The sequence below is a fragment of the Quercus lobata genome, chromosome 4, assembly GCF_001633185.2.
Source record: "Quercus lobata isolate SW786 chromosome 4, ValleyOak3.0 Primary Assembly, whole genome shotgun sequence".
In the NCBI taxonomy this organism is placed as follows: Eukaryota; Viridiplantae; Streptophyta; class Magnoliopsida; order Fagales; family Fagaceae; genus Quercus; species Quercus lobata.
This window is the reverse complement of record NC_044907.1, coordinates 16,692,396-16,764,331: the sequence shown is the minus strand read 5'-3', so window position 1 is coordinate 16,764,331 and position 71,936 is coordinate 16,692,396. Positions and strand designations below refer to the sequence as shown.

The following is a 71,936-nucleotide window of genomic DNA, read 5'->3' as shown; positions in this document are numbered from 1 at the left end:
TGATATATAATCAATTTTATAATGGAAAAAGTTTAGCTACAAAATTAGTTGTATCCTAAGGTTACAACCTTACTTAATAAAATAAATATTACTGTATATTTTGAAAATCTAATCGTTAAATTGCATGTTCTTTATACTTTTAATGCCAATCGGACATTATTTACTATATAATTTATAAACTTATATTTTATGCATAATTTTAAAATAGAAAAACTTGCAATTTAAATAATTTATTTATGACATAACTATTAATTTTTAATTTTCTAGAAATTTTACAAGCGAGGAGAATATAATAAAAAGATGTCATCCAAAGGTGGATTTGTCAAAATTCATTTCCTATAAAAAGATATTGAGTAAGATAACCCTAAACTATAACTAATTTTGTAGCTAAATTTTGTTATTTACTATTTTATAAATTAGTAAATATCAATTATAATTATAAAAAAAAAAAATCATGTATAAAATTTTTGTAAGGATTGAAATTGGATTGACCCCAAAACCGGATTAGGCTCAAACCCCAACGACCTAAACAATAAATTTGTAGAGCGTGGATAGAAGAACTAAATTTATCCCAGAAGAAAAACAATTAGATTTAACGGTTCAAGACGGTTTGACACAAGTAAGATTAGAAAATCTATCATCGAAATAGATTAAGTAGTTCGTATCATATGGTTTTGTTGAATAATAAAATTGTACAAGAGTTCCAGTCCTTCTCCTTCATTTATCCTATTTTTCTCAGTACATCTTTCCATGTTATATACTACAATCTTGGTGTCATCCTTACCACACACGTGTAGGTTAGATTCGGGGGACTCCTTCCTGTCCCATCCAGCGCCTCCCAGAACCATCAACCAGTAGTTGTAAGGCTGCTTGATCACTGTTCAGACATCACTTTCACATTAATGCGGTCAGAGAGTTGGTTAAGAGGTATTTAATGCGGAGGTAGCAGCTTTTGAAGATATTTGTTTACCTTTCTTTTCTTACCCCTGGTCCAATGTCCCACTCTTAATTGTGATGTAATTCCGAAGTAAGTCTGTGATGATATGGCACTCAGATCTACCTCGGACACATGTTGCCAAGAAGGCTTTTGTCCTCGGACGCTAATTGGACCTATCTCATATTGTCTCTACTCCTCTCTTCATTCTGTTCTCCTTATAATCTTATTTGGACCTCCTCGGATGGTCTAACGTCTTCGAATAAGGCCATAGGCCCAGTTAATACTGCTTTAACAATACTTCCTAATTAACTGGCCCCCACAATTGCCCCTCAAAATCTTGCTTTTTGACTCCTTAGAAGAAAATGATGATTTTGATGTCCTTATCCTATCTTGTTTTTGGTTTTACCCTGTATTCCTGACCTCCTACATGTCTTTTTGTATGCTTTGGACACGCTCCTGACGCTTCGGTGTCTAGAACGTGCCAGCATTAAATTTTGGCGATGCCCCTGTCCCCCACGTTCAACGGTAAGATGTAAATCGAACGATGGAGGGTTTTTCTTGTTTTACGAGCGAGAACTTTCCCGCTTGTAACTTCTGCGCTACTTTAAATAGCTTTTCAAATCAATTCTCTCTCTTACTTTCAGGAATCACACAATCCTAGAGCTCATACACTAAACCTGTCTCTTTCTTTCGTTTCCCTGTGCATCTACAAATACTAGAATCTTGTCCGAGGACCCTCTTTCTAACCTATAAGTCTTCTTAAAACCTTTTTAGCTTTCATCTTAAACTTGTTAATTTTTATTCAAAACCCTTTAGGAAAATGGGTAAGTTCCAATGTTTGGTTGAATTCGAGGAGGGTATGAGAAGTTTCAGGGCTAGGTATAGGATCTCACCAACAGTGGGTGTGAGGTATGCGGCCCAGGGGGAGTGGGTCGGCACTAGGAAAACAGGGGAGATGGTCATTCCCATGATTGCCTTCATAGATGGTGGGATGACCATTCTCATGGGTACTATTACTAGGAATTACCTTAGGTTTTTTAGGTTATCTCCCACACAGTGTATCCCGAACATGTTTAGGGTCTTGGGAAGTATAGAAGCTTTAAACGAGAGAATGAACCTAAACTTGACCCACCATGATGTGAATTGGGTGTACAACCTGCACCATTTAAAGGGGCAGGGATATTACCTCAAATCGAGGTATCCCGCAGTAAGGCTAATCCAGTACCTTCCCACTTCAAACAAGAACTTAGAGGAGGATTTCCTTATCTTTTTCGGGGAATGGCACGATGGCCTGCCTTGCCTACTTGAGCTTGGCCACCTCACTTCTGATAGCCTCGGCGTGCTCTTTTGATGGGCGTCGAGGTGGCTGTCTCTTCGGAATAATGGAAGGATTCACATTGAGTTGATGACAGATGAAGCTCGGATCTATACCCGGGGCTTCATATGCGCTCCATGCGAACACATCAACATTTTCTCTGAGGAATTCCACCAATTGCTCCTTCTCTTGCGAAGGTAGTTTAGCCCCAACCTGAAAGAATTTCTCCGGATCATCACCAACAATTACCCTCTCCAAATCTTCGCATTCTGCTTCGTCAGCCAGTCCATTTAAGGATAATACTGGGGCTTTTGATTGCTATAAACCATTATCGGCGGTAGCCAAGGTCTCCGCCTCTGGCCGATGTTGGATAGCCGTTACCAGGCATTGTCGGGCTACAGCCTGACTTCCTATTATCTCCAAAACTTGGCCTCCGGATGGGTACTTTACCTTCTAGTGTAGAGTAGAGGAGATTGCCCCCAGGGTATGAAGCCAAGGTCTGCCCATAATAGCCGTGTATGGAGAGAAAATATCTACAACGATGAAGTCCACTTCCACCACATCCGTTCCGGTCTGCACAGGTAGTCTGATCTAACCTTTTAGGATGACCATTCTTCCCTCAAAACTCACCAGAGGGGAACTGTAGGCCGCCAAGTTCTCAGGCTTCAAACTTAGCTCCTTGTACAAGTCAGGATACATTTTATCAGCAGCACTGCCTTGGTCAATCATCACCCTTTTCACATCGTACTCGCCAATTCTCAGCGTGACCATAAGAGCATCATCATGGGGCTGTATGGTTCCAACCTTGTCCTCATCTGAAAAACCCAAAACCAACGGGATCTCCATCCTGGCTCTTTTAGACATTGAGCTATACTCCTCGGCTGGAGATCGAGATACTGACATTATTCTAGAAGGACAAGATCCAGTTCTCCCCGAGGCAGCAAAAATAACGTTTATTGTGCCAAGGGGGAGTCTCGAAGAATTATCTCCCCGCATCTCCGAGCCTGCTTGGCTTACCCGACCACTAGAGTGATGCAAGAGTTGCTTCAACTTCCCTTCTCAGACTAGCTGGTTCAAATGATCCCATAAATTCCTGCAATTCTCAGTTGTGTGTCCATGATCCTGATGAAAGTGGCAATAAAGATTCTGGTTGCGTCTCATAGGCTCTCTTGCCATCTTGTTTGGCCATTTGAAAAATGGTTCATTCTTGATCTTCTCTAGTACTTGTTGCACTGACTCCTGAAACACAGCATTAACCGCCTAGGTGTTGGCAGAACCTGATTGCCCAATAAAGTCTTTCCGAGGTCGGTTATTGTTGTACCGGTCCAACCTGAAATCCCTCCTCTCCTGAGGTATCACCTTAGCCTTCCCTTTTCCTTGTAGTTGGTCTTCTTCTACCCTTCTGTACTTGTCGATTCGATCCATCAATTGGCGTATGCTAGTAACAGGTTTACCAGTTAGAGATTTCCTCAAATCATGCTCGGCTGGAGGACCGGCCTTGAAAGTGCTTATGGCCACATCATTATGCTCTCCCTCTATCTCATTAAACATTTCCCAGTATCTATCTGAATAAGTCTTCAGAGTCTCACCCTCCCACATGGACATAGATAATAAGGACCCCAAAGGCCGAAGAACCCTGCTGCAGGTAATAAAGCGAGCGCCAAAAGCCCAGGTGAGTTTTCTGAAGGAATCGATAAAGTTAGCCCTTAAACCGTTGAATCACCTCATCGCCACCGGGCCTAAGCTAGATGGAAAGACCTTACACATCAAGGCCTCATCTTTGGAGTGAATAGCCATCCTTTGACTAGAATGGCTAACGTGTTCTACCGGGTCTGTCCGACCATTATATATGGTGAATGTAGGTTGATGAAATCGCCGAGGAAGACTCGCATCTTCTATGTTCCGTGTGAAGGGTGATTTGGAAACTTGACTCAGCGCCTTGTGTATGACATCGTTCCCCAAGCCTCTACGAGGCGGACTTTTATACCTACGTCGATGGTGGTGCTCCTCTTCATAGGAAAAAGTCTCGCTAGGCGGAGTTCTGGATCTCCGTCTATAACTAGCACCATTTGTCTCTTTGGAGGATGATTCGAAGTTAGGCGAGGAACATCTTTGCCGAGCATGACGCAACTCACTTTTCAACTCATCAATTTCACATTGCATGTCTCTGTCATTCTTTGCATGGGAGACATGACTCTTCCTTCGAGACTGACTTTTACTGGTATGAGTTGTGCGCACACTTCCCTCACGGCCCCCTCTCTGTTCAAGGCTCTAGTGCGGATTGCCATGCTGGGAACCCCTTGACTCTGCTTGGTGTAGGTCAGCATCTATCTGGTGCGGTCCTGCCGCTGCTTGGTGTGGACCTGCTTCCTCCATCATGAACGTTGTAATCAAATTTCCTTTAGCCTAAATCAAGCTCTTCCCACAGACGATGCCAATTGTAAGGACTGAAATTGGATTGGTCCTAAAACCGGATTAGGCTCAAACCCCAATGGCCCAAATAATAAATTTGTAGAGCATGGATAGAAGAACTAGATCTATCCTAGAAGAAAAACGATTAGATTTAACGGTTCAAGACGGTTTGACACAAGTAAGATTAGAAAATCTATCCTCAGAATAGATTAAGTAGTTCGTATCATATGGTTTTATTGAATAATAAAATTGTACAAGAGTTCCAGTCCTTCTCCTTCATTTCTCCTGTTTTTCTCAGTACATATTTCCATGTTATATACTACAATCTTGGTGTCATCCTTACCACACACGTGTAGGTTAGATTCGAGGGACTTCTTCCTATCCCATCTAGCACCTCCCAGAACCATCAACCAGTAGCTGTAAGGCTGCTTGATCACTGTTCATGCATCACTTCCACATTAATGCGGTCAGAGAGTTGGTTGAGAGGCATTTAATGCGGAGGTAGCAGCTTTTGAAGATATTTGTTTACCTTTCTTTTCTTACCCCTGGTCCAATGTCCCACCCTTAGTTGTGATGTAACTCTGAAGTAAGTCCGTAATGATATGGCACTCAGATTTACCTCGGACACATGTTGCCGAGAAGGCTTTTGTCATCGGACGCTTATTGGACCTATCTCATATTGTCTCTACTCCTCTCTTCATTCTATTCTCCTTATAATCTTATTTGGACCTCCTCGGATGGTCTAACGTCCTCGGATAGGGCCATAGGCCTAGTTAATACTGCTTTAACAATACTTCCTAATTAACTGGCCCCCACAATTTTATAATTGAATATGGAATCCAAACATTATTGGAAATTAATTTAATCCCAGGTTTGTAACCTCCCATATTACACATTAACATTTGGAGTACATGCATGCACTACTGATCAAGCATTTCTGGTGAGTGAGCTAAGCAGCACCTTTTCACCCAATTGCCATGCTAGGAAAATTTTCCCATTTATGGATGAAAAGGAAAGTAGAGGGAAAAGTGAATTTTTTTCAAAGTCTATCCAAAAAACAAAAACGCTCCTACTCTCCTACTCTACTTTCCTACAAATACCTGCTTCTCCTCCCACAAAATCCCACACTCACTTAAGCCTGAAAATCCCGAAGTCCAAACACTCGCAAATCCAAATGGCTCAACAAGTTTACGACCTTCCTTGTGATGGTGAAGGCACTTGCATGGCTTGCAAGAACAAGCCCACAGCTGAGGAATCTCTCGCGTGCAATACATGTGCCACGCCGTGGCACGTCGTGTGCCTCTCTGTTCGTCCCAACTCCTTAGCCGATACTCTCCAATGGGACTGCCCTGATTGTTCTCTGCTGTCTGCAAACCCGGCACCTGTCTCCGGCGCCGGAGAATCGTCGAGTTCAGGTGGCCTTATAGCCGCGATTTGCGCGATCGAGTCAGACTCGTCGTTGACTGAACGTGAGAAGGCTAAGAGAAGGCAGCAGCTGCTGTGTAAAGACGCGGGACCTTCGGATCATAAGGAGGTGACTAACGGTGATGACAACCTCCTCAGTATTCTCGATGGTCTGAACTGTTCCTTCTGCATGCAATTACTGGAAAGACCTGTGTCGGTTAGTACATATACTCATAATTCTATTTTAATTTTTTGCTGGTCTCATTGCACGCGCTTCATAGTAAGAATTCTATTTTAATTTTTCACTAGTCTTATTGCACATGCTTGATCATCTATTTTTGGTTATTTTGCTCATTAAACCAAAAGAATTCATAGCGTACATGCATGTATACTTTTGACATATTCTGTGGTAAAACGTGTTTACTTTTGTTTATGGGCACTGTTTAGAATAGAAATGATTCAAAACTTAGGAAACCCCAATTTTAAGTGGATTTTACTAGGCTAAGGCTCTTTCATATTTTGATGTTTATTTTTAGAATCAAGTTTTATGAGCAATCATAATGCTATATCCACTAAATGTTCAAGAATCAATCAAATCTAGATTCTAGATTGCCTTTCATAATTACGATGTCATATCTAAAGAAAAATGCTAACGGTATTACCAGTTTTAATACCTATTAAAAAAGAAATGCTAACGGTATTATCGGTTTTAATATCCATTAAAAAAGAAATGCTAACGGTATTACCAGTTTTATTATTTATAAATAAATAAAAAATTATAACGGTAATACCAGTTGCACTACCTATAAAGAAATGCTAACAGTATTACCGAATTTACTATTTATATAAAGGGGAAAAAATGCCAACGATATTACCAGTTTTACTACCTCCAAAAGAATATTAATGGTATTACCAGTTTTATTACTTATAAAAAAATGCTAACAATATTTATTACGAAAACTTTATAAACTAACATGTCAATAAATGTAATTAGTGTTGATGAAGTTGCTAACGGTATTACTAGTTTTAATTTTTATGAACAAACGGTATTACTGGTTTTAATTATCTATAAAATTGATAAAAAAAAATGCAATTATATTACTAGTTTTACTACCACCAAAAGAGGAAAATACTAAGGTACTTCCGGAGTATTACGAAATGGTGTTCTCTTTTCTTACATTTATGATGGATCCTACTATGAATTTAAAGAGTGGATCTTATCATGAATATAAGAGAATGATGTACCATTTACAGTATTCTGGGAGTACCTAAAAATTATTCCCAAAATAATATTAACAATATTATTAGTTCTACTACCTATAAAAATAAGCTAACGGTATTGCTGGTTTTATTATAAAAACTATATAAACCAATATCTCAATGAATGTAATTAGTGTTGTATCATCAACATAATAAATAAGTTTATTATTATTATTATTTTTTTTTTTTTGTATTTACATTGATATGTAAAGTCTATGTAGTTTTTCTATAAATAAAAAGAAAAAAAAAATGTAAAGTATATGTAGTAAAATTTATAATATTCCTAAAATTACTTATATTTGAATTCAGCATTATGGTTTTACATTACTTCTTTCCCTAAATGTCTGCTGGTGATGAGTTAATTCCTTCATTCATGTGTTTAGGTTAAAGTAAAATTGAAATGGTTTTGATGGATGTTTCTGTATTTGGTGCACGTTAATGATCTCAAGGTTTCCTTCTTTTTCTTTTTTAGACTCCTTGTGGTCACAACTTCTGCCTGAAGTGTTTCACAAAATGGATAGGGCAAGGCAAACGCAACTGTGCGAATTGTCGCAAGGAAATCCCACCAAAGATGGCAAGACTTCCTCTGATAAACTCTACACTTGTCACTGTCATTAGAATGGCAAAGATGGCGAAAGCCAATGCTGAAGTTGGGACGTCAAGGGATTATCCTGTTTTCCGTAACGAAGATCGCCCGGATAAGGCATTTTCGACTGAACGATCAGTAAAACGGGGAAATGCTAATGCAGCTAGTGGAAAAATATTTGTGACTACACCTATGGATCATTTTGGGCCAATTCTCCCAGAAAATGATCCGATAAGAAATCAAGGTGTGCTGGTAGGGGAGACTTGGGAAAATAGATTTGAATGTAGGCAATGGGGCGTACACAATCCTCATATTTCAGGTATTGCTGGGCAGTCAAAGCATGGTGCCCAATCAGTTACCCTCTCTGGGGGCTATGAAGATGATGAGGATCATGGCGAATGGTTCCTATACACAGGGAGGTATATTCTTGTCTGTACCAATGGCATTTGTACTTGAATTCTAGTTTTACTACTGGCTTGCTTTTCACAAGAAAATTTAATGAGTTGAAGTGTATTCTTAGGTTGCGTTTAGCATTGGCTGAAAAATACAGTTTTTTTTACTATTTAGGGTATGTTTAGATACCACTTATTTTGCTGAAACTGAAAAATTATTGTTGAAAGTACTGTAAATAAATGTCAAAATTAGTTGAAACAGTATAGTGGAGCCCATGAATAGTGCCAAAAAATGCAGTGGGACTTATGAATAGTAGCAAAAATAAACTGAATAGTGAAATTATTTTCATTTATAATCCCAATCCAAACACATGCTTGATTTATTTTTGCTACTATTCAGCTTATATTTGCTATTATTCATGTGTCCCATTATACCTTTTGTTAATATTCATGAGTTCCGTTGTACTATTTCAGTTAGATTTTAGTTTTATCTATAGTACTTTCAGCAAAAAATATTCAGTTTCAGCTAAGTAAGCTTTTAACTTCCTCAATTCAGTAAGTTTATTGAATCTGTTTGGAGTTGTTTGTTAGTCTATGATTAAAAATTTTCATAGTTCGGTCACATATATAAATGATAGTAACTTGGTTATATTAGTTGAAATTAAAATTGTCAAGTTAGGATGGTTGATTGTCTAGCCTTAGGTCTTATACATGTGATTGATCATTTTCTTATTATCCCAACCCTTCCCTTCTTCTAATGCAGTGGTGGAAGGGACCTTAGTGGCAATAAACGCACAAACAAGGAACATTCTTTTGATCAGCAGTTCGAAAATTCTAATGAGGCATTACGACTTAGTTGCCGGATGGGTTATCCTGTTCGTGTGGTGAGGTGAGTCGTGTTAATGAACTTTATGATATTTTTAATAGTATGCAACTGCATCTGGGACTGTAATTGGTATAAGTCTGTGTGATTTCTAAGTCAAAATAATCATAGTTTCAACCAATGACTTTTGGTAGCATATACAAAATGAATATTGTGTTTTCCCTAAATAGGCAGTTAGTGATGTATTTTCTCTTTGCAAAAAGTTCCCTATAAGGTCGGGTCAACCCTTGCTACTTGTCAAAATTTTGTTTACTACTGACTAGGAATTGTCAATATTGTTTATGATCAGTTCATTGGTGAAGATTATTTTATTTTATGAGGTACTATTTATCTCTCCTTTTTTTTTTTTTTGGGTCAAGTAGGTCTCACAAGGAGAAACGCTCTTCTTATGCCCCTGAACAAAGGTTACGTTATGATGGGATTTACAGAGTTGAGAAATGCTGGCGGAAAACTGGGATTAAAGTAAGATGCTTGTTATTGTTAAAAAAAAAAAAAAACCCACCACTGGGATAACCAGTTGGGGCTGTGTTCTTGGTGAACTTGTTTACTGATGAGTGTTTGTTGTATTAGGGATTTAAGGTGTGTAGATATCTTTTTGTTAGATGTGACAATGCTCCTGCCCCATGGACAAGGTTTGTTATTTCCATCATACCTCTCTCTCTCTCTCTCTCTCTCTCTCAGTGTTCGTGGATTTGTAACTTTGTGTATGTGACATGAAATCAACAGTGATGTTCATGGAGACCGTCCAAGACCACTGCCCGTCATTGAGGAGTTGAATGTTGCAATTGACATAACCGAAAGGAAGGAATCTCCATCTTGGGACTATGATGTAAGCTAATGCTCTTACTTCATGTGTTCAAAGAGGGTTCTTTCTCCATTGATTGCATTTCTTCTTTCCTTCTGCCATCCATGATATCTATACAGTTTTATCTAAGTAAACAATATGGCTTCCTAGGAGTCTCTAAAATCTTCCTTTTGTGTTCTTATGGTTTGTAACTTAGTTGTGAGTTATTGATTTTCAAATGTCCTAAAATGTTCCAATTGGATTCTCAGGAGGAAAAAGGTTGCTGGATGTGGAAGAAACCTCCACCATGTAGTAGAAAGCGGACCAATTATGGACGTTCGGAAGAAGGGAAGAGAACGAAGAAAGTTAAACGGCAATCACAAAATAAGTCTGTAAAAGAGAAACTTCTGAAAGGTTTCTATTCTTGTCTAATTTACATTTACAAGCTGAATGTTCCTCCCTAATTTTCATTTAGTCATTGTCATCTTCTCTTACCTCACTGTATTGTTCTATCTACAAAGTAAAATTGTGCTTTTGTGTAATTGACCGAGCAGAGTGTAGCTGCTACATTTGCAAGAAGGTGATGACTTCTCCACTTACTACCCCTTGTGCTCATAACTTTTGCAAAAGCTGCCTAGAGGGTGCCTTTGCTGGTCAAAGTTTAGTGAGACAGAGGACATGTGAAGGCAGACGAACGTTACGAGCACAAAAGAACATCATGAAATGCCCTTCGTGTTCAAATGACATAGCTGAGTTTCTTCAGAACCCCCAGGTATGCTAGGCAGATATTAACTGAGCATTGCGTTTGGGGCTCAACTCAACTTACGTGCATGTGATGTTTGTGTGCTGATTACAAAAGCATGCAATAAGAACACTAGTAGATGGATCTTATATTTAATTGGTTGAGACAAGTCATGTGATCTTATATTTTGTGATCCATCTCTTTTGGTTGCATTTTTTATTGAAATTGCAAGGAGTTGCAGGATCTTATTGATGATCATCGAGTTTCTGTCACAGGTTAACAGAGAACTGATGGAGGTGATAGAATCACTACAACGCGAAATTGCAAAGGAAAACAAGGAGTCAAAAGAAGAAACTGATGGCATCCATGAGAAGCCAAAAGGAGTCGATGTAAGTAATGAAATTGTGGAGGAAGCCAAAGAAAATAACTTGAAAGGTCAGATTGAAAGTGAAATCCAGCAAACAGAAAAGCTGAAAAAGACCAGTGGCAAATGTGCACAAAAACGTAGTAGAAAGAAGGGCAGTGCATCCTGTAAGCAACTTGACGATGGAAAAAATGGCGTTGATCCTTCAGAACCTGAAAAAGCTGCCGGTGAAGAATTACAAGATCCTGTTGCAGAGAGCAAAGTTTAACGAACCATCAAGTTTGCTTTGGACGATGAAAGCTTCATATATTTTTTCTTTTTCTTTTTTTCAGCTCTAAAAACTCATTCACCTAGTAGATTTCAGTTCAATGCATTAATAAGGTTATCCTTAAAAATACATTTTTTATCAATAGAATTTGAATTATGTCAATTTATCTATTTTCTCAAAAGTCCTTTATATTTGATCATCCTGGAATCAAAATTAAAAAATATTATATTAAAAGTCATCAATTCCTCATAGACCAGGAGTTGATGTGCCTAAATGCTATCTCATGTGGGATGTCCAACCATTCAATTTGACTTTGATCTGTTATTGACAAAAATTAAAAAGGATTATTACACAAGTTTGTCCCTTGGGGGTTCGGTTTAGGTGGGATCAGGTATGATATAATTTTAAACTTTTGCTGAAAAAAGGCCAAAAAAAAAAAAAAGGAAAGCAAACAAGCTCCACCTGCGAGTAAGATAGTGAGTGTGGAGCCATTCACATTCTTCAGGCATTTATATAATGTTATGGTGCAGTGTAATCTGTATGAGTAAGTGGTTAACATGTAACAAGAACAGCCCCTAAATGTTCCTGGCTTGTTAATATTTATAATATTCAAAATCAAAAAGATGAAGAAAAAAGAAGATATTCTGAACCCCATACATTCTCTTCATACAACATTAGATTCAACAGATATTCTATTGCATGCCTCATTCAGCATAGAAAATGCTTATCCCTGACTCAACCAGGGTACAAGGAGAAATTGAAAAAAGAAAAAAGAAAAAAAAAATGAACATAATGCAATGGTCCTAAACACAAATTTTGTAGGCAAAGAAGATAATAAAGGGACAAGGGTAGGCAGTAGGTGGGTGTGAGACTGTGAGTGGAGGTGGTTCAGAGGTAGGTGTAACATAAAGGTAAAGTTTAGAAAGGCCTTTTATTCTGCAATGTCTTTGTGCTGTGGGTTTTCCTTCAAAGTTTGTTGGTTGGGTGAGGGAATGTACCACATCACCAGAGTTTTCTGTGGCTATTATTGGGGACTAGCAGGCTATTTTGGAGGGGGAAAAGGGCTTAAAGAGGGGATCCCTCGTCCCCTTATTTGTTGTATCAGCCATGGAGGTTTCAACTTAGTTGCTAAAGAAGAGAGACCTTCTTAGAAATTTAAGCACCAATGTACCATCCAAAGTGTGCACAGTTAAAGCTTATCAATTTGTGGTTTGCTGATGTTCTTATGATATTCATTGCTTCTGATCTACCTCCTGTCAAATTTTGATTAGAAAAGCATTGGATGAGTTCAAGTTGATATTTGGCCTGGAATCTAATGAGCAGAAAAGTGAGGACTTCTGTGCAGGTTTATCAACTGGCCTTAATGACCAGATTTTAGAAGCACTGTAATATAAGGAGGGTAATCTCCCTATGAGGTACCTAGGTGTGTCTCTGATACTTGGTAGGGTGAGCTATAGAGATTGTAACCCTCTAATTGAGAGATTCACAACTAGAGTGAGCTCTTAGATTGCTAAGCACATTTCATTTTCTGGGAGGTTACAGTAGCTTCAATCAGTTCTGCATAGTAATCAAGATTTTTGGCTGGTATCTTTATTTTTCCTAAGCAAGTTATAAGAACTGTTGAGGAAATCTTTTTTAAATTATTATGGAGAGATTCCGATAAAGGTGTAGCTTGTGCTAAGGTGGCATAGGAATGTGTAAGCATTATAATTGGTGGTGCTAAAAAGCCATATTGTTATTTTTAGCACATTTTTAGCAACACCAAATACAAAACTATGCCTACATTGATAGAACCAAAATCAAATAATTTGGCTCCACAGTTATAGTGCACAGCATATGTTAAAAAAAAAAATTATTCATATGTCCACACTACTTTGTATTATTATTCACCTGTTTACATTGCTTTATATTATTATTCAGTGTAGCTCATTCACATGTTCACATTATAGCTCATATGTAATAAAAAAATTAATTTATTGTGTTATTTATATTATTTTATTGTTTTCAAAGCTAAAATAAGATCACTGATGTCAAGTATTTTGTAAAGTAAAAATATATAAAATAGATAAAATAGTTTTTTGAGAAGTCATATTGCTAAATTTATTGCTCCACTAATGTGGATGCTCAAGGAGGGTGGATTGGATAGGGATAGAAATTTGGAATAAGGTGACTTGCCTTAAGCATATTTGTAATCTATTTGCAAATGTTTGATCGATGAATCTGGGTGGCTTTGGTGCAATCTCATAAGCTAGACTTTTCGATGTATCGAAGTATTCCATGATAGCTCCTGGGGCTGGAGGGGACTCTTAAACTCAGGAATGAGGCCAGGTATTAAGTTTGCCTTGGAAAAGGATCATAAGCGTTTTTGTGGAATGATGGTTGGCAACCATATGGCATCTTGAATGATAAATATGGGTACAAGCCAATCTATCATGCTACCAGTTCACTGGAGGCTAAGGTGGAAAGTGTTTTGAAAAATGGAGCTTGGAATTGGCAAAAGCCTATATGATCGAATCAGTTGTAGGGAAAAAAAGTAATTGTGTTTCATGAAAATTGGCGATCAAGACCAGCTTCTGTGGGTCTTGTCCAGAACAGAGAAGTTTACTGCCGCAGAAACATGTAATGCCATTCAAATATAAAATCCGAAGTTCCATGGTGTAAATTTGTTTGGTTTCACTAGCTATACTGAGACATGCTTTTAATGTGTGGTAGATCTTTAAAAGAAAATTGACTACAAGAGTTAGGCTATTTGGAGTGTGGGGTATAAATATAATGGCAGATCTTTGTATCTATTCTGTGTTATGTTTCGATGGAAAACCTTGTATAAAGATAGTTTTCCGTGTTTTCCAGTATTTGGTAGCATAAAAAAAAAAAATTAGTAAAAGGAAAACTATCTTTTGTCAACATAAAAAGTATGACTTATTTTTTAGAGATTGTTTTCTACTAAATTTTTTTGGAAAACAACTCTATCTCACAACAAACTAAATAAGGAAAGTTAGGAAGTTGTTTTTCAGCTCATTTAAAATTACTACTAAACATTGAAAAATGAGATAGTTTTATTAAAAATGATTCTTAGAAAATGACTCATTTTCTAGAAAATAGCATTGCTAAAACAAACAGAGCGTTTAGTTTTAGTTATAGAGAAAAATAAAAAGTTACAATGAAATAAATAAATAACAAAGGAAAGTTGTGTATTTTTGCATTTTTGAGCTAATCTTATATAAAATATCAATGGACATTTATATTCATATAATATCAAAAAAATTGAAACGTAAAATTTATTATTACTATGCTCAAGGTAGCATATTGATACATTGCAATCCATTTCAATCCTCTTTGGTCCATTCGATTTGTTAGGTCCAATTCAATCCACTTTGACTTATTTCGGTCCATCCAGTCCACTTCTATCCCGTTTGGTTCTTAAAGTTCATTTCGGTCCATCTTGATTTTACTGCATTATTTTGAAGCCCAAGCTTAAATGACGCCCAGTTGGGCTTTGATGTATAGAGAAAACAAAGGCCCATAAACTGGCTACAACTCAACACAGCTAAGACCCATCAGATGGGCTATTAGTCTGGGCAGCGATGACATCACCAAGTCTTTAGAACACTAGTCTTAGTGCCCGTTTGTTTCAGCATTTTCAGCTCAAAACGCGCGTTTTCAAAAAAGCTAGCCCGAAAATAGTGTTTGGTAAGTATAAAACGCAACTTTTTGGAAAAAGTTGCATTTTATATTTGCGAAGAAACACGCGTTTGAGTTTATCTGGAGGTCCATAAACAAAAACTTATGCGCGTTTTGATTTTGAGCCATTGGGCTCTTCCAAAAATTACGAAATTATCCTTGATAAATCATCTGTTCTCATCTCATCTCTCTGCTCTCCCAACAAATTTCCAACCCCAAACACAAAAAAATCTATAACAAATTCTCAAATCATCTCTCTGCTCTCCCAACAAATTTCCAAATCCAAACACAAAAAAATCTATAACAAATTCCCAAATCAGCTAAGGAAAAAAAAAAATCAATCCCTTGCAAATTAGGATTCCTCAAAATGCCAAAAAAAAAAAAAAAAAAAATCAGAATGTAGCAAAATCTTTCAAATGGAGTTTGTTACCCATCTTGCGGTGGATGAGTTCCAGTGGAGAAGAAGTTGAAGAGTCTCTCCAAGAGGACGGATGAGTTCCGGTGGCTCTTAGAACACGCCGGGAACGCAATCATCAAAGTGATCGGCACTGAAACAGTCCCCGCCATCGCCGTCTCCGGAATAGAAGCCGATTTGACAAGAAAAGGAACGAACGAAAAGGACAGAAAAAAAATTCTGGAAAGAAAAGGATACAGATTTACTCTGGAGTTGGATGAGTTGGGTGAGTTTGGTTCAGCTCACTGTGGAACGAACGAATGAAAAAAAAAATTCTGGAAAGAAAAGGACTGAGGAAAAAAAAAAAAAGCCTCCGTTCGTTTTGAAGTGCTAAGAGGAAAAAAAAAAAAGAAGGAGAGCTGTGGTGGAACGTTCTGACTGAAGAGGAAGTGGTATGAAATGAATTAAAGAGGAAAGGAGGAAAAAAAAAAAAGAAGGAGAGCTGTGGTGGAACGTTCTGGACTGAAGAGGAAGTGGTATGAAGAAATGAATTAAAGAGGAAAGGAGGAAAAAAAAAAAGAAAAAAGAAAAGAGTGTGGGTACGTGTGTGGAGGAGAAAAAAAGAGAGGAAAAAAAAAAAAAAAGAAGTAAGGAGAGCCACGTGTGTGGAGAGAAAAAAAGAAACGCTATCACAATATTTTCACAATAAATTTTAAGGTAGGTTATTATTAGCTAATATTAGTGAGAAAAAAATAATTTTTTTAGAAAGAGAAAAAAATAATTTTAATGGTATGTTAAAATTAAAATTAGTATCAATTTTTATCACAATATTTTTACAATACTTTCATAATAAATCTTAAGTGGTAGGTTATTATTAGCTAATATTGGTGAGAAAAAAATAATTTTTTTAGAAAGAGAAAAATTGATTTAAGTATAATGAAGTAGTTGATTTAAGTATGAAACAAACTCACATTAAAAAAAAAAAAAAAAAAGTATGAAATAAATTCCCTTATATACACATTGTCCTTTTTGGTAATTTACCCCTCAAACTGTCACTTTTATAAGTGCTGACCAAACACTCAGTTTTTTCATTATGCACTTCTTAACAGCTTTTACCAAACACTCAGCTTTTTGAAACTCCACTTTTTCATTATGCACTTTTAAAAAAACCCCACTTTTTCATTAGGCTCTTTGCCAGCTTCCAATGCCACCATCTGAAAGTCCCGGAGTATACATCGGGTTGATTAAATTGTGTGGAATTACGAGACAGCAAATGGAGGTTTCATTGATTTTTTTTCCTATTATTGGAGGTTGAGTTTTAATAAAATCACAAGGTGGATGGTTGATGAAGTACATACACATTTAGACCTAGACTTATTGAAGGTGTCGAGACTGGAATTCTTGACAATGGGTCATTCTTTGGCCGTTATTATTGTATTTCCTCTTGAAGATGATTTAATTTAACCTATGGGATAGGTGAAATAGCTAGGATCTTGATTAATTGGTGTAAGCAAGGTTTTCAGACTCGGCCGTTCATTGAACCATAAAAGGGAGTGGTTCAAGGTTTTTGAGGTTGAACCGAGGTCGAATCAAGGTTGAACCGTGATGACGTCATAATTAATTTAATAATTATTTTAATATAAATAAATATATTTGTAGGGGTAAAGTCCCCAGATCATACAATGGGCCCTAGGCCCCATATAGAATTCGACCACGTCCGAGGAGAAAGTGTGGGCACCAAAAGGGCTCCCAGCCCAATTCTTATGGGCCCAAACTTGTTTAAAAGGCGGTCCAAGGAGAAATGTCTCCTCGGACGTACTAAGTATGGCTCAAACATGCACCCTATCAGCAATAAAGAATCGCTCCAACGAGTATTAGTAGTAGGGATGAGTCCCTCAAGCCTATGAGAGGGAAGAAAGTATAGGATGTCAATGGAGAGATTACAGCTGCCATATTAAATGCATGGCAACTACTTTTTTGGCCACATTAATGTGGAGAGGACTTGTGAACAGTGTTACCTTGGCTACTACAACTCACAGAAAGATGGGGGAGATGTCCGATGGGACAAGCACTCAAGTGAAGGTCTAGATGATCAACAAGTGTAAGGTTCTAATGACTTCAAGGGGGCTATATAAGAGAGGGGAGTCCCCATGAAGAAAGGGACCGGAAAAAGAAGGAACTTAGAAAAGAAGAAGAAGAGAAGAACCATAGCCTTTGATCAGAGACAGAGATACACCCCATACATCTCCTCGGACCGTATATCTAATGGACATGAAGGAGATCTTCTTATTTTAAATTGTTGTATGGCCTTATGTTAACTAGCACGCACTTCGTTAGAGCTTAGTTTTGTAACCCACTCTCTATAAATTTATTATTTAGGGCTCCTTGGGCCAGAACCCCATAACTATTGGGCCTGGACCCCTAACCATGCCCTTTAGGAAGAGATTGTAGCGTTGGGTCAATTGTGGGAGGAAGAGGAGGAGGAAGCTTGGAGGTAGCCTGTTCCTTTGGGGCATCCATGGAAGACTGCCCCTTGTTTCTATTGGACAAGAAACCCCTGAGACCAGACCTTGACTTCAAATCCATGTCCTCTTCTTCAACCTCTTGGCTAGTGTCAACTTAAGCAATTACCAAGCCAAGGGTGGGAGCCGCCGAGGAACGGTCTATGTCTGAGTCGGAGTCTAAGAGCTCTACAGGCCTAGCTGGTACCTCTCCCTCCTCGGTGAAGCGGAATTGATCAATTTGGGCCTCTAGAGATGAGTGCGAGGAATCAGCTCCTTCTCCTGGGACAACTGCCTCTGGAAGAATGCGCTGAACAGGTAATTGGACGGGAGGTAGGTCTCTCCGAGCAAGAAAGCCTAGTATAGAAACGTCGATGCGAGTTAATCGGGAACTTCTAGCCTTGATGGCTTGATCGGCGTCCACTAGAGCGCGTGAAAGGGGCTCGTAGTCCAAGATAAAAGGAGCGGCACACAGTTGCCTGTCCTCACTCACAAAGATTTCGGACCTTAGGAGGAAGTTGAGGGCTTGGACGTTAACCAAACTTAGTCGCGGAGTTGTTTGTTCTTTGTCTGCAAAACCCAAAGGAAGGATTACATTAGTCCGAGGTGGCAAATAATCAAAGCTAAAACTGAAATAAGGAAGAGAAAACTCGAGACTAAGATCCCCTCCAAGGGATCTGACCCTACAGTGCCCCACCTGGTGTTCCTGCCCTAACTGGGCAGTGAAGACCGTCGTGCCATGCTCCGGAAACGATCAAAAGGTCGTCCTTCAAGCCTTTGTTGGACTTGGGAAGGTAGGATATCAGCCTCACCTCGTCGGACCTGGATTTCAGGTAATACGACTCGTTGAGGCAATGACATTCATATAGGTGAACTACATCGTGCCATGAAAGGCCGAGGTTCATCTGTTCGTTCAAAGCGTCTACGCACCCTAGGATTCGGAATATGTTTACGGCGCACTGGTGGGGAGCTAGCCTATGACCACGCAAATAATCCCAAGTTATTCTCCTTATAGGGATCGTCATTCCTCCCTCTATGAAGGCTATCATTGGAATAGTGACCTGCCCCGTCTTTCTCTTGGTTAAGACCTCGTCCAAGGAGCAATATTCTAGACCTACTCCCAGCGAGATACGGTATTTGGCCCTGAAGCCTTCCATACCGGCCGAAGAGTCTACCAGTTTCTCAAGCTTACCCATCCCACTAACCCTAGGCGACGCGAAGAAGGTTTACTTAAGGGAGAAAGCCGGGAAAGGCAACGGAAGGGAAATGAGCACTTACGGGAGCGAAGATCCTAAATCTCTCGAGCTTGTGAAGAACTCGCCGGGAATCTTCAAAGGAGTGTCTGTGGAGTTTTGAATGCTTTGCAAAAGGAAGTGCTGGAGTGCTTTGGGACGCTTGAGTGCTTTTTCAAAAAATGGAAGTAAGTTCCCTTAAAAATCTTATATAGCAGGGAGAAACTGAACGGGCCTGCTTCCGCCCAAAGAATTGGAAAAATATCAACCGTTGATCAGGCGCCCCACCATTGGATTCGAAGGACATAAAGCTGCCTAGTAGAATAATTAGCGCCTCGTGGGTTACGAAACGCCATTAGCAGTAATGAGGCACATAGGGCTGTACCTCCACACGCGTAAAACAAGGACTTACAATAAGTGACCCCATAAGTGTCAAAATCCCGCCTTTTCTCCTCGAATAAGAGGGAAAGAACCGGAATTTTGAGGAGCTATTGTAGGGGTAAAGTCCCCAGATCATACAATGGGCCCTAGGCCCTATATAGAATTCGACCAGTCCGAGGAGAAGGTGTGGGCACCAAAAGGGCCCCTGGCCCAATTCTTATGGGCCCAAACTTGTTTAAAAGATGGCCCGAGGAGGAATGTCTCCTCGAACGTACCAAGTATGGCTCAAACATGCACCCTGCCAGCAATAAAGAATCGCTCCAACGAGTATTAGTAGCAGAGATGAGTCTCTCAAGTCCATGAGAGGGAAGAAAGTATAGGATGTCAATGGAGAGATTACAGCTGCCATATTAAATGCATGGCAGCTACTTTTCTGGCTGCATTAATGTGGAAAGGACTGGCGAACAGTGTTACCTTGGCTACTACAACTCACAGAAAGATGGGGGAGATGTCTGATGGGACGAGCACTCAAGTGAAGGTCCAGATGATCAATAAGTGTAAGGTTCTGATGACTTCAAGAGGGCTATATAAGAGAGGGAAGTCCCCATGAAGAAGGGGACCGGAAAAAGGAGGAGCTTAGAAAAGAAGAAGAATAGAAGAACCATAATCTTTAATCAGAGACAGAGATACACCCCATGCGTCTCCTCGGACCGTATATCTAATGGACATAAAGGAGATCTTCTTATTTTCAATTGTTGTATAGCCCTAAGTTAACTAGCACGCACTTCGTTAGAGCCTAGTTCTGTAACCCACTCTCTACAAATTCATTGTTTAGGGCTCCTTGGGCCAGAACCCCATAACTGTTGGGCCTGGACCCCTAACCGTGCCCTTACAATATTAAATTTGTAAATATTAGCAAAATTTACTAAAAATATCTTTAAAATTGAAACAAAATACATAAAATAGTACATTATAAGGTTAATAAAAAATAGTACAACGTAAATAAGCATAAAAAGAAATTTTTATAATAATCCTTTAAGAGAAATCATTTCAATTAACTAAAAACAACTTTTAAAATAAATTCATAAATTGCTTAGGTATTATTCTTAAATAGAAAGTTAATTTAGTAATATTTAATATGTTGAGAAAGATGACATAGAAGTTTAGAAACAATAAATCATGTAAATTTAATATAAATTTAATAATATTGCATATTAGCTCCCAAGAAGAGCACTTGGTCCGTTGGTCATGGCTTCAGTCTTGCTTACAAGGTGTGAGAGCTCATGTTCAGATCCTTTTCCCTATTCCATGACCGGTTGAACCGGCCTACGGTTCGTCCGTTTTTCCCAGTTGAACCCCAATTCGTCCGGTTCTCTCACAACTCACTGATACCCTGTTCTCTAGGCTTAAAAAACTAGATTTTAGTCTGATTCCTGGTTTTTCCGGTTGGACCGCCCAGTCTTGTCTGGGTTTCAAAACCTTGAGTGTAAGAGCCCTTCTAGGAGTTCCACATTGTAATTATCGGGTGTGGTGATGTGTGAGGGATTGTGGACTACACATATTAGGCGAATAATTAGGCTATCAAATAGCTTGAAACATTGAAACCTTAGGTTCCCCAATTAAAACCAATCATGTTGCTGCATATTCATATTGACTAATAAACCACATTATTGAATTTAATGGTCAATATAATTATGAGAATAAATCCACTTATTTTGATTACAACCATATATTTTAGTAAAATTTTCACATTAAGAGACCTTTGACTAGTTATTATTCATTGACTATATTAAAATTGTGGGCATCAATAACATTACTAAGCCTTTATAATACTAGTCTTTGCCAATTTCCAGTACCAACATTTGAAAGTCCCGGAGTAATAAAGTCGATTTTGGATTTCGAAGCTCAAAATTGCAAAACTTGACCCAATGTTCTTTGTGGATAATTAGAATAGGAAATGGAGACATGGGACTTTATGTTCATCACTCATTTGGAATTTTCCAATAAATACTCTAAGAGTACTCATTAATTTTTTTTTAATATAGTACACCGATCACAACTTTAACATAATTAGAGATCTAATTAAGTACCAAGACACTTTTCTCAGCTAGGCTATTGCTATAAAGAAAGTCATGGAGACCAATTGCCTATATAGCACACTGAGTATGCATAGTGTGATAGTGACTGGATAACAGTATTAAATTATCGATTGTTCCAAAAGCTTAAATTATTATGAAATGGTGAATTAATCACTTAACCATAAGTCTAACACTCCCCCTCACTTGTGAGCCTAAATTTCCCCTTAATAAGTAGGGGGCCAACAAGTGGGAATTTAACATTTTAAATTGGAGATAGAGTAAAGCTAGGGATCGAACTCAGAATCTTCTGCTCTGATACCATCATTGGCAGCTTTAAGAATATTTTTCAAGGTGGTCATTAAGAAAATTTAATTATATAAAATTTAATAAAAATAGAACTTCATATATTGACCATTAAAAAAACACACACACACACACACACATATACATGCACACAAAGACATAAAGTCTTACAATTTTCTTTTTGAATTTTCTTATTTTGAAATCTTTGCATGATAGTTTTATTATCAATGTTGCAAATTACATCTTTTTCAAAATTTTAGTTCCATAAAAATTTTCTTGGGCTTTTTCTTTTTGTTTGTAAGGACCTAGTATATTGTTAAGGAGAACAAAGTTTAACGAAAAGTTTGACTACAAACTAAGTTGTAGCCTAAGGTTACAACTCTCACTAAACAAATTAACACGGTTACATATTTTCGTTAAAAAAAAAAAAACATGGTTACATATTTTGAAAAGTTAAATGTTAATTTGTATGTTCTTTATTTCTTAAAACACATGTCAAATTTCATGTTAATCAGAAGTTCTTTACTATTTGTAAGGGTCCTTTTTGGACAGCACCCAGGCCCAAGTAGAAACAAGGACCCTAAGCCCTCTTACTTGTTGTTTTAAAGGACTGGGCTTGGTTCACCGCAACTAAATGGTTTGATTACAAACCAGATAGTGCACAGAGTAGGAATCCTACAACACATAGATACTAGCAAACAAGAAATATATGCATTAAACAGCAAGAAACAATAAAGGGGCAATGCAATAGAGAAAGACACAAAGTAAACGTTAAGGGTTCTTAAGATACTGTGAAATATTTCATTAATTTCTCAATTGTGTAATACATCATGCTCACTAGGACGTATCACAAGGTCCAAAAAAGTTCAAAAATCACAGACTTATATGGCTCTTTAGGCCTCTATGACTTGTAAAGTTTGAATCCCTCTGAATCCAAGTGTGTTCTCTAGTGGATGTTTGAGGATACCGGGCGGTATTTCCCTCTCTTTTCTTACTTTCATTGAATTCTAACAGAGTTTTCTCAATGATTCTACTCTAATTCAATGTTGCTAAATGCCCTTCACTGTTGGCTGCTTCCCCCTTTTATAGTGTCATCCTAGGGTTTCTAGGGTACCACTGATTCCCCCCATTTGTTCCCCTGGGTACCAAAACCAATGTTGTGCCAACAACATTGGTGGCTGGTCCCTTCCTTATTCCTCATAATTTTCTTCTTTTGGTGTTTCTTCCTTAAAAGTCTCCTACTGCCTTTCCATTCTGTTATGTCTTGAAGAGCTATCCTTGGGTTTTTCTCCTTTCAAGGCTTGTAGTTCCCACCTTTTCAGACTTAGCTTTTGGCTGCCTTTTCCTTTGTCATTTTTCCCAAGCGAGCTGATTCATTCCTACCAGGTTGAAAGTTTCACAGCCACTTCCCTTCATGGTTCTTCTTTCTAGGTTTCCCGAGATACCAGCCCCTTATTCATGAATTGTTGGTTCCCAAACTTTCTGATTCCTTTCTGCATCATTGGGTGGCTAATAAGGACATATCTGTTCTCATTCCTTGTGTTTCTTGGCATCCCCTTTAAACTGTCTTAATCTAACCCTAACTTTGTTGCACGTCCCAAGGATCCCAAGCTCCTGGCAATCCCTAGGTATCCCGACCCAGGTCATACCACTGTACTGCCTAGCAATTTTCTGACCTTGGCGGGCTGGGCTTTTTTTCTTCTCTTCGTTTCATGAGTTCTAAAGCTTACCCATTCGTGGGTTTGGGTTCCTCCTTAAAACCTTAATGGATTTGGGCCTACCATCCTTTTTCTTTATTGTGGGCTCAAGTACTTTTTTATGGAGTTCAATTCTCTATGCCATTTTGGGCCTTGGTGTAACTTCATGACTTTTTAGACCTCAACACTATTTAATCTATAAACTTATTTTTTATGTAAAATTTTAGACAACAAAAATTCAAAATTCAAAAATTTGAGTGATGACATAGCTTTTGATATTTAATCTTTTTGAAATTTTGCATGGAGGATTTAAAAAGATAATGTAATCTAATGGTGGATTTGCCAAAATTCACATTCAATAAAAAAATATTAAATGGAGTTGTAGTCTTAATCTAAAACTAAGTTTGTTGCTAAATTTTGACCAAAGTGTAATAATGTTGAGCCTAACAAAATTTAGGGTGGTCCCAAATATTTTTTAAGGATTAAAAATCATATAATTTTAAAATTTACATATAATAATTAATTTTTTTCGAAGTCAGGGTGGTCCTGTGACCACCCTAAACTCTACATGGAGCCGCCAATGGATGCCATGTTAAATTACCGATTGTCTTAAAAGCTTAAACTATTAAAAGATGGCAAATTAATCACTTAACCATAAGTCTAACAAACAATTTTCTGGTTGGTGTTGTTGTTCGAGATTCGAGAAAGAATATAACTTTAATTTTAGATCTTAAGCTCAAAATGACTGTTGGCAATTGGCAAAAGAATATAGGAATCCGGAAAACTTTAAATTTGGGGAATAAATTAGGGTAGTCATAGATAAACTCAAAGGGCTAGTAATGAATAACTTCAGTTAATTTTTTGTTGATAATTTGTTTATTTTAGTCTGTTAGTACCTCTTGTCTCTTGATATCAAATTCAATAAGTATTATTCTGCTAAAAAATATTCAATAAGTACTCCCTCCATCCCAGTTTGCTTGTCCTCTATTCCATTTTGGGATGTCCCAAAATATTGTCATGTTTCTAAAAATAAAAGTCATTAATTTACTAATGTTCCTATTATACCTCTACTTTATTTTCAAAACTATTTAAAAAGAAAACTAACAAATATTTTAAAAAATTAATCTAACTGGGGCACCTTTTTAGTTGTCTCATTAAGAATAACTCTTTAAAAAAAAAAAAAAAAACAGCTGATAAATTTATTTAAGGATAATTTTGTAAACTTATACATTTTTATAGGGCAGAAAGATAATAAACAATGTTCCCTTAAAAAGTTTGACTTTTCAAACAGGAAAAACAAATTGGGATGGAAGGATTAGTATTTTTTTTATTTTCCAATTTTTTTTAAGGAATAAAAAACAACCTAAGCAAAAAAAAAAAAAAAAAATGCAAAATGCAATGGAACCTAAGGAAATAAAGAAAACCAAAAGGTCAACAAAATATGCAAAGAAGCACAAGACCAAAAGAAATCAAAATTCAAACTTTAGAAGTTTTCTCCACCCAAATTTTGGTTGGAGTATGAATAGGTCTAGTTTTCTTAGATTTAGGTTTAGACCTAGAAGAGGCAGTTTTAAAACCTTGATTTTTTACAATCAAGCTCAATGCCTTAACAAGTTCACCAAGAAGAGGTATGGGATTTTGAGAATTCACTTTTGGTGACTTTCTCTTTCAAAGCAATCTTATTTTTAGCATGAAGCTTGAAGCAATTTGGACGAGTATGTCCAGAAGCACCACAGTGGTGACAAAAGTGAGGATTCTTAGTGTTTTCCCTCTTCTTAGGTGTAGAAGTCACAACAGGTTTAGACTTAAATAGCACCTTGACTTGTCTTTCAACTTTTGGTTCTTTTATCCTAAGGCATGCAATTTTCACAGATTGAGAAACAAAACAAGAACCAGTGGTGAAAGCATAAGAAGCAATATTACTCTTATCAAATCCTAAACCAATTTTTTTAGAGCTAGATTTTTGAGAATTTAAAATATCATCAAGTTTTGACTTAGAAATTCTATCTAGCTTTGCTCTAGTCAACAACAAATGAGTTTCGAGATCTTTTACTTTTTCAAACAAGGACACATTTTTTTCTTTTTCAACACAGAAATCAAAGTAGTCTTTTCACTCAATTGCACAACAAGATCATCATTTTCAATTTTCAATTCATTTAATTTAGACTGAACAACTTGCATTCTTCTCAGAACGAGTAGCACTCAGCAGTTATACATAGCTTATTGTAAGCATCTTGTAGATCTACATTGTCGTCAAGAATAACATCAAATTCAACTTTAGGTTCAAAGTTGTTTTTCTCATTTTCATTAGAAATAGTCATAAAAGGCTATAAAATTTCCTTCTTGGTCACTAAGTGTAGCTGCAAGAGCTAGTAGGTGGGACATTCATTCTTGTAATGTCCAAAGCCTTGAGAACCAAAACATTGCTGACCTAAGGAATTGTTAACAGATTGTTTGACTCTTCTTTAGAAGATTTCAAATTTTCTATTTGTTCCTTTTTGGGTGGTTCAAGTCTTTTAGAATTCTTTTGAAATCCCCTATTTCTAGAGTTTCTCATAAATCTCTTAAACTTTAGCTAGGTAAGCAGTATCAGCAGAGCCTAATTCATAATCAGAAGAGTCAATTTCATCAACAGATTTCAAAGCAATAGACTTTTGTTTGTTAGATCTAGGAAAATCGAATTCATAAGTCTGAAGTGATCCAACCAACTCTTCTATAGGAAAAGAGTCAATGTCTATACTATCAATGATGCCTGTGGAATCCAAATCTTCTGTTCCATTTTTCTTGCTCCACTCTATACTCCACCAATAAAAGCTTGCCACGTGTTAACATAATTAATTAAATACTATCATTATTGACTTATTAATATTATCATTATTAATTAATGGTAGTATTTAATTAATTAGGTGAATACGTGGCAAGCTTTTATTGGTGGAATATAAAGTGGAGCAGCAAAAGTGAGATAGAAGATTTGGACTCGATGCCTGTGACCTTAGGTCTAAAATCATCAGTCAAGGATCTCAAAAATTTTCCAACAATCTTAGAACCATAAACTTCTCCTAAATTAAAGGCTAAGTTTACAATGTCATTAAGTTTTGCATAAAATCATCAAAAGATTCATCTTCTGACATTTTTATGTTTTCAAATTTGTTATTAGTTGTTGAAGTTTGTTAATTTTAACTGCTTTTGTTCCCTCATGAGTAATAGAATAGTCCATGTAATTTTAGCAACCTTAACATTTGAGATTTTCTTAAATTGCTAAGGAGAAGCATCATTGAATATAGCATTCATGGCTTTGCTATTGTAATTAGCTACAACAATTTGTTCATTGGACCATTGAGCTACAGGAGTAGCTAGTTTAGTCCAACCATTTTCAATAGACAACCAAACTTTTTCATCCAAAGATTTAAGAAAAGCTCACATTCTTACTTTCCAGCATGCATAGTTGTTACCATCAAACATAGGGGCACAATCAAAGAATGACCATGATCCATTACAATTTAGGGTCAAGGATCAACTCATGACAAGTAGTTGAACAAGGAGTTAACCTACTTTGATACCAATTGTTAGGGTTTTAGACCCCACTTTAGTCAAATTCAACTAAATCTCTAGCCAATTAATTAAATTGATTAATTATGCAATTAGATCTGAATTAAACAAACATCACATAATCACAAATCACATTAACACTAAGAATGATGATCTAGGAAATTTTTTGAAATTGTGGTTTCAAAGTAAAAAACCTAGGGAGGATATAACCTAAACAATCCTCAAGTCAACATTTCACTAATAGAACCGAAGTTTGTACAATAGACTTAACTCTAAATCTACTGCTACCTCATGTAGTACTTACTCACGTGACCAACTGTGGCTCCGAATCCACAGACTTTTCTATTGTAAAACTGTTGCATACAAACACTCCTATTTGTGACTTTGAGAACTCCAATCAAAGGTTTAGATCATCAACTATGATTGATTTGATGCAGCAACTTTACTCTATAGCTAGATCTGTTGTTTACACAAGGTTTCCAACTGTAACTTCAAAAAGGTTTGAAAAAATTCAGATATGTGTACAAAACACTGTCCTCTTGAATGTGTAAAAACGTGCTCTAGGGTTTGTATTTACATATCCTTAAGATCCATCAAAACCCTCGGTCCAATGGCTGAGAAAGAAAGTGAGAAATCTAATCTGCGTGCATCTCAATCGGTTGAGATGTGCATCTCGATCGGTCGAGATAAGTGAGACTTTTTCTGCGCTTATCTTTTCCTACTTTCTTTAGTCTTCAATTGTGCAGAACTTCATTTGTCTTGTTTCTAAATATTTCTAGACTAAACACTAGACAAAAACTAAGTTCTAAAAGTTACAATTTGTTCATGGTTGCCAGCCTAAACATATGGACTTTAAAAATACCTTGCTTTAAAAAATGAGAAATTCTATAGCTTGAATATGTAGTTCTAATATTTATTGCTTATGTCTACTATTTATTATATAGGCAAAGTTATTAAGTAATTAAAAGATATCTTAGGAACAAATGAATGGGGAGAAAGTGAGGAAGAGAGAACATAGAAATAGAAATAACTTCCAAAACAAAAAAGACTAAATAGGAACAAAGGAATCCATTGATGAAGATCCTTCTGGTTTTCTTTTTATTGAAGAAAAATTCACTTGGCTCAAGGTGAGACAGAATGCTCATCACCCCTAACTCAAGGTTCCACAAAATCCTAATTTCCTATATATTATTTGTAACAAGTAGTTTTGATTTTGATTAATTGGTTACATTCTGTATATTTAATGTATTGGATTGGTTTTAGACTACATAGTAGATACAAAAAAATATATTCTTTTGATTTGATGTACTTACTAGATCTAATAAGTTCCTTGTGGCAAGACGAGAAAGTCTATAGCTTAAATATTTAGTATTCCCTCATGCACAAAGTTCAGCTACAAAATTGGTTGTAACCTTAGTAAATGACAAAGTTTAGCTATACAATTAGGCTAGAACCTTACTCAATATCTTTTTATTGGAGGTGAATTTTGACAAATTTACCATTAGATTACATCTTTTTCTTATATCTTACATGCTTGCAAAATTTCTAAAAAATTAAAGATCAATAGCTATGTTATTAATAAATTTTTTAAATTACAAGTTTTTGTAGTTTAAAATTATACATAAAGTATAATCTTATAGACCATATAATAAATAATATCCGATTGAAACAAAATCTAACGTTTATTTAAAGCGTAAAAAACATGCAATTTAATAATTATATTTTTAGCAGTAAAATATTTGTCATGGTAAGAACGTGGAAACACATACTTACAAAGATGCCCTTAAATCAATGTCATAACTGTGAAGCTAAAATTTTCTTAACAATGACTTATGAACAATTACAAAGCATAAGACATATACTTATCTTGTTAAACATATTACTTATTAGTGAAGTATTTCATTTTACACATAGACAAAAAATAAATTATTAAGAAAACTTTTTTCCAAAATCAACCACATAGATAACAAATACTCACAGAGCTCTAGAAATATTGTTCGAGCACTTCTCAAATCTGTCAAAGAAAATAGAAAATCAATCACAAAATCTGGATTTTTCTCATTTTGCAGTAGTTTCTGAAGTTGTTTAAACTGGTCATCCAAATATCCTTTCTTATCACCAATACCAATAATTAGAATTCCTCTACCAATCCAAAATAAATAAATTAATAGACCAGTAAAAAAAAAATTTAATTCAGTGGAAAATAGGCTAGTTTTCCAGGAAAATGACAAAACCAAAAAAATACAACATAAATATCCTTTCAAAAATAACAAATCCCAAGGGAAAAAGAAACATTCCCAACAAACAAATAAGTGCTTAAAGAGAACAAAATCCACCTAGAGTAGAGATCCACTTCACACCCAATTTTTGAACAATCTCTCAAAAGCAATTATAAGCCCACCAAAAAAATAAAAATAAAAATAAAAATATAACCTCATCTAGATAAGCAAAGTGTTTCGGCCACCATCTCTGGAATTGAGTCATAACATCAATGGTGGCTTCTTTTTCTCAATAGTGTGAGCTTTTATCACTCAACAAGACTAACCTATAAAACAAAGTGCTTAATTGAAGCAAATTTTATTATAATCTTAGAGGTTAGAGAGGGTTTTGACTAAATAGTTACAGTATGCATAATCTCCAGAGTCAGAGATAATTCAATAAAATTTTAATTATATAAATCCCTAAACCCTTTAATTTACAAAAGTAGTGCAACCTGAAAAGTAAAAATAAGATATAAAGCATAAGTTTGAGGAATGGTCTTTTGCATATACATTTTGAACATGGCTTGCAAAAGATTGGCCGTATAAAATTTGCTTGCTATTGGGGCTAAATGTCCTTCAATTTCTCTACACCAAGGTTATATTGTCCTACTATACACCTTCATTGCATTCCTCAAGTGCCTCATTTAAGTCCAACAGATATGTAAAAGCAAATCAACACACATTGGACATTAAAGCCCACATTAGCTCTAAAGCTTGGATATTTAGCTCTCAAAGATTAGTTCCTATACTCCTATAATTATATTGAAAAGGCTAACTATATACTAAGTCTTTATCCTCTTAAGTATGGAATTTCTTATCAATCTAACAAAGAATAGGACTTTCCTTTAGGCCTTGAAGAAATACGGTAAGGAGTACGAATAGCTGCAAAATAACATAATTAAGTCCACCGTCAAATCTACATAATTTGGTTCTTCTTCCACCCCCAAGAAACCCATAAACATCATTCATAGCTAATCCCTACCAATTTTCCCTCACCATACCCAATTCTATGCATATTTAATATCACAGAACCTGATAAGAATCCCCAAAAACAAATCTAATTTCCCTAAACTCAAAACTTTTGCAACAAATTTCAGATTGCATTTGTAGATGCCTCAGCCTTTAAGGTAATCTTATAGATCTACTAACAATCTCAAATTTGATGGCCTATATTATTATTTTGCTGAGTTTCACATATATGGAAAATGATGCAAAAGATTTGACTCCAAAGATTTATGGCCGTTTAAACAAACTATTTTCATGAACAGATCTCTTAAGTGGGCTCAGTTAAAGTCAAGTTTAAGGTAAGTACTCGATTTCCTTCAAAGACAATATACTGATATAGGGAAAGTAAACTATTATAGAAACCACACTCACACAATTCCCCAAAATGCAAATATGATCAGAAACTTGATGTATTAAACTATGCTTTGTAACAAAACCTGTATTTAGAAAGTTGTTCAATGTAGATAATAACAAAAATATCCAATAGAAAAAAAATAATAAAATAAATAAATATAAATAAATAAAAGTCGAACATTTCAAGGAAAGAAAACATAAAAAAGGAGTTAGCATTGCAATCATGAATTCATGAAAGACTTGTAAGGCATAGAGTAGTACATTTTTTCATCAAAATACATGCTTAAATATTAACAATAGCTACTCAACTATAGGCACATTACAAAATATACATAAAAGGTGACCAATTTAATATATAGATTCAATATCGCTGCATGATTAATGTCACTCCACACCATAGGATTACACAAAGAAATCAAAGTCACACCAAGTCAAAAATTCAAAAACTCAAAATGAACAGACCCAAAAGAAGTAGAGCTCCAATTAAAAAACCCAACAATAATAAATTCGACACCCAAAAAAAAAAATGATTCAGAAAGTAAATTCAACATAACAACCATCCACACCACAACACGAATTAGGCAAAAACAAAATGTAGAAAGGGAAAAATAAAATAAAAATAAAAATAAAAATCAAGCAAAAGAATAAAGCACACAAGAAATTGGGATTTAGGGATACCTCAACTAAATCACCTAGCTTATGTCAGTATTTATATACTATGAGGAGAGGAAGACAGGAAGGAAGAAAGACAGAAAGGTTGCCGTTAGAAGCTGAAACAAAAGCTAAAATTGTAGAACAAAAGTTGAACTGCGAGAAACAGAAGGTGGGGAAGGGGAAGGACCTAAATCTGAAATGGTGAAGCAAAACATGGGAGATAGGAATTTGAAACCGGGCAACAAAAGGAAGGAAATACACAAAGTTGAAACCGTGAAAAAACAAAAGGTTTTAGAAAAGGTTTCGGTTGAAAAGGTTTTGGGTTTGGGTTTTATGGTGGAATCAAATTTATAAGAAGTGGGCTTTATAGTAGAGATGGGGCTAAGAATTATTTTTTATTTATTAGTATTTTAAAATTGTAAGTTCAATAACTCAATTCAGTATTTCTTGTTTTTGGACTTCTTCTTTTGCTTGTCTCAATTGATGGCTTGGCTGTATAAGGCTATAATTTCTTGAATCTAAAATATTGTATGCAATTTAGGTAGAATCAAATGCTTTGTCAGTGCTAACATAATTATGTAGGAATAAAAGGCCCTGACTTTAAGAACTAAGAATCAAAAAATAATCTACTTGGCTGTATAAGACTATAATTTCTTGAATCTAAAATACTGTACGCAATTTAGGTAGAAATCAAATGCTTTGTCAATGCTGACATAATTATGTAGGAATAAAAGGCCTTGACTTTAAGAACTAAGAATCAAAAAATAATCCATCTATTGGACATTCATTACTATCAATTCATATAAAACGTTTTCTGTAAGTATTGAATCTATTGATGTATATGACAGAGCTCCAATTAAAAATCGCAGCAATCAAAACAATCATCCACACCACAACACGAAGTACTAAACCAAAAAGACAGAGCTCCCATTAAAAACCCCAATAAACAAAATTTCAGCATAACAATCATCCACACATAGCACAAAAAAGGCAATAACAAAATGTAAAAAGGGAAACAAAAAGCATCAAGAAAAAGAATGGAGCACAAGAAGAACTAGGATTTAAAGATACCTCAACTGAATCCTCAAAAGTTCTGTCAGCATTTATATAGGTTGAGGAAAGGAAGACAGGAAGGAAGGAAGTCAGATAGGCGGCTGTTACTGTGAAACCATAGAGCAGGAAGGTGGGGAGATTTTCATGGCTTCAAGTCGTATCAGATTCTTTCCCCTTCACTGTGAAACAATGCGAAACTATAGAGCAGAATTTCAAATCGTCTATTTGTGCATAACAGTAGAACAAAAAGGTGGGAGAAATTCAATGTTTCTCACGCAAAACCTTCTATTAAACCCTGTTTCACAATTTCAAATTTCCTATTTTCGTGAAATTGAAAAGGCATTGGGTGTGGGCTTTATGGTGGAATTAAATTGATAAGAAGTGGGCTTTATGGTGGAGATAAGGCTAGGATTTATTATTAATTTGAAATTTATATGTGAAATTTGTAAAAAATATTTTAAAATTGTAACACAAATAAAAAAATAAAAAGATGGAAATGACATGGCCGCTGACGTGACGCAACATGAGCGTAACAACATTAAACGCTATGCTTCGGCGTGTGGAATTAAATTGATAAAAAGTGGACTTTATGGTGGAGATAAGGTTGGGATTTATTATATAGATTTATTATTAATCCGAAATTTATATGTGAAATTTGTAAAAACTATTTTAAAATTGTAGGACAAATAATAATTGAAAAAAAGATGGAAATGACATGGCTGCTAACGTGACGCAACATGAGCGTAACAACATTAAACGCTATGCTTCAGCTTTTAGTAATATATAGATATAGATTTGCCCCCTACTCTGTTATCAATTGTTTTGTAGACTTCCAATTCTAATATTCGATCAGAACAAGTTTGAAGATGCATGCATTGTTGTGGCTTACATGTTTAGGAAAAGAATCTTAAAATAATGTAGGGTGTATTTCTTTTAGTAACTTCTTTGATATATTTTGGGGTTAAAACGATGCACATGTATGTAAGCTGGAGTGACTTGAGAAACAGTTTTTTTTTTTTTTTGTGAGTTGGCTATTGTATTTATATGGACTTGGCTAAACCAAAACAAAAAAAGTGTTAAATTCAGTGTAATGAGATATAAATTGATTTGAGTTTGTCAGGGTTTAAAGGTGTTTTACAAAAGTTGGTTTGAGTGTTTCCTATTCATATTAGAAACTCTAAACTAATAGTGAATTTTGATTGGCATTGCTTGTGGATGTAAACTAGTAGTTGGCCAAACCAACGTAAAATCTTGTTATTCAAATACAAGCCCCCTCCCTCTTACACATCATGCTTAAATTTGGAAATTGGACAAGCTGCTGCTTACTCTTCGTGTACATCTTTTGTAGTTTTGCACCCAGTCAATTGCAAATTTGATCTCCATCAAAGACAAGTATCGAGTTCGCTTCTTTCAAGAGTCATGAATAACCAGTGTTTGCTAGAGGAAGAGCAAGCCTATCATCTTCTATGTGAAAGTGGGTTATAAAGTAGCAAAATGCAGCCTTTTTTCCTTTTCCTTTTGACACAAATTGAAATTTAAAGTAAGTAAATGAAATTGGCAAATTACTCCTACAATTATTAGAGTATGGATTAGGAATTAAAATTTCGAAAAAACTTAAAGAAATTAGAATCCTTTTGTTTACAAAAACTGAAATTTAGAATAAATAAAATGAAAATCAAAGTGCCCCTATAATTATTAAGGTTTAGCATTAGAATTCAGAAACAACTTTAAGAAAATTAGATTCATAAATTCACAAGCTTATTCTTAATGAAATTTGTGAGAACAAAGGCTGAAAGCTCCGAAGAAACTAGAGATTGAAGAAATAACAAAGAGATATTTTTGTAATCTATATATATAGTGTCTTGTATTGATTTCATTATGAAAAAAATATGAAATATCAATACAAGACAGTATATACAGATTACAAAATCTGTGCAAAAGAGAGAGATTTTAATAACTCAATGTGACAATGTAGTTACACTATGACTCGCCGTTAGAATCGGTTAAAAACTGATTCCCTCTATTTGTTTGGTGGATTAGACTTGGGCTTGGGCTGTGTATGATATGGGTCCAAAGCAATATTAGTTTCTTTAATATGTTGACCGGCCAAGCTTGAAACGGCTGTGTTTAAATCATCACTATTTATGCATCAGGAGTTTTTTTTTTTTTTTTTTTTAGTAAACAGTAATACTTAATAGAACACACACAAAAATAGTAATAATAATGTTTTAAACCGGGTTTATAATACATTACATAACCATCAAAATGTATTACATAATAGTGTACTCGGGTTTATAATCACCTTTTCCCACTTAACCATCAAAATGCACAACCTCTTAAATTTATAATTATGTAACACTTAACTCCCTGCTCCTGCGTTTGTTTTGGGGATTATGTCTAACAGAATATAGTATCAAAAATGAACTTACCTTTCCCTTCAAAGCATATGGTAGCAGGTAAATTGGTCTTGTAATATTACTTTCCGTTAGACTTAATTAAGAAAGTGGCGTGAGGAAGTCTTACATGAGTTTTAGTTTAGGGAGCCGATCGTAGATTTTTGTAGTACAAATGGTATGTGTAAAATGGCTGTATAATTTAGAGTAGAAAAGTGTACCTTTTGTTTTTCTTCTTGAGAGAGAGAAATTCATACTTTCATTGAAAATAGTGAAACCAAAAGACTTTTACATCAAGTCATTATTTAGAGCTTGCATTACGTCGAAAGCAATATAACAAGAAGCATCACTCAAAAAAAAAAAAAAATATATATATATATATATATATATAACAAGAAGCACTTTTTCTTTTTTGGTTTTTAATATATTTTATCTTAAAAAGGAATGACTTTTTTTTTTGTTTTATAGGAAAAGACCATTAGTTATGGCTTAATCCACCTAAACATACTACTAATGGTTGCAATGGTGCAACAAATGTTTAGGCTCGGTACAATTTCCTACTTAAGCTTCTCATATCTTTCCTAGAGCCTCGAGTGGATCGTACAATAATAAGATCTTTGGACTGGTTCAAATTTTAGCCTATATAGGAATATTGCTAGCATTTATATGATAGCTATGAAGTAACAAAGAAGTGCAATAAGTTTTTTTTTTTTTTTTTTTTTTTTTTTTTGGAGAAGAAGAAGTGCAATAAGTTGACACCATTACATTCTTTAAGGACTTTTAAAGCAGCAATATTGATTAATTCAATATCAAGAGTTGATCCAAGATTTGTTATGCAGAGTGGCATTCAACTTCGGTTAGTAAGGATTCTAAAAGGTTCAAAAATTAGATTTTAAAAAAATAATAATTTAAGAGAGTTGGGCATGGAGAGATTTGAATCCTAAATGTCTCTATTAAAAACACTAAGAGATGCCAACCAATAGAGTTATAAGGATCTTGGCAAAAACTAATTTAGTTCGCTTAATTAAGTTGCTTCTTACTTGTGCAAATAATAAACTAATTGAAGTTTGTTGTGAGAATACAAGATGATAGGTAAACAAAACTTTTCAAAAAAAATCTTCAGAAATTTATAATATTCTCACTTATGAAAATCCTCTCCATCATAGTAATAATGTGAAACAACCATTGAATCAATCCTGTACATATTTTCTTTCATTACCATACACGCCAAATCGGGAGAAAATTCTTTGAGATCTCCAATGGGCAAGCTCAGCTTAAATACAAAGCTGAGAGATGGTATGGTGGTAGTAGCATTGCACATTAAAATGGCTTAGAGTCCCCATTTGCTAGATTCAATTTTGCAAATAAAGTTTTTGGATATAATTACATAGTTAAGTTTGCAATAATCCAACCACATTCCATGAATTACATCTCAACATTTACAAACCATTACTTATCATCTATCATGGCTAAAGGATCCAAGGAATGGTTTTCCATCAATAACCTCCTAAAACGTCCTTTAAATGTAGGAAAATCAAGTAACAAGGTAGCATAAGAAATCTCCTAAAAAATAGATAATTCCATGGCCTTTTATCAAAGAAAAATTTGTCTTTGACATTAAGCTTCCAAGCGTGGATGGTTGAGACCACACTGGTGTTCTAGATTCACTTCTTGATTTTGCAAGAATCATTAACAAGTTGTGCATGCAACCAATTGCATCAATAGTTCCGCCCATCTGCGGGAGCGTGAATTTCCCTTAAAGACAAAAGTTGTTCAGTCCAAACATGTTTATTGGAGGATTACCGAAACACCGTCACATGGCAGAGTAGCCATGATGCTTAGAACAGGTCCTTTAGAGTGAGTACACTTGAACAAGTGAAATGCAAAACGTGCAACAAATGATTCAACATAGTTAGCATATATAGTTAAAAATACCTCTATATATATAAATTTTTCGGGGTCAACTATGTACTCTCAACAAACTAATCAAGATTAGCCAAATGAGGAGGGGGAATGGTGTTCCCAGGAAGATAGGGTCGGTGAAATTGCTGAGCACCATTTCCAATGAAATTTTCTAGACCTCGAGTCCCCAACAAAGTGTAAGGTTTAAGGAGCAATCAATAAAATATGGATTTTACTAATGTGTACTCTAAGGCACACAATAATTAATCATTTTTGGAAATATTTTCTCGGAAATTGAAAAAGTATTGACAACTTTTTCTACTCCCGAGAAAATGTTTCTAAAAATAGATGGCTTAATATGTGCTCTTAGGGCACACATTCATTAACCGGACCCATAAAATATTAAGGTTTAGATATGTACCTCTAGACACCATGAGCAAATTTTTAACAAATTATCTATAGAGAAACTGCACAGCTATGGATGGGGCTAGGGGCAAGCCAATATAGCTTCTTAACATATTGTATAGGGAAACCTCCACCTATCGCGGATCAAATATCAAAGCTCTACACTCTTCACTTACATAAGAAAGTACAAATAAAATAACAATGTACACTAAGCCCGAAATTATTATGACCACAAACTGTAATAAGGCTTCCAGTAACATAAACTGAGCTTCATTCATCCTGTTTTGACTAACATAAAATATAATTAATGGAAGCCCAACTTAACCCTAAAATTCCCTCAGAGAGAACTGAAATTGGAAACCTGAAAGTTCTTAATAGCAGCCGAAGGGGACTCCAAAGCACATGTTAGCACTGTACTTATTGGCGAACAATTAAGTAGATAGCTGAAACTAGAATTGCATTTCATTATAGCAGCCAAACCTAACAACAGTTATCTTTTCTTAAACAAAATCTCAAAATCCATAGACCAAATATGTTTTTGGGCCAGTTTTAGATGAGGATAATAACAAATTGTTAAGACTAGAATGAGAAGCTGGCAGCCCCACATTGAGAAGATTTAAATTTTATCAGATTCTTAAAGTCTAGCATTTCCAGTGAGGAAAGATTTATTAGCTCCTCAGATATAGATTGAAGTGATAAGTCTTTGGATGCTAGGAGAGGTAATACAGTAGTGCAGAGGATAATGGTGCAAAAATACCAGCTAAAGCAACATATTAGTATCAACTTCAGTGATGTAAGGTTGAATTTATTCAACCATCTAATTGGCTTTATTCCATGCCAAATTTGCTTGTATTTCAGAATTTAGTAACCCTGTATTTAGGTGGGCTTGTTGTAAGGGTAGTGAGTGAGATAGAGTGAAGTTTGCTCAAGAGTGTGCAAGAAAACAGAGACTCGCAGCTTGGCCTCGAGGATGACTCCCGGCTGCAAGCCGCCAGACGCAGCACACGTGCCAAGCATGCCGAAAGGTAAACAGTCATGCTAACTGAAGCACTACAGGACAAAACATGACAACTGGTCATACGGTTATCTTGCGACTGGATCTCGCGACTTAGTCAAGTCGCGAGGTCAAGCTGCGAGCCACCCCTATTTTGTAAATCCTGACGTTTCACGTTCCTCTCCCACTCCAGTATAAATACCCCTTTTACCCACAAATGTAAGAGAGCTTCCAGAGAGAATTTTGAGAGATAAACCTTAAAGAAAAACAAGATTGATTCACCAACAATCTATACATTAGAGTCTCTTCAAATTCCTCAACTCTCTTCCTCTCCATTGTCAAATCCTTGAGAGGCATTTTATCAAACCTTGTTCTCACCATATTCATCACTATGAGAGTGCTGTTTGGATTTCTGGGAAGCAGTTAGGAAGGAACCAATCTTCATTGGTTGATGCTACGGTCTAGTAGCGGAATCCGAAAAGTTAGAAAAGAAAAAAGTTCGGCGCAACCTCATTGGAGCAAGAAGCTTGGAGGGTTTAGGTGCATTGGGTAGATTAGGCTTGGAGGGTCTATTGCTGTCCATGTATCCCAACTATATTCTCTAGTGGATTGTTTACCGCTTGGAGGGCGGCGGAGAGGTTTTACGCCGAGGGCTTCGGTTTCCTCTTCGATAACACATCGCGTGTTGTCTTTGTGTTTGCATCTTCCTTCCCTTTTATCTTTGCCTTTTATTATCTGCTGTGGGTTGTGATTTTAATTTGGCCTAGATAGTTTATCCAATTCTATATTGTAATTTATGTTCATTTTCCGCACACTAGTTGTTTGACATAATGCTTGAATTGGTTAAGTTGTAATTTGGGGGTTTAAACGTTCAAGGATGTTTATACACATATTTGAACTTTCAAGTGACTTTCTTAACATACATGCCTGACACTGAACCCTGAAAATTTGCGAAGAATCTATATGCCAGCTTCAGAAAACTTGAACCTACTTCTAAAAGATCATGTAACGTAAGGAAACCAGTTGAACAGTCATGCAAAATGAAATTAAATGTAGATCTGCTCTAATGTATGCTTGGGTATGAGAACTGGAGAAAAAACCTCAAGACTCATTTTCTTTTGGGAAGTAGATGAAACTCACACTTGCCCAAACAAAAATTACCGGACTTATACGATTGACTACAGTTATATAATCGATCATAGTCACCAATTATTTGTTACAGTCTTCTAAGTATCTATTTTTTTGAACAAGATTTGCACCAAAAAAGGAGACATACTTGGGGCATATTTCTATGCTCTTATTATTACTACTTCAGTGGAAGAAAAAAGATGAAAGATGTAAACATGGACACCCACTATACGCACCAAAAAGCTAGTATCAATTATATGAATTATAAACATTAAACCAACCCTTATATGACACTTTAAAAAACCCTGTTCACAAACTAAAATCAACTTATATCAGATTACTCCCAACTCACTTTAACCTCAACTCTTTGTTGTTGTTTTTCTTTTTCTTTTTTCTTTGGGGGGGGGGGGGGGTTGCGCGGGGGGCAGGGGGTGCTGTGTGAATGAATCAATCTCAACTCCAGCCCCAAAATAAACCAAACTAATTCTTTAAAGACATCTGCACATATGCTTAAGAGCCTTCTTCTGAGAATATAACTCCCCACATAAGAAAACTACTTTGGGCCGATGCTATAGAATCGTTAGAAGCAATGATAAACTGATCAGTATACATGATAATAACCTCAGGACTAACATATCACATAATTACAGTAAATAAGAATACAAAAACAAAAACTACTGCCCAGCTAACTTGCATAAGAACTTCAGAAGTGGATCCAGACTTCTTCAAAAATCCTCCAGTTGCTGTACATGACAAGAAGAAGGAAGTAATAGTGAATAACTGCAGAAGAACCCACATAAATTTGAGCACTTGCTGGTGGCCCCAGCAGTCTTCAAAATTAGCCTAGGTATATTATGATACATGATGGAAAGAAAAGATTATTTTAGTAGGTGCAATAATCATTTCACAATGTACAGAAAATTAAATTGATGTCTAGCAGGTCAAATTGCTATTCATCAACTGAGTAATAAAATTACCTTGGTGATAGTGTTTTCATTGCTTCAGACAGGGACTCTTCTATACTTCCTTATTAGTTTCTATGAAAGAGATATGAGCTATCTTAGACCAATATTTTTTCTCATTTTGGAGTTTTGGTCTCAGCAGAGAGCATTTTCTGCTCCAGATAAAAGACAAGGATGGAAGACCCTTTTTGGGATAGACTGGAGCAGTAAGGTGCTGAAGCCCCTGGTCATCCAGATAAAAGTAAGCTCCTTCTAGCCCCAATTTGTCCAACAAATCAACTACATTTCTTGCCGCTGCAGGAATTCCTTAGCTGCTGGTAAGAGGAGGGCTTTTAGGGATGGGGGAAGCCAGTGGATAGTGCCCTATTCATAGTAAGTTTTTTGTTTTGACTGCTGCTTGAAAAAACGCTGGAGCAGAACCTCTTTTTAGTTCCGTCCTTTTGGCGAGGATCGGCTAGCAAAGAGCAGTTTTGGATATGAAGAGTTAAAAGGGAGGCAGGCAACCCCTCTTCTGGCATCAACTCAAGCTTCTCACAGCAATTGATCTCCAACTTTCCCAGCAACGTGAGGTGCTGAAACCCTTGGCCTATGAATTTGAGATGTGGAAGTCTGCTGATACGAAGAGAAGTGAGGGTGTTGGGCAGCAGCCCTTCTTCCGGAAACAATTCCAAGTTACTACATCCACCTTCAATCTCAAAACAAGTCAGTGACACCATTCTATGCAAGCCCCACTCCTTCTGAGGCATCAGATTGTTGCAGTTGGTAATCAAAAGAGATTGTAGGTTGGGAGTAGGCAACCCCTTTTCTGGAAAGAATTCCAGATTTGGGCAATCCTTGAATTTCATTTTTTGAAGAAAAGTGAGATCAAAGTGAAGGTTGTTTGGAATTGAAAGGGACTTGAGATTCCTACAGTCCTCAATATGAAGATCTTGAAGCTTGGTAAATAAACCTAATGGTAGAGATTGAAGAGAATCACAGCTTCTCATTACTTGCAAACTCTCAAGGACTCTAAATGGGTGCATCGAATGCTCAAGTAGAAAGGGCTTTAAATTTCGACAATCACAAATAGAAAGTGTTTTTACGTTAGAGAGAGAATCACCTCCAGGAAAGGAGCTGAGAGAAGGACAATTAACTATTTCCAGTCGTTGGAAACTAGAGTTGCCTTCAAACAATTCCTGGGACAGGGTCATCAAAGCATCCAAATCATGCAGCTTCATTTCTTTCAAGGAACGGAGGTGCTTTGGTAAGGTCCCAATCAATTTTGGACATCCACGTATATGAAGCTGTTGGAGGGAGGGGAAGTGTTCACCTTCATTTGCTAAATGTATCCAGTGTGTCCAACTTGGCAAGTCCTCAAACAACAAAGTTCTAAGAGATTGAAAAGGCTTGACTCCAAAGTGGCCATTCCCATAAAATCCAGAATCCAACCTTTTTAATACTTCCATCTCTATGATGTAGAGCCCTTGAAGAGATGATAAATGACCCAGTGGTGGTAAGGACGTAGAAATTTTGCACTTGCTAAGACAAAGGAACACCATGTTAGAGAAAATGGCAGCACCTAACCAATTGGGAAACCTTGAACCACCATAGTTTTCAATTGTAAGCTTCTTCAAATTTTTATGAGGTTGCAGATTATCAAGTATGTCTATTTCATTTTGTACCTCGTGAGTGCTAGAGGTCCATGTGAAAGCTAATTCATTAAGACAATGCTTACTTTTCAAGTCAGCCTCTGAAGCATCTGTAGCATCAACTACATTCTGCATCCTTGAGATGGAAATTGTACGAAGGTGTGCAAGCTTGCCCAATTCACTGATTTTCCGCCCACTATTTCTGCTCACAAAAAAATCAGTTAACACTTGGAGACTCTTTAATCTTCCAAATTCAAGTGGCATCTCTCTTAAGTTGGTTTCACTCACATCTAGATGACGTAAATTAATAAGGTTTCCAAAGTTTGCTGGTAGCTCAGCGAGTTCAATACAACTTGCCAACAACAATGTCTGCAAATTATACAAAGAACATATTGAACTAGGTAGCTTTTTTATTGAAGTCTGGGAAAGGTCCAAGTAGCGTAGATGAATCAATTTGCCCAAAGTCTCAGGTAGATCAGTGATCACATGACAAGCAAAAGAAAGCACACGTAAGTGTTTTAGAAATGGCAACCATTTATCACTAACTATTTTACTTAAGGCAGAGCATTGACTGGTATTTGAAAAGCCTAGTGGAAGGAATGTTCTCAGAGACTTTACTTCCTGTAGGGCCACAAAGATCTCAGGACCATCAAGCCGCTTAATTGACCATGCAAAATATCGAGCCTTTTCTGAAATTTCATTCAGTTTGCCATCCTCTAACTTGCAACAAAATTCTCCAGATGCAAATTGAGCTAAATCATTGATAAGGTCATGCATCACAAAGCACAATTTGTCGCGATTTGATGGTTGAAAAAATGATCTTGATATTAGTTCATGAAAATACCTGCACCCAACCTCTTCCATGGTGTCTTTACCTTTTCGATGTTGCAAGAAACCTTCTGCCATCCACATGAGAACCAATTTCTCTTTTTCAAACTCATATCCCTTGGGAAATATTGAACAATAAGAAAAGCATTGTTTGAGATGTGGAGGTAGATGATAATAGCTCAACATTAAAGCATGAAGTATGCTACTCTTATCAGTAGAAAGCTCCCATGTCTTGCTATTCAGTATTCTATACCATTCCTCAGCTTCCAATTCTGGGTGCAAGAGGCCTCCAAGTACTTTTGTAGCTAAAGGCAAGCCTTTACACTTTTTCACAATTTTCTCACCAATCCTTTTTAATGTTGGATGTTCCTCAGGGTTGCTAGTCCTAAATGCATGTTTTGCAAATAGTGACCAACAGTCTTCATCTGACAAATGCAACAGACGATAAATAACTACAGCGCGCATCATTGATGCAACACTTTGACTACGAGTTGTCACAATAATTCTACTTCCACAGGCTCCAGCTTTTAAGGGGCTTAACAACAAATCCCAATCAATAAAATTGTCATTCCAAATGTCATCTAAAACAAGCAAAAATCTCTTTCCTTTCAATCTCTCCTTTAGTTTGACTTGAAGAAAATTCAGGTCTTTCACATTACAACTCCTTGACGCAACCGACTCAAAAATGGTTCTAGTTATTTTTAAAACATCAAATTCTTCTGAAACATAAGCCCATGCTCTAAATTTAAACGATTTTTCTACCTCTGAGTCATTATACAAAAGCTGAGCAAGGGTTGTCTTGCCAACCCCACCAATCCCAACTATTGCAATCACAGGGATTCTGCTTCCTTTTTGTGCATTACCAGCAAGCAAAAATTCTTTTAGCTTCTCTTTATCTTTATCTCTACCAAACACTTCAAATTCATCAACTAAAGAAGTTGTAGGCAAAACCAACAATGGCTTCCCTCTTACACTCTCCTTGAAATTCATGATATCTCTTTGTTGTGCTAAAAACTCCAGCCTTTCAACTATGTTTTTGAGCCTAGATTCTATATCTTTATCAAGCTTGAGACTGGAATCTTTATCTTCTTTACTAGAATTATGAGCAAAGAATAGACCCATTACCTGTTTTCCCTTGACCTTGGCCTCAGCTTCCAACTCGCATTGCAAAGCTATGGTGGCAATCTCATCCAACAAATCTTCTGCATGGTAGGCAGCATCTTTGAGCTCATTGACCCACTCTTTCACCGCCATGTTTGTGATCTGCTTCTCCTCTGCATCACTCAGCACTGCGTTAACAGTCAGCAGAACTGTCTTCATCTTGTCAAAGAGTGTGTGATCGAAATCCCTGTCTCCAAAGAAGTTTCTGACCAGGGGAGATGCCAGCCTTTCAAACAAAGCTCCAAAGAGTGCAGAAAGCAATGACTCTCCCAAAATTTCCCAAACCATTTTTTTCTGCTTTGCAAAGAAAGGATTCAACAGGAAGAGATATGGGATTGAGAAGCAGTCAGTTTTTCCATGGCTAATTATTTCGTTGACTATAGGCACAGACTGTGGTAGCTGATAGCCCGATAGTGGCTGAAAATTAAATAACACTATAAATTTTATAAAAAAAAAAAAATTTAAGATAATATTAACGGTTAAATGGTTAACTACTGTCGGTAATTATTATTGTATTATTTTTCCCATAATGTCGGTAATTATTAATAAACAAAGCTTTGATTGATAAGAAATATTTTTAAGGAGGATGTTATAAATTGAAACACATTAAAAAAAAATTTGGTGTTTATTTCATAAAAAACATAAAAAGTTGTAAAATAAATTAATTACCTTATTATTTTTTTATAAAAATTTGTTTAAAATAAATTTTAAAACAATGTTTTCAGAATATCTGTTAATGTTAACAATTTTTCGTATTTTTAAGTAACTGCCTTGGATTATGAACATTTAAAAAAAATCGTGTTGAAATAATATATTTTCAAAGTAGATTGCACTTTAAAAATACAAAAAATCATTCAATAATTTTTTTTTTTTTTTAGAAACAAAAATCAGTTGAAACCTGAAATCGTATTTCAAGCGTTGAAATTTTGTAACGTATCCAATAGTAGGCGGCTCGGTTTATTTTCATTGGCTGGTAATTGTTGGGTGCTCTGCACCGAGACACCACCGCACCGTGGGGTTCAGTCCTCACACACATTGTCAAAGTTCTTAAATGGGCTTTGACTCTTCAGCCACCAAATTCAGCCTCTCTCTTTTTTCTTTTTTTTTTCTCTTTTTTTATAATAAAAAATGCTAACATGCGTCCTTAAGGCACTGGTTAAGAATTCAATTAAAGAAAATTTTTATGAGAAAAGTAAAAAAACAATTAATGTTTTGACAACCTTTTTCATTTCTCATAAAAGTGATGTCAAAACTTTTTTTAACTGGATTCTTAACTGGTACCCTAAGAGCACTCATTATCATGACCCTTTTTTTATTATAATTATTTTTTTAAAACAAGATGAGGCATTTGGTTTTGGTGTGTGGTCCAATTAAAAAGGGGCAGGTTTAATTAGTGGTGTATTTTTTGGGTTTAATTAGCCGAGTGTTGCCAAAGGTTTAGTAGCTGAGGGTGGAGGGAATAGGATTTAAGTTGCGAGATTAGCAGCATGTTGTAATTATTTCTCAAAAAAAAAAAAAAATTAGCCGAGTGTTTTGGGTTTTAAATGTTAGGACTTAGGTGTAATAGTTTTTTTTTTTTTTTTTTAAGGTAAAGGGTAATGATAATTTTTGTTTAATTAGCCTAGTGTTTTGGGTTTAATTGTTTGGTATAATGGGTTTTAACGTAGTTTAACCATTAATGTCCATCTCTCTTAAATACGTAGTTTATCCTCTAACACTGTAAAAATTTAAAGAGACTACTAGAGATGTTCTTAGATCATGTTACTTTTTTTATTGCCAATTTATCTAAGATTTTATATTTAAAAATTTTAAATTTTTTTAAAAAATAACTAACTTTTATGTTTTTGTTCCACCAAATTTGCTACATAATATATACATACATACATATCAATATATGTACATATTTTATAAATTTATAAAATTCAACTAAAGGTCCCTTTATTATTATTTTTTTAAGTCAACTGTTCTATACCTTAGCTTGATTATTATTATTTTTTTTTTATGATACATTAATACTTGGAGTTTGAAGGATTTGGATCTTAAATGTTTTTTTTAGAAACAGAAGAAAGTATCAACTAATTACGCTACAAAACTCTTCATCTTAGCTAGTTTATTAAATTAATGTATATTTACTGAGTGTGGTGCAATAGTAAGAAGCTCTTGAAAGACCCATTTGTTTGAACCAAGTGTTAAGAGGTGATTAGTTTAATTACTAGTGTTGGCTTATACTTCCTAATATATAGAAATCGTGGTAACGTGGGATGACGGTTACACATGAAATGCCCTTTTTTAATTTTCTCTAAAAAAAATAATAAAAAATTCAATGCATATTCAATATTCTAGTTTATATTCAATCCCCTTTACCAACCATCCAAATTTTTTATTTATTTATTTTTTTAAATCTAATCAAACTTAGATTTTTATTAACCCACCTAACTACAACTACAGCGTGGTGTTGCTGCAAGTCGTAGTGCCGCTGAACTCATCTCTGTTACTGTTTCACGATCCAGTCCACCATTTGCTTTTCATTTCACCGTTTCTGCTGTCACTCTTTCGTGACCAAAAAAAAAAAAAAGAAGTAACATGGCTGGCTCGCCGGTGAAAGCCGCAATTCAGGAGCTGTTGTACAGTTTGCTTTCACTCAACTTCTTTCGAACAAATAAATTCAGAATTGGATTGCTAGAAGATTTAAGGATTGTGCTGCAGTATCTTACTGTGATGGTCGATGAAGCTGAGGAGAAGCAGAACAAAAACCCAGTTGTTAAACTGTGGCTGGACGAGCTTCAAGATGTTGTCTACCACACAGAGGATCTCGTGGATGAGATGTGCACTGAAAGTTTAAGACACAAGTTGGATGCTGAGTCTCAGACCAAGTCATCTAGTCTGGAATGGAATATAAAGGTGATAAAAAAGATGGAGGAGATTCTTGACAGGTTAGAATTCTTTATGGAGCAAGGAGATGTACTTGGTTTGAAGGGATTAGGAATAATATCTGATCCACAAAAGCGTTTTAGCATGCCCATAACTTCATTTTTTTTGGTAGATGATCGTGAAGTGTTCTGTAGAGATGCTGATAAAGATGCTATTATTAGTCTTTTGCTGTCTGATGATGTACAGAGTGAACACTTGTCTGTGATTCCGATAGTGGGCGAGGTTGGGGTTGGTAAGTCCACTCTTGCTCGGCTCGTTTACAATAATTGCAGAGTAAGTCAGCATTTTGAGATCAAGGCTTGGTACCCCGTTAATCATGAGATGACAAAAGCAGTTTCTGAGTCGTTTAGTTTGCAGTCTTTGCAAGAGAGCCTTAAGGGAAAGAGATTTCTTCTTGTTTTGGATGATGTGGGGAGTTTTAACTATGCAGACTGGGAATCCTTACAATCTACTTTGAAAGGTGTTGCAAATGGAAGTTGTGTTATTGTAACTACACGCGATTCAGAAGTTGCATCCAAGATTAGCACTGTATGTACTTATCATATAGAGTCATTGTCAAATGAACAAAGTTGGTTGATGTTCACAAAATTTGCTTTAGGAGACCAAATGCTAAGTTCATGTCCCGAAGTAGAAACCATTGGCAGACAAATTGTGCAGGATTTTTTGGGCCTGCCATTTGCAGTAAAAGCACTTGGGCTTCTCTTGCGCTCTAAGCCACAAGTTGAGGAGTGGAGAGTTGTATTGGACCGCCTAAAGCATTTTTCTTTACCTAGAGGAATGAGTGGAGATGGAATTGAATTAAGAAAGCGCTATGATGAACTTCCTGCACAGTTAAAGCGATGCTTTGCATATTGTTCAATATTTCCCAAGGGTTATGAATTTGAGAAAGAGAAGTTGGTTCTTTTATGGATGGCAGAAGGTCTTCTGCAAAATCGTGGAAAGGAAGATGATGGTAACAAGTGCTTTGATGAATTGTTATCGGAGTCTTTTTTTCAACAATCAAGTGCCAATAATTCACGTTTTCTGATGCATGATCTTGTGGATGATTTGGCTGCTCATCTGTCTTGGAAACATTTTTTCAGATTGGAGGATAATAATTTGTCTCATATCTCTGTAAGTACCCTGTATTTATCTCTTTGTAGAGGCAAATATGATTCCTCAGTGATATTTAAAAGTATTGATAAAGCCAAGTTTTTAAGGACATTCTTGCCATTAGATCATGAATCATGTCGATTAAGTAGTAATGAACTGCAGAATATGTTGTGCAAACTGCAATTCCTACGTGTGCTTTCTTTATCTCATTATCATATCACTGAGCTACCTGCTTCAATAGGCAATTTGAAACATTTACGGTACATTGATCTCTCTCACACTGGAATTAAGTCGTTACCTGAATCAGTTTGTGCTCTATGCAATTTACAAACATTCATATTGTCAAGTTGTCATTCTCTCACCAAATTGCCAGAAAACATGTGGAGGCTTGTTAACTTGCGTCATCTTGATATTAGTGGAACTGACATAGATGAGATGCCAAAAAACTTGAGTAGATTGAAAAAACTTCTAACACTGCCTTACTTTGTTGTGGGCAAAAGAAGTGGCTCAATGCTTAAAGAGTTGGGAGGTCTTCGGGATCTTCATGGGACGCTTCACATTTCAAAGTTGCAGAATGTAGTCTCTGAAAATGATCCAGCTGGCGCCCGTTTGTTTACCAAGAAATACCTTGATGAGCTAGTGTTGGAATGGAGTAACAACACTGTTGGTCAGGAAAATGTGCTTGAAGCGCTACAGCCTAATAGTAAACTGAAGAAGCTCAGCATTAATTTTTACTGTGGTACAAGATTTCCAAATTGGGTGGGGCATATGCTATTCTCTGGCATGGTTTCCCTACGTCTCAGCAACTGCAACAATTGCTCATCCTTGCCACCACTTGGACAGCTACCATCGCTTGAAGTCCTCATTATTGAATGGATGGATGCAGTGAAAAGCGTGGGTCCTGAATTCTGTGGGATGGATAAGCCATTTAAGTCTTTGAAGACTCTAACATTTGAGGGGATGTTGGAATGGGAAGAATGGGTTTCATTTGAAGTTGGAGGTGGAGAATTCCCTAGCTTAATTGAGCTTTGTATAAGGAGATGCCCCAAGCTGAAGGGAAACTTACCCAAGCAACTTTCTTCTGTAGTAAAAGTTGAGATTTCTGAATCTCAGGAACTTGTGACTACAATTATGACAGAGGCATCATTACACAAAAGGACTTTACATTATCAGGACAAGGTTCTGCTCATAAGTGAAGATAAAGTTGCCTCATTCTTGGAGCAAATGACTATCTTTACATATAAAGGTGCCACAGAATCCTCATTGCCCATGACTACTCCAAATATTAGGGATGAAGCTGATGTTCCAACCAACAACTGGTCCAACCAAGGTAGACAGCAAGGCCTCTTATCTTTTAAAAGTGTAAAAGTTTCTGGAATATCACAACTGATGGGAGTTACTGGGTTAGACAGCCTCAAAATTGAAGGATGCGATGCTCTGGAGTTCATACCTGTAGAAGTGATGACCAGAAACCCTTTTCTCCAACATTTATATATCATTAATTGCTGTTCTCTCAAGTCCTTTCCTGGGGGCCATCCACTCACTGCCTTGAAGATGCTTTATATCCAGAACTGCAAGAAATTAGAGTTCCAGCTAAGTGCAAAGAGCACACACCAGTTTGCACTTCTTGAACATTTGTGCATAGGGAGTAGCTGTGATTCTCTGATATTCCTCCCATTAGACTTCTTTCTGGAGCTTAGATTTCTTTCTATCTGGGATTGTGCAAATCTGCAATCCCTTTCAATGCCAGAGGGAATTGAGAAAGATCTCACATATCTTGAGGCCTTGGAGATCAGGGATTGTCCTAATCTGGTATCCTTTCCAAAAGGAGGATTGCGTGCCCCCAACCTGACAACCATTTGGTTCTCCAATTGCAAGAATCTCAAGGAACTACCTGATCAGTTCCACTCCCTCAACTCTCTCCATTCAATGTTTATAAATAATTGCCCACAACTTGTATCACTTTCAGGATGGGGTTTGCCTTCCAAACTAAGTGTACTCTGTATCACTTTTTGTGACAAACTCATGCTTGGGAGGGAGTGGGGGTTGCATAGGCTTGACTGTCTTAGTCGGTTAGAGATTGAAGGTGGATGTGAAAACATAGTGTCATTTCCAGAGGAGGAGTTACTGCCTAGCAATCTCAATTCTCTACGCATCAGTGAACTTCTGAATCTTGAATATCTGAACTACAAGGGGCTTCAACACCTTACTGCCCTTAAAACACTGGAAATTAGCTGCTGTAACAAACTCAAGTCCTTGCCAGAAGAGGGACTTCCATCCTCCCTGTCTTTTCTCTGCATCAATGAATGCTCTTTGCTGAAACCAAAGCTTCAAAATAAGAGGAAAAGATTTGTCTCTTTCATAGAGGCCGATGAGGAAGTAATCTCATGAGCAAGTCTAGAAGAGCCCTTGTTTGAAGCAATGAAAATGCAATTCAGAGAGGTACTTTTTCTGCATGTAGACCAATAACAATTTGACCTGCTAGATCTCAATTCAATTTATTTTACAATGCAAAACAATTAATGCACTTGACTTACTAATAATATATATATATATATATATTTTTTCCATTTTTCATAATCTAGGCCAACTTTGAAGACTTCTTGTGCCACCAGCAATTGCTCAAGTTTCTACATGTGTTCTTCTGCAGTTATTCATTTTTGCCTCCTACTTCATGTTTTTGGTGCGTATATTTTGCCTTTGTGATCAATCAATAGTATCAATAGTTTTTGCGGGTTTCCATTTCCATTTTGTTGAAGAATTTAGCATTGCTTCTAGGGATTGAGAGGCTTCTCATCAAAGTGTTCTTCTTATATGAGGGAGTTATATGGTTAGAAGAAGGCTCTTCAAAGAGTATGGACTGGATTTCTTTGAAAAAATATTTTGTATATTTTGGGTTTAGTGTATATAACTTATATGTGGCTTGAGTCTTTTTTTTTTTTTTGGTGTGTGAGTCATTGTATGTAATGAGGTCTTGGAATTGGAACTTGAGGTCTTCATGAAATTTTTTTTTTTTTATTGAGATTTAGAGTCAAAGGTGGGTGTGATCACATATAAGTTGATTTGAGCTTTTGAGGGTTTGTGAGTCTGTTTTATAAGAGTGGGTTGAGTGTTTGTAAATCATATTTATAATGGTGGATATCAACATGTCTAAGTCCAGTAAATTCTGTTGAGTTTATCTACTTCCCAAAAGAAAAGTAGTCTCAGCTCATCTCTTCAGCTCTCATAGTCATACTCAAGCATATATGGTAGAGTAGATTAACATCCTAATTTCACTGTGTGTGAAGGTTCAGCCGGTTTCCTTAATTCCTTCTAATAAATATCTTTTGAAGTGGGTATTATGTTTTCTGAGCTGCGAACTGCAGGTTCTGTTGCTCTTCTGTAAGACATTATTGTTCCAGTTCTCAAATTTGTTGAAGCTGACATATAGAATAGATTTTTAGCTTGTTTTCTAAGTTCAGTGGCAAGCATGTGTAAAAATGTTAAGAAAGTCCCAAGTCCATGAAATTGATGCTGACATATGCTAATCTCTGAAAGTGTGAAATTTTTTGTAATTATTAGACTTGATGATTGTCTTAGGCAGTGTATTTGGATGAGTATCCTCAGCCTGACCCTATAACCTTTCTTAGCATCCAGAGGCTCTTAGATCTTCAATCCATATCTGATGACTGAGGGGCTATGAAATCCTACCTTACAAGAAACATAAGACTATTGGGAGTCTGTTAAAACACCAATCTTTGCCCAAACTGGGGCAGCCAGCTTTACATTCCAGCTATTTGGTATTGTCCACATCTAAAACCGCAGTGTGAACAAGATAAATCAGAGGATTATGGTAAGAATTGGAACATACCCTTTGAAGATTTTCGAATGCAATTCCAGTTTGAGCAATTAGTTGTATATCTTCTGTCGATTAGTGGTACCACTTTGTCTCTGAAGGTTCTGATCTTTTGTTTCTAGTCATATGTTTGGACAAGCCATGCTAGCATTACATGTTAACTGGTCACCACAGATATGGTGCTAGCATGTGAATTTCCAATTTCAGTTCTGTCAATTGAGTCTTTGCTGCCTGAAAGCATTAAGAATTATATCATTAGCCTAAAACAATAAAAATGGACCTGGGATGCACAGATACAACATCCCCTTCCTCTTACACATCATGTTTGAATTTGGAAATTGGACAAGCTGCTACTTACTATTCTGTACATCTTTTGTATCCAATCCATTCCAAATTTTGAATTTCCAATAAAGAAAAGTATCTACTTCTTTTCTTTCAAGAGTTATCTCCAAATTTATTTCAATAGTTGTGATCCAGTGTAGGATGAGCAGACTATCTTCTATGTGAAAATGGATCATGAGTTGAGTAGTATAATGCAAATCTAGGAAGCATATACACAAATAACATGTACAGGGTACGACACAACAACACAATTTTTGAAAAATTAGAACACAATACGGTGAGGATACACATATTAATTAATTATTAAATATTTTTTTATTTATATTTATAAATATTTATAAGTATTTATTTGTTCATATTCTATTAAACATATATCAATTTAAGGGTAATAATAGATGATAAAGAAAATTCATAACTAATAAATAATGTTTATAAATTAAAATACAAACCAAGAATAAGATCTAAAAGAGTAAATAATAGATAACTAGATAAGTGTTCAAGATTGATACTAAAAAGAAAAAAAAAATTATCCCAAATTAAAAGGCCCATGCATCAAGCTCAATAATATTCTAGTGGGCAAAAATAACATATGAACAATACCTCAATACACTTATTGAGGTACTGTTTATCAATACACCAAAATAAATTTTTTTTTTTTTTTTTTTTTACTCTCTCTCTCTCTCTCTCTCTCTCCACATAGATTGGAGGTGGTGCAATGGCCACTTTACATTGAAGTTCATATGAAAATAGTTAAGCCGCAGCTGGGCCGTGAGCTCAAAAACAAGAATTTGTTAAAAAAATGGCCGGGTATAGGCCCAATTGCAAATGAAAGCACATGTAGAGTTTATGTGCAAGTTTGAAACCTATCTGGTCCGGTCTAAAGTTGGAACACACAAAGTTACTGGAGAAAGCCAGCCATAGGCCCATAAGCTGTAGATCTATCCAGCCAAGAAGTAAGATCCAAGTCAGGCCCAGATCAGATCTAGCCCAGCTCAGGTTCATCTATTCAATTTCTATATATCTATCTATTACCTATGTTTGTTCTTGTTAAATTCCTTCTTCTTCTTCTTCTTCTTTTTTTCTTTTTTATGCACTTCTTGATGAATTATGGTGTATTGGTTTGATGAGGGAATAAAAAATGGTTTGGGAAAATGTGTTTTTTTAACCGTGCTTTGTTTGAGATGTAATTATATTTTTTAATTTTTATCACTAAAGAGTTGTGTGGCTGGAAAGCTGTGTGTGAGTATTAATCATAAGATTTGTGAAACGTTTTAGTCCTTAAAAAAATCTTAAGCTGAAAGTCTATGTCATGAATTTTCAAAAATGTATTTGACTATTTAGTAATTGTGCTTGGGAATAAAGAAAAAAAAAAGAGTGGAGAGAGATAAGGAGATAGAAATTAGTGGAGTGAGAGAGGAAGAAAGAGATGGGAGAACTAGAGTGTGCATGGGTGGGGACTGGGGTGGGTTAGGTTTGGGATGTTTTTCAAATCATTTCAACTTTCTTAAATTCATACATCTTTGACCCAATTGAATCTATAAAAACCAACCAACTAAATTCGTGGGAATTGGTTGGGTTAGGTTGGAACCTATGGATGAAACTATCTTACATAGTTAGTAAAGTATGCATATTTTCCATATATTACACATACATACTCGTTTATTGTACATGACAAAAATGCTATAAAAAAATGTTTTCTATAATTAAACGAATTGAAATTGTATTAAATGTATTTGAAAGATACAATTATAAAAGAAAAATTAGATATATATATACACACACATTGATAATGTTAACTCAAGTAAAAAGAAATAATCCATTTAAAGAAAAATATTATGAAAAAGTCAAAAACTTTCCTTGAAATGAAATAATTTGAACCATTTTGAAATTTTATATGTTTCTTAATAGTAATAACTATAGGGGCTACGGCCCAAAATAATGAGTTGGGCCTTGAGCCCGTCCGAGAAGGCAACGTGGCTCAGCGATCCACGTTTTAAGCCTTATCACAAGAGGCAAAAAAAAAGGTCCGAGGAGGAATTCCTCCTCGGACACTGAAAATCTGGAGCAGAGGTACGTCCAAGCCGCTGAACCCCATCCCCTAAATACGTGAAAAGGATGGAAACACAAAATATCTCAACAAAAGCTGCAACCACCACATTGAATGCACTACAACTACCTTCCTGGCCGCATTAATGTGGAGAAGACCCCTGAACAGTGTTGCCTTGGCCACCGCAACTCACAAAAGATTGAAAGAGGTGTCTGATGGGATGGGTGTTCAAGTGGAGGTTTGGATGATCAACAAGTGTAAAGCCTAGATGGTAATGAAGGGTCTATATAATGTATAGAAACCCCCATAAAAAAAAATAAAAAATAAAAATAAAAGGATAGAAAAAAAATGGGAGAATACTGTGGCATGCAAAGAAACCCTAATGCGTTGGTCTATATACATAAATTAGACTTTGAATCTCCTCGGAGTGTGAGATTTTTCAACGTTATGGTTTTTGTTCTTGTCCATATGTACCTTTATCCCATGCAAACCTCTGTCTAACTTATCTAACCTTAGTTCTTAAACCCATACTCTACTAAATTCATTGTGTTGGGTTTTTTGGATCGAGACTTCACATTATTGGGGTTTGGGCTCCAAAAATTGTTCCCCTACAATTGGCGCTGTCTGTGGGAAGAACTTGAGTGTTAGTGAGTACGACGTTTAAGCATGGTAGGATCAGGTCCACACCAGGAAAATCCACGCTAGGCTGACCCTCAGCAGATAGAACCTATTAGGCCTCAGCGGCAAAATAATCCTCTTGACCTTGGGCCGAATCCAGGTAATGGAAGAAACCGAGAGGGAAGCGTACATACTACTCAGACGAGCCAAAGCCACTCCCAAGTAGGTAATCACATATCCCAAAGGCAAAACGACTATCAGGCCATGCAGCGAGAGATAGACGACCTAAAAAAGAAGTTGCGCCGTGCACAGCGAAGGCAATCCCTTTCCAGCTTAGATACATCCACTAACGAGGAGGAGGATGTCAGTTACAGGCAGAGGTCAAGAACTCCCCCAAGTGAAACTTTTTCTTACGAGAAGGAGTCGTGCCATGAACGGAAATATAAGAGCCCATCTGGTAAGGGTTTGGGTAATGATGCCATGAACAAGGCACTGGTTCAAATCTCTAGGTCACCCTTCGCGCATAGGATAGAGGGGGCTAAATTACCTTGACGCTTCAATCAACCTACGTTTGCCATCTACAACGGTCGAGCAGACCCTGTGGAACACGTGAGATAGTTTAACCAGAGAATGGCTATCCATTCCCAGAATGAGGCTCTGATGTGTAAAGTTTTTCCATCCAGCCTGGGGCCAGTGGTGATGAGATAGTTCAACAGCTTGAAGACGAACTCCATAGATTCCTATAAGCAGCTCACTCAGGCTTTTGCTCTCGCTTTATTACAAATAGCAGAGTCCCACGACCCCTAAGTTCGTTATTATCCTTGTCTAGGCATAAGGGGGAAACCTTAAAGGCGTATTCATATAGATATTGGGAAGTGTATAACGAGATGGATGAAAACCACGATAACGTCGCCATCAGCACGTTCAAAAGTGGTCTCCCCATCGAGCACGGTTTAAGGAAATCTCTAACTAGTAAACCCATCACCAGCGTTTGCCAACTGATGGACAGGATTGACAAATATAAAAAGGGTGGAAGAGGACTAGCTATAAGGGAAAGGAAAGGAGAAGATCATCCCCCTCCAAAAGGAATGATTACAGGTTGGAATGATATAACAGTAACCAGCCGAGGAGGAATTTTTCGAGACAAGCTGGACAAACTAACATGCGAACGGTTAATGCCGTATTCAGAGAGCCGATTCAACAAATTCTGGAGAAAGTCAAGAATGAGCCTTTCTTCAAATGGTCGAGTAAAATGGCCGGAGACCCTTCAAAGCGCAACCAAAACCTGTATTGTCATTATCATCAAAACCACGGGCATACCACCGAGGATTGCAGAAATTTATGGAATCACCTAGATCAGTTGGTCTGAGAAGGAAAGTTACGTCACCTTTTACACCCCTCCAGCGGCCATTTAGGCCAAGCAGTTCAAGAGCCTCGGAAAGACGTATCTTTGAGACCTCCTATGGGGACGATACATGTCATCCTCGCCGCCCCAGGAAGAACCGGCTCTTTTCCCTCTGGGGTACTATCCGTCGCTCGGCTCCCAGCTAAGGATGGTAAGAGGGAGTCCAAAGGATCTAAAAAGGGAAACTCACCAATATTGGGGTTCTCAGACGAGGATAAGGGAGGAACTATCCAACCTCACGATAATGCTCTAGTGGTTACGTTGAGGATTGGAGGGTTTGACGTGAAGAGGGTACTAGTAGATTCAGGCAGTGCAGTGGAAGTAATGTACCCCGATCTGTATAAGGGGCTCAACTTAAGGCCTGAGGATTCAATGGCTTATGACTCTCCTCTTATAAGTTTCGAGGGGAAGACTGTTGTACCAAAAGGGCAGATCAGATTACCTATACAGACCGGATCAGAGGTGGTAGAGGTAGATTTTATCGTGGTCGATGCCTACTCACCCTACACAACCATAGTAGCCAGACCATGGTTCCATGCCCTGGAAGCCGTGCCTTCTACGCTTCACCAGAAGGTAAAATACCCGTCCGGAGGCCAAGTGGAAGAAATTCGTGGAGATCAAGCCATGGCTAGGCAATGCATGGTGGCCGCCATCTTGCACCGATTCAATGCCGAATCCTCAGCTTCTGTGAAGGGCTCATAGCAATCAACCGCGTTGGCAGCACAAGTCAGCAAACTAGCTGAGGAGATAAAATGTGAAAGTTTAGAAAGGGTTGCTGTTGACGATAATCCAGAAAGATTTTTCCAAGTCGGCTCGGAATTACCTCTTCAAGAAAAAGAGGAACTGGTAGGGTTTTTGAGGAGGAACGTCGATGTGTTCGCATGAGACGCCTACGATGCCTCGGGGGTTGACCCTAGTCTCATTTGTCACTACCTGAACATTAACTCGTCCTCTATTCCAAAGAAACAGCCACCCCGGCGCCTGTCGAAAGAGCATGCTGACGCTGTTAGAGATGAAGTGATGAAGCTGAAAAAGGCAGGGGCTATCAAAGAAGTCTTTTACCCGGAATGGTTGGCAAATACGGTGGAGGTAAAGAAGAAGACAGGGAAGTGGCGAGTCTGCATAGACTTCACAGACTTGAATAAAGCGTGCCCGAAGGACCCATTCCCATTGCCTCGAATAGATCGATTGGTAGATGTGACTGTAGGCCATCCCAGAATGAGCTTCCTGGATGCCTTCCAGGGTTATCATCAGATACCATTGGCTCTAGAAGATCAAGAGAAAACAGCGTTCATGACACCCGTCGGAAACTACCACTATAAGGTGACGCCTTTCGGTCTAAAGAATACAGGGTCAACCTACCAAAGGATGATGCCTAGAATGTTCAAACCACAGCTGTGCAAGGTTATTGAAGTCTACATAGACGATATGGTAGTAAAAAGCAAAGTGGTATCCGAGCACGTGAAAGACCTTGAAGTTATCTTTGGCATCTTAAGGGAGCATAAGCTGTGCCTCAATGCTTCCAAGTGTTCATTTAGGGTCGGGTCTGGGAAATTTTTGGGCTATATGGTAACCCACAGAGGAATAGAGGTAAGCCTGGACCAAATCAAAATGATTAATAGCCTTCAAACTCCTTGGAACCCGAAAGAAGTACAAAAACTCACCGGTATGATCGCAGCGTTGAATCGGTTCATCTCCCAATCTGCAGACCGATGCCGACCTTTCTACCTCTTGGTGAATAAGTGGAAGGGATTCGAATGGTCCGAGGACTGTGTCATAGCCTTTCAGCAACTTAAAGAATACCTGTCCCGGCCACCCATCATGTCCAACCCTGAGGCCGACGAGGTTTTGTTCGCATACATAGCAGTGGCTTCTCACGCTGTAAGCTTGGTACTAATACGAATTATTAATGGGATACAACGACCGGTATATTACATAAGTAAATCGTTACATAATACTGAAGTGCACTACTTGCCACTGGAAAAGGCAATTCTTGCAGTAGTGCATGCCACGCGAAAACTTCTCCACTACTTTCAGGCACACACAGTCATTGTCCTGGCTCAACTCCCCCTCCGATCGGTGCTCTGAAGCGCCGACTACACAAGAAGAATTGCCATGTGGAGTACACTTCTAGGGGCTTTTGATATTAAATATATGCCTAGAACCTCTATCAAGGGCCAAGTCCTCGCGGATCCAGTCGCTGAATTTGCTGAACCCACTGTAGAAGCAGTAACCGAGGAGGAAAACATGGATGGAAAATCGGTTGGAACAATCTCTGCACAAGGAGCCTCGTGATGGAAGGTCTATGTGGATGGCGTGGCAAACAAAAAAGGATCCAGGGTAGGGTTAGTTCTAATATCGCTCGAGAATATTACCATTGAAAAATCATTAAGACTTGGGTTCTCGGCTACAAACAATGAGGCCGAGTACGAGGCTTTGCTGTAAGGAATGGTCATGGTGCAAAAAATAGGCGGAAAGGCGATAGAAGCATTCTCGGACTCCAGACTGGTAGTAGGCCAGGTGAAGGGCGAGTTGGAAGCTAGAGATGCTATAATACAGGAATACCTCAGTCAAGTCAAGCACCTGCAATCAGACCTTGAATTTTTTAGTTTGACGCATATCTCTAGAAGTGGGAACACACATGCGGATTCGCTGGCCACACTTGCCACGTCTTCTGCGCAGGATCTACCTCGGATGATCCTTGTTGAGGATTTATGCAAGATAAGTACAACCACAGAGGATACAGTTCGAATCCATCAGGTCAGAAGCAATTAGAGCTGGATGGATTCCATAGTGAACTTCCTCAAAGATGATATATTACTCGAAGAGAAATTAGAGGCCGAAAGGATACGGAGGAATGCTCCTTGGTTCTGGTTGTCAGAAGACCACAAGTTATACAAGTGCTCCTACTCTGGGCCATACTTACTATGCGTACACCTAGAGGCATCAGAATCGTTGCTTGAAGAACTGTATGAGGGAATTTGTGGGAGCCACATGGGAGGGAGATCGCTAGCACACAGAGCACTCACCCAGGGATACTGGTGGCCGAACATGCAGAGAAAGGCCCAAGAATATGTAAAGAAGTGTGATCAATGCTAGAGATTTGCCCCAAATATCCAACAGTCGGGGGGAGTCCTTAACCCCCTCTCCAGTCCTTGGCCGTTCGCTCAGTAGGGTCTGGATATTATCGACCCTTTCCCGAAAGTAGTAGGGAACAGGCGATACTTAATAGTCGGCACGGATTATTTCACCAAATGGGTAGAGGCCGAGCTATTAGCCAATATCAGGGACGTGGATGCAAAGAAGTTCATTTGGAAAAACATCATTGCGCACTTCGGAACTCCTCACACCCTCATCTCTGACAACGACCTTCAATTTGATAGTAAAACTTTCAGGAAATACTGCGGCAACTTTGGAATCACCAATCGGTATTCCACTCCAGCCTATCCCCAAGGAAAGGGGCAAGCCGAAGCTATGAATAAGGTCATAGTGAATGGGTTGAAGAAGAGATTGGATGATGCAAAAGGAAGGTGGGTGGAAGAACTATCACTTGTCTTATGGACCTACCAAACCACGCCGCGACGGTTAACAGGAGAAACCCCTTTTTCAATGACTTATGGGGTCGAAGCTGTGCTTCCCCTGGAAACTAGCTTCCCAACATTGAGATCCAACACGTTTACCCCAAGGAATAATGATGAATTGCTAGGGACGAGCCTAGATCTAGCCGAAAAGAAAAGAGAAAGGGCAATGATCCAATTGGCCTATTACCACCAAAAGCTGAAGCAAGGGTACGATACTAATGTAAAACTAAGGCCACTAGGGCCAGGCGACCTCGTGATGAGAAGAATCTTTGGCAGCGCCAAGAACACTTCCTGGGATAAGCTGGGACCCAACTGGGAAGGACCATATCGCATCACCTCAGCGGCAGGAATAGGTGCTTATTATCTGGAAGATCTAGACGAGAAAACTGTACCTCGCCCATGGAATGTAAACAATTTGAAAAGATATTATTATTAATGAAAACAGCTATGCCTGTGTTGCATCCTGTGATTATCGCGCATTTGTCGACTCACTTCCATCTATACAAGTTTTAAACAGAATCTAAGTCCTGCATGACTCCTCGGACCACAGACTTAAGGGAAATTAACAGCATATGGCATCTGTACAAATTTTAAACAGAACCTAAGTCTTGTATGGCTCCTCGGACCACGGACTTACAGGAAATTAACAACTCAGGACTTCTATCCCATTCTAAGGTATGTTCATAGTCAGGCGTGATAGCATTTATTGTTCTAAGTTCATTACACAGTTCTGTTTCTTCGCATTTATTTATTTTGGTAGGGTTGCAAACATCAACTAAAGAAACAGTAGCATTAACTCGGAACAACATAATGGAATTCCATCAACATCAATCATAAAGATAAGGAAAAATGAAAGAAAGAGCATTCTATATTAATAAGCCAAAAATAATACAATAGGAAGTCTTTGCAAAAAAACAAAATGCAGTACAACTTCCGTCCGAAATTAAAAAAAATATATATATATATACAGTAATAATAATAGAAACCCTAGGAGCTAAGCCTTAGCAGGAGGATCCTCTTTTTGCTCTGGCTGAGGAGGTGGAACGTCCTAAACTTGGAGATCTACCCCGTGATCCTCGGTGACTACTTCCTTAGCAAGATCCTTAGCCTTTGAGGAGGTTTTCTTTCCCTTACCCTTACCTTTGCCTTTCTCTTCTTCCACATCCTCGCCTTGGACGGCTACCTAACCAGAACCCCCAGCGATTTCAGCTAGGGGGATGGCATCAGGAACAACCATAGCCTGCTCGAAAGTTTCAGTGGCATCGGTAGGGATCTCCCAGATCTCTAGAGGGAAGAAGACCTTCTCAGGCAATCTCAAGGCCGAGTCTGCAGGGATCCTTGCAGCATTAAGAGCATGAGCCCATGAAATACTACAATAATCCTTGCATACCTCTGGTAGCTCCTCGGAAAGCCTAGCTTCAGTCTCCTCCGCCCTAAGCTGATAAGAGGCCCTCTTTTCAGCCTCAGTTGCTTCCCTGACTAGCTGAGCCTTTTCCTTGGCAAGCCGGGCCTCCTCCTTGGCTTTCTACAATGCTGCCTTGAGATCCAGCACAGCTTGCTTTTCAGTAGCAAGGTTGGTCTCAGTCACGTACAGCTTTTGGCGTTGATCTTCAGCTTGCCTTTCAGCAGTCTTCAAGCCAGCCTCAGCACTCTTGAGGCTTGACTCAGCTACCTTGAGCTTCTCAGATAACTCGTAGTGCTCCTGCTTGAGGGCTCCCAGGGCCTTCTCCATCTCAGCATGAGAGAGGGCCTCGACATCAGCTAACTTGTGATTGTCGCGACACTACTACTCGGCCACAAATACTTGTTAAGTGATCTGCATAAGAAATGACAAGATGACAGGTTATAACATGTGATGATTTAAAAATCCTACCGATAAGAGGGTGATTTGCCTTACCATCACAAGATCTCTTTTCAAGGATAGGAAGAGTTCAGGCTGTGAAAATCGCCTGTAAGCCTCCATATCCCTGGGAAGGAGAACGGGTTGCTTCAGAGCCTCAGCAATATAGCTCGCTCAGCCCCGATTGTACTCTCAGATTGAAGCATTGTAGGGAATGGCTACTCCGTCCAATTCAAGACGAGGGCTCCAGGTGCGCGGAGGCATCCGCACTTCAGCCTACTCCATCTCTTCTCGGCTTTCCACTGATAGAGCCCTTTTGTCCTGTTTCTCCCAGGTCGTTTTTTGCTGTTTGCCGCCCTGGCAAGGACCCACCTCACCTTCCTCGAGGGACTCAACCGGCCTCTTCTTCTTCAGATCGGGATTAGCCTTCAAGCCGAGATCGGCTGGAATCTTTGGAGGAGTTGGAGGAAGGTCAGAATGGGTCTGGCTCTTAGTGGGCACCTTTGAGGTTTGCCCCTTACCTCGTGCAGCCATTAGTTCACGCAAACTCTTTCCCTTGGAACCCATGTTGTCAACTTCCTTGTCTGAAGAGCCGTCCGAATAGGCAATCACGATAGGAGGAGCTCCGATCACGGAATTTCTATCCAGCTTGCCCTTAGCATCTGAGAGTTCGATCAAAGAAGCCTTTGGGATATCTTCCTCAAAGTAAAATTTGTCTATCACTTCTTCTAAAGAGAGACGAGAGGACTCAGTCTCTTCATTAACAGACGCTGCGGTCTCAAGATTTTCTTGTGGAGGAGGCAGTGCGGCTGGTTGAAGGTTCTGAAGGAAGGGCAAAACAACGGGCGGGAGATCCCTTCGAGCCAAAAATCCTGGCTTCAACACATCAATCCTGGCCAACCTTGGACTACCAACTCTTATAGAATGGCCGACGTCTGTGAAAGCGCGGGATAAAGGCTCGTAGCCTAGGATCAAATGAGCAACACGCAGTTGCCTGTCCGTGTGAACGAAGATCTCCGATCTTAGGAGGTAGTTCAGGGCTTGAACATTCGTAAGATTCAGCCGAGGAGCGACATGGCGCCTATCTGTAAAACAGCCGAGAAGGAAATTTGTAGTAAAAAAAAAAAATGTTTGAATCTTCAAATGAAGTAGGACTAAAGGGCTAAACTCCCTTCCCAAGGGATTCATCCTAAAGGTACCACACCTGGTTCTCTTGCCCGAGTTGGACAATGAAGACCGTCGCTCCACTCCCCCGAGACAATTAGGAAGTCATTCTTCATACTCTTATTGGACTTAGGAAGACAAGAAATTAGCCTAACGACCTCGGACTGGGATTTAAGGTAGTACCCTGCCTTGTCAAGATGGTGGCACTCGTACAAGTGGACTACGTCGTGCCATGTAAGGCCTATGTCCATCTGCTCGTTCAAAATGTCTATGCTACCCAAAACCCTAAATAGGTTGGGAGCGCATTGATGTGGTGTCAACCTATGGTTAAACAGGTAATCCCGAGTAATCCTACTCATGGGAAGCGCCATTCCTCCCTCTATAAAAGCGATCATGGGAATGACGACTTGACCCTCTTCCCTATCAGTCAGCACTCATTCCGGAGGACAATACTCCAAAACCACCCCCTGTGGGATGCGATACCTAGCTCTAAAGGTCTCCATGGTGGCCGGAGTATCTACTAGACACTTGAATTTACTTATCTAGATAATCTGATAGGCTGAGAAGGAGGGCCGAGATGAAAATCGAGATTACAAAGAGGAAGGAAAACTTACAGGTGCCCTTATAGCAATCTCTAAAGCAATTAGGAATCTCTTCAGGGAAAGACGTCTCACAGAAATAACTACGAAAATTCAAAGGTCTGGAATGTTCGTGAATATTTGGGCGCTGGAGTTCTCTAGAGTTCTCTGGACTTCTTATATGTTAGTAGAAGAGAAAAGCAAAAAAGAGTCTCCTTAGGGTTTTATATAGCAAGGGGAAAAAGAGAAGGCCACTCCCGCTCAAAGATCCAGGAGAAATGTCAACCATTGGATCTGCGCTTCGCCGTTAGATATGGGAGACATAAAGCCACCTGGATTAATAAGTAACGCCTTGTAACTTACAACGCATCAAAATCAACTGTTCCCCACACACGCGAACCAGAAATTAATTGGTTCTGCCCTTTCAAAAGTCAAAACCCCGCTTTTCTCCTTGGATGGATATAAAAAACCGGAGTTTTGAAGGGCTATTTTAGAGGCTACGGCCTAAAATAATGAGTTGGGCCTTGGACCCGTCCAAGGAGGCAACGTGGCTCAATGATCCACATTTTAAGCCTTATCACGAGAGGCAAAGAAAAAGGTCCGAGGAGGAATTCCTCCTTGGACACTGAAAATCCAGAGCAGAGGTACGTCCAAGCCGCTGAAGCCCATCCCCTAAATACGTGAAAAGGATGGAAACACAAAATATCTCAGCAAAAGCTGCCACCACCACATTGAATGCACTACAACTACCTTCCTGGTCGCATTAATGTGGAGAAGACTCCTGAACAGTGTTGCCTTGGCCACCGCAACTCACAAAGGATTGAAAGAGGTGTCTGATGGGATGGGTGCTCAAGTGGAGGCTTGGATGATCAACAAGTGTAAAACCCAAATGGTAAAGAAGGTTCTATATAATGTATAGAAACCCCCATAAGAAAAAAAGGATAAAAAAAAGAGGGGCGAATACTGTGGCATGTAAAGAAACCATAATGCACTGGTCTGTATACATAAATTAGAATTTGAATCTCCTCAGACTGTGAGATTTTTCAACGTAATAGTTTTTGTTCTTGTCCATGTGTACCTTTATCCCATGCAAACCTCTGTCTAACTTATCTAACCTTAGTTCTTAAACCCATACTCTACTAAATTCATTGTGTTGGATTTTTTGGATCGAGACTTCACACGATTGGGGTTTGGGCTCCAAAAATTGTCCCCCTACAATAACTTTATATAAATTAATTAAGAGATACATTTATGAAAATAATCACAAATAAATCATCTAAGAATTTGTTTTTGATGATTTCTTTCTTTGCTATTGCATTTGTTTTTCCTGAAAAACCAAAATGCCAAATTATTTATTAAAAAAATTTCAAATTTAAATATAGAAGTGATTTTGAGCACCAAAAAAAAAAAAAAAAATCTAAGGTTTGAACTCCAAATTTCTTATTCAATAACAAAAAAATTTACTAGTTGAACTAATTGGGTCATGTACTTAAACAATTTACCTATGACTCAAATTGATTTAGGTATTGTATCATTGGTTCATTGGCTTGACTAGTCGGTGGTCTAAGTTTAATGATTCTATTTAGAGAAAGTCTAGACTCTAGAGATATACAAAATTTAACAAATAATTTAATACATACTGATATGGCAGATTAATAGTGGTATGTAAAAAAGTGATGTGAGTGGTAAATCTAGATAAGCACCAATAAAACATACAAACTCAACTGGTATGAAAAAGAAATTGTCAATTTGTGTCTGTGTAACATTACTCTTCTCCTTAAATTGGACTTCTTGTAAATATTAAAGCAAGCCATAAGATACAATTCCCTATCCTTCAATGAACGAAAGAAAGAGATGAGGACCTCTTAAGATATATATGGAAATGTAGAGAGGGCTGTGGAAGTGTTTAGTTTCGAAGTGGGATAGGGGAACAAAATTGATAAGAAAGTTTAATAGACGTTATTTAACATTTTTCCATCTCAACATTCTAGGCTTTCAAGGCTGCAGATTTTTTTAAAATTTTATTTGGAGGGCAGAAAGCAATTTACTTCAGATAAATAAATCTCTTCTTTTTTATTTCAAGGAATGAGTCACACATATGGTTAATTAGGGCGCCAAGTTCAACAGGAAAATAGTATAATACTATTGTTAAAATTCTTTAACTTAAGGAAACCATAGACATTACAGCAAAGAAAGCAAACTAGATTATTCATTATTGTCCATTTGAAACAATTTATAATGTTACCTCTAACACCGAGTATATTTATCCTATATCACTATAATTTTTATGATAAGAGCATTCACATCCGGTTTCTTAAAAAAAAAATCATTTTACCATCTTAAAACCTACTTTATCATGTATAGTTTTATACCGTACCATTTTACAATACGCCCAACATCCCAACTTTTATTTTTCTATTCAACATCCCAATAAAATAATATAATCCAATGTCTCTTACTCCCCCACCATCAGTCTGATTATCTTTTCCTCACTATCTCCCTTTCAATCGCCCATCACCACCACCTCTGTTACAAGCTATGAAGCACGGGTGCGTTTCGGGACTCGGGTGCGGGTGCGGGACTCGGCAATTTTTGAAAAAGTAGGGTGCGGGTGCGGCGGGACTCGACAATTAAAAAATTATTAAAAATATTTTTATTTATATTTTCTATATATTTTTACTATTAAAATATTCTTAAAAAACACATTAATATACTTGATTCACAAAACAAAGAAAGAATAAGGCAAGAAATGCAACTGAGGCCAGAATTTCGGCCTCTCCGGCGATTTTCACGGCCGATTTCGGCCTGTTTCGGCCGATTCCGACCTGTTTCGGCCATATCAGCCGTATCGGTCGCCGGCCGATATGGCCGATACGGCCGATATGGACAGAGTCGGCCTGATTTCGGCCGCGTCGGCCCGCGTCGGCCCGAGTCGGGATCCGCCACGTGGCGCGACGCGGCACGACGCGGGACGGACGCGCGGTCTGCGGCGTCCCTCCCGCGTCGCCGAGTCGGACGCGGGTGCGCCGGCCTGGGAGCCGCGTCCGTGCATCCTTGGTTACAAGAAACCACCACTACCACCACTAAAAAACCCACCACTACCAACACTAAAAAACCCATCACCACCACCTCTGCTAGAAGAAACCCACAAAAACACAAAAAATCAAATAATCCACCACCACCACAGAAACACAACAACACAAAAAATCAATGAAAAATTCACCACCACCACAGCAACAACACAAAATATATATATATATATATATATATCAAAGAAAAATCCACCACCACCACCACAGCAAATCCATGGCAACAACACACCCACCACCACCATGGATAGAAACCCACAAAAAATCAAAGAAAAATTCACATCAAAACCCACCGGAAATCAAACCCATTACCACCGTGAGGCACCAAAAATAAAACCCAAAACGCACCCAGAATTCACATCACCACCGTGAGGCACACGACGCCGGTCTCACCATGCCACATGGCACCTTGACACACCATGCCACGCCCACGCTGATCTCCACGCTAACCTCCAACGCCATGCCACGCCAATCTCCAACCCAACTCCGATGGCATGCTTAAAAGAAAAAGGTAGAGAGATGTGAGAGAGGGAGTAAGGTTGAAAAAAAAAAAATTAAAAAAAAAAAAAAAAAAAACTGAATGGCTAAGAGAGAGAACAAATAATATAATTTTTATCCAAGATGCTACAGTACCGTCATAGAAGTAAGATGGTACTGTAGCAGTATTGTAAAAAAATTTACAATTAGGAGGCCGGGTAACGTGAGGTTTTGGGACTTTGAGGCTAAATATTACCAACATATGGCATTTACAATACCCAATGTGAATGCTCTGAAGTAGTTTGATTCTTCTACGTTGGTTGTTGCCTACGCAACATAATTAGACAAAAATGATCGATTCAAAATATCATATATCGCTTCTAAAATAAATTTCATCTAACATATAAAATGCAACAAGAATTTTCTGAAAAAAAAAAAATGCAACAACAACTACTAATCATAATACCAAAAAAACATATATTAGAACACTCAGAATTATAAGGTGAAATCAAAGTAACCCAAACATGCTTCTTAGCAATACACTTGACATTTGAGACCCTAGTTATTATTATTATTATTATTTTAGATAATAACCTTGTTGAAGTTAGTGACAATATGTTTGGTACTTCTATAGTTCTATAAGGGATAACAAAGAGAAACAATAGCACCTACCTAGACTCATGAAATTGACAATAAGACTTGCTTCATCACCGTTGCCTGGGCTATGAATTGTGATGCTACTCAACTGGGCTACCATTCACAACAACTGGGTTTAAGTAAGGGCATTTTAAGTGGGCCTAAACGATGCTGTTTAAGGGTGCTAAATGAATAATTGGGCTATGAGCTCAAAAACATAAATTTGTTAAAAAGATTGATTGGATATGGGCCCAATTGCGACTAAAAGCACATGTAGAGTAACTAGAGTAGATTTTGAAACCCATCTGGCCTGGTCGAAAGTGGGAACACACAAAGTTACTGGAGAAAGCCAACCATAAGCCTTAAAGCTAGCCAGCCCAGAAGCACGATCCAAGTCAGGCCTGTAAAGGATTATGTTGCTGCATCAGTTCAAAGACATTTCAAGAAAGCTAAGGGTTGCATCAGTGCTGCATCTATTGTAGAGTAGTCTAGAAACGACTTGTAGTTTCTTAATAGAGTTGTTAAACTGTATGTAGCTTAGTATAAGGCTTTAAGTGTTTCGTTAGTTACTCTGTTGGTCCACGTGTTTCTATTCTATTGGACATTTAACAATTCTGTTAGGATAGAGTTTTAGGCACCTAATCTGTTATGGTTAGTTAGCATATATAAGATGTATTCCTGGTAATCTATTCAATACAATATACAGAATTCTCATTTGGTACTTTTCTTCTAGAATATTCTCTCTAAGAAGCCATAGAAACACAGTTTTTTTCATGGTATCAAAGCCATATTAATGGCGTCTTCTGCTAGGTCTTCGTCTTCTGCAACAACAGGATCAATCTTGAGTTCTTCAATCACTCATGGTGTTAGTCCTTCTCTGCTGCTATTGTCAAATATGGCAAGTATGGCTACTATGAAGCTTGACTACAACAATTATATAGTGTGGAGACACCAAATCGAAGTGATTTTGGTAGCATATTCAATGATCAATTTCATCGAATATGATCATTGCTGGCCAATATGCTGTCAAATAATCCATGTGAGCGTCCTTTAGCTACATAGATTTTACGACTGCTTCATTTAAATATGAATAATGGTAAGACAATTATCTTTTGTGAGACAGAATTTTCTTTGTTTTGAATAACTTATAAACTGATGATTTTTTTTTTTTGTATCCAATTTGTTATCTTGCTAAGTGCATTGATTGAGGGCCTGAGAGAGAAGATTCGGGGCTTGGAAGCTAAAGCACAAATCCTTGCTTTAGTGATCAATAATTCAGATGATTCTATTCCAAATAGAATGAGTCTCTCATGAGGAGCCCAAAGTAGATATTTTTTATGGTGGTTTGGAATTTTATATTTTCCCTTGATATATGTTATGTTTTATATGATGCTTGCACTTTGCATAATTGTGTATGAGTGTTGGTTAAATTATTTGCATAATTGTATTGGATGTATTTGGTATTCCAACCCGTGAACTTGACCCACTAATGTTGGGGCTGAGGGGACAAGGCCCATCTCCAAATTTTTTGAAAAAAAATAAAATAAAGTATAGGATCTTATTTATGAGTATAGGATCCTACTTGTAGGTCCTTTTGTAGTAGTACTTTGGGTTAAGTAACGTGTTTGAATTTGATGAGAGATTGTAATTAAGTATGTGTGTTTAACAGTTAGTTTGTTTTTCTAAAAAAATAAAAAATAAATAAAAATTCCTACATATAAAGTATATGATTTGTATCAAGGAAAAAAAAAAAAAAGTCTAGGATCCTAGTTTCAAAAATTTTAAAAACAAAATCTTTGGCCCCCAATCTCCCTATTAAATTTGTTATATATATCTAAATAATATTATCTTTTAAAAAATGTGGTAATTTTATAATAAATCTGAAACATACACATTAATTTTCATAATTATCTCAACAAAAGAAAAAAAGACAACAAAGGAAAAAAAATTATCTAAAAGGAGATAAAAAAGGTTTTCAAATTTTCCTCTTCCTCAACCAAAAATAGCTTCTTTAGCTTACTTCTCCTTTAATCATGGAAAAAGATTGTATTATTGTTCACTCTTTTTCTTGGTCCTTAAAAAACTGCACCACCATTAGATCTATGCTGATAGACAACCCAGCTAGCACAATGTGAGTTTTTGGGCCTGTTTGATAGTGTTATTTTAATAACGTTATTAATTTTTTAAAAATACATGTGAGTGAAAAAATATAAAAAAAATACGTGTAATGTTTAAATACTAAAAACTATTGTTTAAAATATATTACCAAACAACCCTCTGTGTCCGCTATTCTTTTTCATTTCTTTGATTCAATTTGTTTTGTTTGGCTCGATTTTAGTGCTGGGTGGAAAATGCTTTTTCTCTCCAATTTCAAGAGAAGAACAGGCCCACTTCAAAAGCAAAAGCAGGCACCATCTTTTCTACTCCCAAGGGATGTGACTCTTTTTTTATTATATATATATATATATGAAACTAAGTAGCCAAGATGGCTAAGTTGGCAACATGCTTACAAAATGTTTTCCCGTTTTTGTCTGCACTCATTAAGGCAGCAATTACATTAGATGGGGGATAATCAAAAAATACAAGATCTTCCTGCAAACTACAGCCCATTCTAGCAAGTGTATCTACACTTTTATTTGCCTCCCTAAATACATGCTTCACTGTGTAGTGGGAAATCTTTTCCAGCAATAATCTGCAATCAAAAAGTAAGGAAGAATAAGCAGCAATAAGGGAGTTTTCGGAACTAATAACATCTAATACAACTTTAGCATCAAGTTTCACTTCCAAATATTGAACACCAAGCTAAATGGCCAATTGTAGACCATCTCTTAGAGCCCAAAACTCTGCTATAATGCTTGTAGTTGACCCAATACTCCTGCAAACCCCCTGACCCACTCACCAACACTGTCCCTTATCACTCCACCACCTCCAGCCCTTCCCAGATTGCCACAAGAAGCCCCATCTGTGTTTAATTTGAACCAGTTAGAAAGAGGCTTTTCCCAGCGCACCTGAATGCTAGCCAACCTCCTCTGTTTGTTTATTTTCCCCACACAATAATAAAATTCCATTGCCTGGCTTATACATGTTCTGTACAGATTGATGTTTAGGGGAATATTCTCAAAAACAACCTTATTTCTATGCTTCTACAGTTCCCATACAGCAAAAGGAAATATATATCTCCAAGGAACTGAGGATTGGTGCATTGCTTTACTCAAGCAATTGACCCAAAGCCAATCATTAACATCATCAGTGGCTTGAAATAAGGAAACAACCATAGAGGGAATATTTACTTTAGACTAGAAATCACGGGCCTAAATACATTCCCTTAATAGGTGCCTAATCGTTTCAGGCATTCTCTTGCATAACGGACAAGAATCTTTCTCAATGATACCCCTTCAAAAAAGAGTATTTTTCACCGAAACACTCCCATGCATACACAGCCAAAGGAAACTGATGATTTTTGGCAAAAATATCAAGCTTCCAAATCCACACCCCTTGGAAAGTATCGTTTATTGCTATTAGTTTCATAAAAAATAAGTAATATATCAATATCTTATTTGTTATTTGATTTTTTTTATGCTTTCATTGATTGTTATTCTTATTCTTAAAAATATTTATTTTATTAGTAATTTTTAATTTTGATTATTATATTTATGGTTTATAATTCAAATTTAAAAATCTAGTTATAACATAAAAAGTAACCTTAATCAATACATTAAGCATCATTAATTGAACTCTATAACATATATTGAGAATTTTTTATTTTATTTTATTTTTTTATTCAACTCCTAAACATAAATTTTTGGTTTCGCCACTGCGACACTAAAGTAAATCAACAACTTAAATTAAAATAAAAAATAAAAATAAAAAACCCACATAGAATCCCGTGACATACTAGTCCAACATTGTAACAGTTAGCAATAAACCTTAGTATAGCCAAATACAACCACAAGTACCACCCAAAAAGAAAATAAAACCTTACCGATCACAAATTTCTAATAAAGCATTACAAGTAAAAAAAAAAAAAAAAACCCAAAATGATCGCATGCATTATACACCACAACCATATGACCTAACTCATAAGAAACCCAACAAAATTAAGTGCATAGCTCACGGGCCACGCCAAGCCTTGAATTGGGTACGTCAAAAAGCAACCGATGGTTCTGTTGCTGCATGTTGGCTATCACATTTAGCACCGAGTTGACATTGTCAGGTGCAGCTGCCATGGCCAAGCATGTGGTGCTGCCCGCTGTGCTGTGGATGAGTATGTTGTCTGGTGGTAGTGTCACATTCATGCCTGCGAAAATGAATGTTATTGTGGGTGCAACAATTGGGACATTGTAGCATGTGTCAAAGCCACCCAAGGATGTCACTGTTGGAACCTTCACTCGCCTTCGGAACTCGTCTCTC

At 37.3% G+C, this 71,936-nt stretch overlaps 5 protein-coding genes across 11 annotated transcripts in view; 3 read left to right on the top strand and 2 right to left on the bottom strand.

The window, feature by feature from the left end:
* Positions 1-5,820: 5,820 nt before the first annotated feature.
* Positions 5,821-11,388, top strand: LOC115988128 (E3 ubiquitin-protein ligase ORTHRUS 2-like). Its single transcript, XM_031111773.1, has 9 exons — positions 5,821-6,285; positions 7,801-8,333; positions 9,070-9,195; positions 9,552-9,651; positions 9,760-9,821; positions 9,916-10,018; positions 10,243-10,387; positions 10,528-10,745; positions 10,991-11,388. The coding sequence occupies exons 1-9, from the start codon at positions 5,839-5,841 to the stop codon at positions 11,345-11,347; spliced, it is 2,091 nt and encodes a 696-aa protein (XP_030967633.1). The 5' UTR covers positions 5,821-5,838; the 3' UTR covers positions 11,348-11,388.
* A 28,358-nt stretch (positions 11,389-39,746) lies between these two features.
* Positions 39,747-44,284, bottom strand: LOC115987444 (putative disease resistance RPP13-like protein 1). Of its 4 annotated transcripts, none has more exons than XM_031110981.1 (3): positions 40,605-44,284; positions 40,290-40,558; positions 39,747-40,155 (listed from the first exon to the last, which is right to left on the bottom strand). In XM_031110981.1, the coding sequence occupies exon 1, from the start codon at positions 44,177-44,179 to the stop codon at positions 40,607-40,609; it is 3,573 nt and encodes a 1,190-aa protein (XP_030966841.1). In that variant the 5' UTR covers positions 44,180-44,284; the 3' UTR covers positions 39,747-40,155; positions 40,290-40,558; positions 40,605-40,606. The 4 variants fall into 4 exon arrangements, with proteins under 4 accessions (XP_030966841.1, XP_030966842.1, XP_030966840.1 ...); XM_031110982.1 differs by having other exon boundaries at positions 40,290-40,561; positions 40,608-44,284; XM_031110980.1 differs by having other exon boundaries at positions 40,290-44,284.
* A 2,052-nt stretch (positions 44,285-46,336) lies between these two features.
* Positions 46,337-52,094, top strand: LOC115987448 (putative disease resistance protein At3g14460). Of its 4 annotated transcripts, none has more exons than XM_031110988.1 (3): positions 46,337-50,356; positions 50,500-50,597; positions 51,551-52,094. In XM_031110988.1, the coding sequence occupies exon 1, from the start codon at positions 46,475-46,477 to the stop codon at positions 50,303-50,305; it is 3,831 nt and encodes a 1,276-aa protein (XP_030966848.1). In that variant the 5' UTR covers positions 46,337-46,474; the 3' UTR covers positions 50,306-50,356; positions 50,500-50,597; positions 51,551-52,094. The 4 variants fall into 4 exon arrangements, with proteins under 4 accessions (XP_030966848.1, XP_030966846.1, XP_030966847.1 ...); XM_031110986.1 differs by having other exon boundaries at positions 51,544-52,094; XM_031110987.1 differs by lacking the exon at positions 51,551-52,094 and adding an exon at positions 50,693-51,514.
* Positions 52,095-56,218: 4,124 nt separating this feature from the next.
* LOC115984708 lies at positions 56,219-56,863 on the top strand. Its single transcript, XM_031107722.1, has one exon. It carries the CDS (start codon positions 56,219-56,221, stop codon positions 56,861-56,863), a length of 645 nt encoding a protein of 214 aa, XP_030963582.1.
* A 14,491-nt stretch (positions 56,864-71,354) lies between these two features.
* The window catches only part of LOC115987484 (aspartyl protease AED3), a 3,547-nt gene continuing 2,965 nt past the window's right edge, over positions 71,355-71,936 (bottom strand). The window contains exon 3 of the mRNA XM_031111044.1: positions 71,355-71,936. This exon is cut by the window's right edge and continues 43 nt beyond it. Coding sequence (XP_030966904.1) covers positions 71,624-71,936 — 313 coding nt within the window. The 3' untranslated portion in view covers positions 71,355-71,623.

Excerpts from the sequence above, each read along its gene's own strand:
- LOC115987448 (XM_031110988.1), top strand. The coding sequence starts at position 46,475 with ATGGCTGGCTCGCCGGTGAAAGCCGCAATTCAGGAGCTGTTGTACAGT.
- LOC115984708 (XM_031107722.1), top strand. The coding sequence starts at position 56,219 with ATGGGGACGATACATGTCATCCTCGCCGCCCCAGGAAGAACCGGCTCT.
- LOC115987444 (XM_031110980.1), bottom strand. The coding sequence starts at position 44,179 with ATGGTTTGGGAAATTTTGGGAGAGTCATTGCTTTCTGCACTCTTTGGA.
- LOC115988128 (XM_031111773.1), top strand. The coding sequence starts at position 5,839 with ATGGCTCAACAAGTTTACGACCTTCCTTGTGATGGTGAAGGCACTTGC. Across the intron at positions 9,196-9,551 it reads TATCCTGTTCGTGTGGTGAG|GTCTCACAAGGAGAAACGCT; the intron begins GTGAGTCGTGTT and ends TGGGTCAAGTAG. Across the intron at positions 9,652-9,759 it reads GGCGGAAAACTGGGATTAAA|GGATTTAAGGTGTGTAGATA; the intron begins GTAAGATGCTTG and ends TTGTTGTATTAG.